This window comes from Lactuca sativa, chromosome 2, assembly GCF_002870075.4.
Source record: "Lactuca sativa cultivar Salinas chromosome 2, Lsat_Salinas_v11, whole genome shotgun sequence".
NCBI lineage: Eukaryota > Viridiplantae > Streptophyta > Magnoliopsida > Asterales > Asteraceae > Lactuca > Lactuca sativa.
The window spans coordinates 159,548,135-159,620,223 of NC_056624.2; the positions used below are offsets into that span (position 1 = coordinate 159,548,135).

The following is a 72,089-nucleotide window of genomic DNA, read 5'->3' on the forward strand; positions in this document are numbered from 1 at the left end:
CAACTACTGATCTATAATCCAAAATCTCTCGTCAAGTCCGCCGACTTATACTCTTGTGTCATTACCTGTAATGAAAAGAAAACTGAGTGGGTCAGGCTTGGGAGCCTGGTGAGCATATAGGGTTTTCAACCCACAATAATACATTTATTATATTCACTTATCAAACAATCAACCCAAATACCCATCCCCATTATCTTCTTAAGGTTTTACCCTAAGAATCCACTATCCTTCATTCATTCATTCCTAAGGATTTACCTAAGGAATTGGCACGAAGTCCATTGCTGCCAAAGTTTATAGATCAGGTACTAAATCCATAGTTATCAGACGCTAACTCCATAGTCGTCGGGGTTTACTCAAGCGACGCTAACTCCATAGTCACCAAGGTTCACTTAACAGGCACGAAGTCACATCGTCACCAAGGTTTACTCAATAGGTGCTAACTCCATAGTCACCAAGGTTCACTTAACAATAGGCGCTAACTCCATAGTCACCAAGGTTTACTCTACAATAGGCGCTAACTCCAAAGTCACCAAGGTTTATACAATAGGCGCTAACTCCATAGTCACCAAGGTTTATCTAACAGCAGGCGCTAACTCCATAGTCACCAAGGTTTATCTAACAGCAGGCGCTAACTCCATAGTCACCAACTATCCCATCTACCCATGTTCTACCCAACAATTTTTGTAGATATAAACAGTTACACAGTTTAAATCATTTAACACCTGTATAAAACTCCAAATTCCATGCCCATCTCAAATAGACAAATAACATATAAACACATAGCACGTATTTCATAGCAAATACTTCATATTTATGTGTTAGAAGAAAGTAACTACACACTCGCGCATATAAACAACAATATACTTAATACACTCAAACCATACTTGTATTATTATCGTGTTTATGAAAGGTAGTATACACTCACTTGATCAGAAGATGATCGGACAGCACTACGACTTGCAGAAGTAGAAATCCTCAGCAGATCTGGAAGATCTCTACAAAAATCGAACTTCTCACGGGCAGAGCTTCGACTCGGGAACCGCACTTCTCGGGATCTTCGGGATCTCGGGACTTGCCTCGGGGCTAGAGAATAATACCGGGGCTTCGGGGTATTTCTGGCACGTAAAACGATGCAAAACGGGAGAGAGAAGAGAGAAAATAGCAACCCTAAATGGTTGGCCCTTTAAATCTATTTATAGGGCAAATTTGGCCCTTGCCACGTCGTGGCAACCTTGTTCCACGTCGTGGGCTTGGTCGTCACTGCATGCGTCATCCCAAGTTGCATCTGGGGGCCTTCCGGAGGTGTCAGGACACTTGCCACGTCGTGGCAACCTTGTTCCACGTCGTGGGCTCTGACAGTTTTGGGGTTTCGCGCCCCGAACTTCAGAAATTCTTAACTTTCGCATACGAACTCCGTTTTTGACGTTCTTTATATCGCCGCGAAGGTGAGATTATGCTCTACAACTCTTGTTTAGACTCCATTGGCTAATTTTGAATTTATTTTTAATATATTATAAGTATATTACTTATATAGCATTTTTAGTAGGCCGGGACAGGAAAACTCCGTTATAAACTCATAACTCCTTCATCTGAACTCCGATTCCGTCCTTCTTTCCTTCGTTGCACTACTATCGATGAGATCTTCAGTTCTCATTTATATCACTAAGGATAGATATCTATCTACCTTAAATTCACTATCTGGGTCGCGCTGGGTCGTGCCGGTTCTGTCGTGAAACTTCGACAGGTCATAACTTCTTCGTTATAACTCGGATTTCGGCATTCCTTATATGCACGGAAACCTTGTGACATATACTACAACTTGGTTAAGATTAATCCTTCTAAATAATCTTCCATCAAAAAGTCATTTTTGATGCTTATCGTCTCTAAATTGACTAGCCCTGATCTACGGGTGTTACACACCTTGACACAAAAGGGTGTAACTTTTAATTAGGGAGAAAAGCAAGTTTATATCCTACAAAAATCCGACAAAGTCCTCTGTCCCTTAGGTATTGTTGGCTACTATCGCAGATTCACATACTGCAAATACTGGCCCACGCCCGCTACTTAGGGACTCACCCACTACCGCGGGCCTCGCCCGCTACAACGGCCCCGCCTGGCTTCGAGCCCCGCTCGGATACAAATCTGTTTCTATAAGGCCCCACTTGTCTCTGGGCCCCGCCCACTAACATATACTAACACATAAACATACCATAACACATAACTAAACATATACTACTGAATTCTATTCTAAGGCCCCGCCTATCTTGGGGCTCGCCCTTATCCTGCTACTGATGTGTGACATCCCCATTTTCTCGGCCAGAAAAGACCAATTTTATTTATGCTTTATAAAAATCAGAGTACTTCTTTTCATAAAAATGTTGTGGAATTTGTTCCCAAAAAAATACGAGAAATACGTTATCAAAACATTTTCGAAGAAACGTATTTTATTCATTTTAAAACGTTTAGGATGTCATCGTCAATACAAGAACAAAAGCATAAACAAAACTTACATTTATTTACACTAGTGATCTACATCTCTTTAATCTCTCAGTGTAATGTCATTTCATATCGACACCTGTGATATAAATAAACTGAGTGGGTCAGGTTGGGAAACTTGGTGAGTACATAGGGTTTTCAACCCACAATAATATAATTATTATGTTCAATCACCAAACAATTAACCCAATTACCCATCCCCATTATCTTCTTTATTCCTAGGTACCCTCCCTAAGGATTTATCCTAAGGGTCGTCTCCTACATCATATTTTACCTCTCATCTCCTTACATCGCATCTCCTTTTATGTTTGTTCCTAAGGACTTTCCCTAAGGATCATCGCCTAGGCAGTATTGATTCAGGGATTACTCCCTCAATACTTGCCCACCAAGGGTTAGGGTATCATCGCATGAATACGTAGTTACAACATCGCCTGAACTCGTAATTCATAGTAAGAGGGTTATAGTATCATCGCATGAATACGTAGTTACAACATCGCCTGAACTCGTAATTCATCACCTACAGGTTATTATCCTGTTGGTGTTTCCACGGGGTTGTCTATAATAGTCTATGGTCGCCATCTATACTCAGGTAGATGACTACATCTCCAAATTGTCGGACAAGGTTGTAGTATCCTACATCACCGATTCATCATTACCTATCTATCCTCACCTAATTATCATCACCTTCCTATCATCACCTATCTCTCATTATTTTATTTCATCACATACCAACTATTTCATCTACCCATGTTTTATCCCAACATATTTGTAGATATAAAATAAATATACAGTTTAAATCATTTAAAACATGTATAAAATCATTCATCCAGCATAGACAACAAGTATTCAGATAATATGCACACATAGCACGTAATTTATGTAAAATACTTCATATCTATGTGTAAGATGAAAGTAACTATGCACTCACTTGATAAGGTGGTGAGTCGGCACTCGGACAGCACTTCGTTAATATTAAAACAATTATCCCTTGACGAAACCTAGTATCATTACCACTAGAGTTTACTCTAACGCTTGACGAGACTAATTTAATAGTCTAGCTATTATTACTATTATATAAGCGTTAAACAATACTTATATAACCCATAATAATAGCTCAAATACTCCTTATAAGGTCCTAATCACAATACTATATTGAAACATAAGCTATACTAAAGATAGGATATGTACAACTCACTTACAGCGGGTTTGCAGCGTTCCCGAGCCGAAAGGCTCTTTTCATAGGACTCCGGGAGCCTCGGGGCTTCCTTCGGGTGCTAGGGGGTTTACCTAGACTTTAGGGGGCTTAAGGGGAGCTAGAGAGAGAGAGAGTTTAGAGAGAGAAAGTGGAAGAGGAAAGGTGTGAGAATGAATGGAACCCAACACATCTATTTATAGTGTGAAATCCTGATGGACTCGTTGAGTCGGTTCATGGACTCGCCGAGTCAGTGCCACATGTCGTCACCTAATGGCTTTTCTTGGGGAGAAAGCCTTGGCCCATATTCGGCCACGTCACCCCTTTTGCAGCAGCATCCTGCCGACTTCTAAACCCCATAACTTTCACATATGAGCTCCATTTTCGACGTTCTTTTTTTTCCACGCGTAGGTAAAATCAAGATCTACAACTTTCGTTTAGACTCCGTCGGCTAATTCTCGACCAATCTTAAATTTAACAGTAGGAGGCGTTTAGACTGTTACATGACTGCGAAGAATTCGTAACTCCTTGATACAGACTCCATTTTCGTCTATATTTTTACTATTGAGTTCCTATTAATGAGATCTTCAACTCTCATTTAGGTCGCGTAAGCCAAAAACCGCTCGAACTAAAATTCGAGTTTCTGGCCGTGCACTGCTAAGCCGAATCTTAGAAAAATCATAACTTCCTCATACAAAGTCAGATTTGGGAGTTCTTTTTTTTTTGTATGTTCTCAGTTTAACATATACTACAACTTTCGTTTAGATTTCTAAGGCTAAAAGTCGCTCCATCATAAATTTACTATTTATGCTTCCCGGTGTCGTGCCGATTTTGTCGTAAAACTTCGACGGGCCATAACTTCTTCGTTATAACTCGGATTTCGGCGTTCTTTATATGTACGGAAACCTTGGGGCATATTCTACAACTTGGTTAAGATTCTAAATAATCTTTTGTCGAAAGGTCGTTTTCGACCCTTATTGCCTCTAAATTGACTAGCCCGGATCTGCGGGCGTTACATGATGAGTCATGGACCCCGTTGTAACACCGTAAAAAATTTGAAACAATTTTTCACTTTTGAAAACCAAAAAACATCATTCTCATTCATTAAAACATTGTATCATCATTGTATCGGTACAAAACCCAAGATCAGATTATATATATAAACTCCCATGTGCGTGTGTGTACGAGTCATGTCGGCGCCTTCCCGCGCTCATCGCTAGTACCTGAAACACATAACACAACAACTGTAAGCATAAATGCTTAGTGAGTTCCCCAAAATACCACTTACACACATACACCTTTCCAGGCCATACTCCATACGACCTTCCGGTCCATGTGTCTCAGGGGACTTTCGTCCCAACTCGGTAAACCTTCCGGCCTTACCCGAGCCGAACTTCCGGTCCATAACTCCCTGACCTTCCGGTCCATATCATAATGCCTTCCGGCCCATATCATAATGCCTTCCGGACCATATCATACATAGCATACATATCGCATACATAACGCATACCGAACATGCAACGCATATCGTACAAAACATGCATCTCATAACATACAAGACCTTCCGGTCACACTTAGGTACCCTTCCAGGTACAGTATAGTGAGAAGACTCACCTCGTATGATGTCTAGAATCTCACGTGCTCGATATCTCTGAATCTCGAAACAACAACCTAGTCCCGCCTATTCACAGCAAATAATTATTCTAACTATTATCGGCTTCCAAGGCTATGCTACGTCCTTTTTCACTATCCCACAGAAGGGTAAAAGACCATTTCACCCCTCCCTGACTCGAAAGTCCACATGTTGACCAAAACCCTAAAAGTCAACAAAAGTCAACAGCAAGCAGTACGCGGGGCGTACTCTTGCTTTCCAGAAACGGGGGACGAGACCCAGTAAGCGGCGCGTACTGGGATTACGCCCAACGTACATCCCAGTTTCTTACTTTCTCATTCTAAGGTCTTAAACGGTTAAGACATAACCCCATATTCCAGATCTGGCTGTTTTAATACATCTTAACCCATAAAGTCGAAACCTTTAAGCCTTTGCAAGGCTATAAAGGTTCCCCACACCTTCTAACCCTTTCCTTTCTCCTCCAAAAGTCTAGATCTCATGCATGGCTCAACATTCACATCCAAGATTGCATTTTTATGAACATAAAACTCATATAGTTCTGGAATATGATAGATCTAGGCTAATGGATACTACTTGCTCATAAAGTCTCCATCTTGGGACCAAAAACCCTAGAAATTGGTCCAAGGAGTACATCATATAAACTACAAGGCAAGATCTGAACTTTTTACCTCAGGAAGAAGCTCCAACCTTTATAGTCCTCAGATCCACACTTTTCCACCAACTTCTAGCCTCCACAATGGTCTCCTCTTCTCTTTCACCACCTTGAAATGCCACTTTGGAGCTTAGAACACTCACACCCAAGCTAAAAACGAAGGAAATGCTCTCTTAGGGTTTCTTTCTGAAAGATGGTGGCTGAGGGACAAGACCATCTCATTCCTTTTATAGCCCTTAAGTTATATTAGGGTTTTGAATCTGGGTCGGTTACGCCCGACGTAACCTTAGGTACGCCCAGCGTACCCGGATGAAATCCGCGTACAAGATAAGCGCGCGAGTACGCACATCGTACTCCTTATACGCCCAGCGTACTCACCAACTTAACACTCAACACCAAGGACCCAATATGACAACTTGGAAAAGATGAAAGGTTAAATGGTAGAACATGAATTTCGGGCTGTTACAATTCTCCCCCACTAGAACCAGACTTTGTCCCCGAAGTCTTACTCCGAAAACAACTCCGGATGCTGCTCCCGCATCTCCGATTCAGACTCCCACGTTAGCTCGGACCCCTTCCGATGCTGCCACTAAACCTGCACCAATGGCACCTCCTTGTTCCTTAGAGCCTTGATCTTCCGATTTTGAATCGCGATTGGTTTTTCGGCATAATTCAGGCCCGTATCCACCTCAATATCTTCTAAAGGCACCACTACCGACTCGTCGGCTATGCACTTTCGCAACTGCGATACGTGAAAAGTGTCATGAATCTGACCCAGCTCTGCTGGCAACTCCAAACGATAGGCTACCCTGCCTACCCTCGTGATCACCCTGAAAGGTCCAATATATCGGGGCCCCAACTTGCCCCTCTTCCTGAATCGGATCACTCCCTTCCAAGGAGAGACCTTCAGGAGCACGAAGTCGCCGACCTGAAACTTGAGCTCGGACCAACGTCTATCCACATAACTCTTCTGACGACTCTGAGCGGTCAATAACATCTTCCTAACCTGTTGGATTTGCTTCGTCGTCTGAAGCACAATCTCGGTGCTGCCCATCACACGCTGCCCTACCTCTCCCTAGCAAATGGGGGATCGACACCTTCTCCCATACAACAGCTCAAAGGGCGGCATGCCAATGCTCGAATGATGGTTGTTGTTATAAGAAAACTCCGCCAAGGGAAAATACGTGTCCCAACTCCCTCCGAAATCCAATACACATGCCCGAAGCATATCCTCGAGCGTCTGAATCGTCCGCTCACTATGCCCGTTCGTCTGTGGGTGGTATGCGGTACTGAAATGCAGCCTCGTCCTCAACTCCTCGTGAAACTTCTTCCAAAATCTGGAAGTAAAGCGCACATCTCGATCTGAAACAATCGAGATCGGAACTCCATGGCGCGATACCACCTCCTTCACATATAACTCTGCCAGCCTCTCCGCGGAGGAGCTCTCACTGATGGCAAGGAAGTGAGCGCTCTTCGTCAACCTGTCCACAATCACCCAAATTGCATCGACACCCCTCGCGGTCCTTGGCAAATTGGTGATAAAATCCATGGTAATCTGTTCCAATTTCCACTCGGGAACCTCTAATGGCTGCAGCTTACCATGTGGACACTGGTGTTCGACCTTAACCCTGCGACAGGTCAAGCATCTCTCTACAAACCATGTGACATCCCTCTTCATACAGGGCCACCAATAATCCTTTTTCAGGTCCAAATACATCTTAGTGGCCTCGGGATGGATCGAGAATTGCGATCGATGAGCCTCTTCCATCAAGATGGTGCGCGTTCCGCCCACGGACGGTACCCATATCCGACCCTGAAAAGTCATAAGCCCCCGACTATCGGTAACGAATTTCGATACCAGCCCAACAACTCGCTCTCTCTTCTGACTTTCTAACCTCACAACTTCAGCCTGGGCCCCACGGATAGCATCCAACACCGGGTCATCACTGTCAATCTCAAACAAACATCCCGCAATGAGGCACCCTCCGCCCTTCGGCTCAGAGCATCGGCTACAACATTAGCCTTGCCCGGGTGGTACAGGATCTCACAATCATAATCCTTGACCACGTCCAACCACCTCCTCTGGCGCATATTCAAGTTCGGCTGATCCATCAAATACTTCAAGCTCTTGTGGTCCGTGTATATCGTACACCGAACCCCATACAAATAATGTCGCCACATCTTGAGGGCGAACACTACCTCTCCCAGTTCAAAATCATGAGTGGGATATCTCGACTCATGAGGCTTAAGCTGCCTCGATGCATACGCTATCACATGCCCCCTCTACATAAGCACCGCTCCCAATCCGGATATCGATGCATCACAATATACCACAAAATCCTCCATCCCTTCTGGAAGGGCTAAAACTGGGGCCTCGCATAGCTTCTGGCGAAGTGTCTCAAATGAGGTCTGCTGGTCCAGACCCCACGAAAATGCAACACCCTTCCGGGTCATCTTGGTGAGTGGCACAGCGATCTTGGAGAAATCCTTAATAAATCTCTGATAATAACCGGCCAGTCCCAGAAAGCTCCTAATCTCGATGGATGATCTCGGCACCTCCCACCTCATGACGGCCTCAATCTTGGCCGGATCGACCAATAGGCCATTCTGGTTGACGAGATGTCCCAAGAACTGAACCTCTCGTAACCAAAACTCACACTTGGAGAATTTGGCATACAGCCTCTCCGATCTCAGAACTCCAAGGATCTCCCTCAAATGCTCCTCATGTTGTTCTCTGGACCTCGAATATACCAAAATATCATCAATGAATACGATCAATGACCGATCCAACATCGGCCTGCACACCCTGTTCATGAGATCCATGAACGCAGCTGGTCCATTGGTGAGCCCAAAAGGCATCATCACAAACTCGTAATGCCCATAACGAGTTCTGAATGCTGTCTTCTGGATATCTTCATCCCGAACCCTCATCTGATGATAACCCGACCTCAAGTCTATCCTTGTAGCTGATCGAACAAATCATCGATCCTCGGCAACGGATACTGGTTCTTGACTGTCAACTTGTTCAACTCCCGGTAATCAATACACATCCGGTGTGAACCATCCTTCTTCTTGACAAAAAGGATTGGCGCTCCCTAAGGTGAGCTACTCGGTCGAATAAACCCCTTCCCCAACAGCTCCTGAACCTGCGAAGATAACTCCTACATCTCTGGTGGCGCGAGGCGATAAGGTGCCTTGGCGATAGGTGCTGCTCCCGGAACCAAATCGATACGGAACTCCACTTGCCTCTCCGGAGGCACGCCCGGTAGTTCCTCGGGAAAAACATACAGAAACTCGAACACTATCGGAACTTCCTCAATCGAACTTGGCCTTCCCGCGGCCACGCGTGTGTCTAGCACATAGGCTACAAACCCACTGCAGCCCTGCTGCAGACTCTGCCTCGCCCTGGCAGCCGAACAAAACGCTGACCCGCACCGGGTCCCCTCGCCATACACTGTAAGCACCCCCCCACTAGGGTCTCGGATCGTCACCAACTGATGCTCGCAATCTATAACAGCTCCAAATCGGCTCAACCAATCCATGCCCACTATCACACACACGTCCCCCATCGCAATCGGGACCGGATCTATCGGGAACTCCACCCTGAAGATCTCAAGGATACATCCTCGAATCACTTCCGTAGCATACACTGCTCGCTCATCACCTATGGAAACTCCCAGAGGTCGACTCAACGCCTCTCGACGGATACTAATGTGCTGACTAAATGCCAAGGAAACAAAGGACCGACTCGCACCCGAATCAAATAATACCAAAGCAGGTACAGAACTCACAAGAAAAGTACCTACACGTATCATCATATAAGCACAATATCATAAACAAAAGATCAAATACGAGATACATACCAGCCACAACATCGGGCGCCGTGCGGACCTCCTCCGCAGTCAACTGAAAAGCTCTCCCACGAGTCTTCAGAGCCTCGGCCTTCGCCGGTCGGACCTCAGTAACCCTAGCAGCCGACACAGATCCTTGCGTTGATCCCTGGTGTAGCTGAGGGCACTCGGCCTTCCGATGGCCGGTCTGGTTGCAATGGAAGCAAATCATAAATCCCTTGGGGAAATCCCTGGCGATATGCCCCTCCTTGCCACATTTGTAGCAAGCACCCGATCGACAGGCCCCCTCATGACCCTTGCCGCACTTCCCGCAAGTGCGGCCCGTCTGGCCTCCAGTCCTCGGATCAGCGGACTTGGTCCGCTTGGTTGTCGGCTGAGACTGAGCCGACCGCCGATCCATCCTCTGAGACTCGGCCTCCTCCCTGGCCTGAGTCTCCAACTCAATCTCCCTCTTCCTGGCATTTTCCTGAAGCTCAGAAAATGTATGGTATGTCGAGTTCAACACGAACTCCTGAATGTCCCTCCTTAGAATACCCAGATACCGGCTCATGCGAGCCTGCTCAGTAGACACCTGCTCAGGGCAGAACATCGCCCTCTCATGAAACTTCCGGGTGACTACAATAACCGAATCATTACGCTGCTTGAGGGTCAAGAACTCCTGAACCAGCCGTTCCCTCTCCACCGGGGGAACATACTCGTCTCTGAACATGGTGGTGAACCTCTCCCAGGTCACCGCTGAAATCTCTACAAGAGTGAAGTTCACTATCACGAACTTCCACCAATCCTTCGCTCCCAAGCGAAGCTGGTTCAAAGCGAACTGTACCCTCAGATGCTCCGGACATGAACACATAAAGAAGCATCCCTCAAAGTCAGCAATCCATCTCATCGCAGCGATCGGATCCTGCGTCCCATCAAACTCGGGTGGCTTCGTGTTGCTGAACTCCCGGAACAGCAACGAGTCACCTCCCTGAGGCCTAGTAGCAGCCACAGCTGCAGCAGCTACATCCTCAGTCACCGCGGCATACCGCTCATCAAAAGTCTCCAACAGCGTGGTCTTGATAGAACCAAACATCTCCGGAATCTCGGCCCTGATCGCCACAGCCACCTCATCGTGGATCATCTGACGAAGCTCCTCGTCACTCACACCGCCTGCCTCAGGCCTGTGGCGTGTCCCAACCATGATGCCTCTGAAATACAACAAAATTATCAGAGACTCGATCGAGCATACTCATACTCGATGACGCAACCTACTCGTCCTCCGTTGTCTAAAAGATTCTTACTTGGGGTCTCCACTGATCCGGTGTCTTCAGTAGTATGGGCCCAATACTATTGACCACACTGCATCAGCATTCACTCCAAGTCCTCCTCCTTGGATCCTGGATTACGAGTACTCTACTCTCATGAGCTCCTGAGTGCTATCTACTCACTTTCAAAGCATCTCAGCACCAGAAATCTCCTAGGCTAAGGCATCACAAATCAGGCCACTCTACTCCTAATACGTATACCTAGCTTACTCTAGCATGGATAATGTAACATAATACACCTCATAACATATAATGTAAGGGTACTTTTGGGGATTCACCGTTCGGGCGCTCGCTGATCATACACACGGCTCTGCTCTATTTGTCTCAAAACTCTTTTTTTTACTCTTTTCAAAAATTTTACTTCCTTATCAAAAATTTTCCTCAAATCCTCAGTTTGAGTTCAGATATGCCCGAAGACGCATCCGAATCCCTCAAACCAAGGCTCTGATACCAACTTGTAACACCGTAAAAAATTTGAAACAATTTTTCAGTTTTGAAAACCATAAAACATCATTCTCATTCATTAAAACATTGTATCATCATTGTATCGGTACAAAACCCAAGATCAGATTATATATATAAACTCCCATGTGCGTGTGTGTACGAGTCATGTCGGCGCCTTCCCGCGCTCATCGCTAGTACCTAAAACACATAACACAACAACTGTAAGCATAAATTCTTAGTGAGTTCCCCAAAATACCACTTACACACATACGCCTTTGCAAGCCATACTCCATACGACCTTCCGGTCCATGTTTCTCAGGGGACTTCCGTCCCAACTCGGTAAACCTTCCGGCCTTACCCGTGTCGACCTTCCGGTCCATAACTCCCTGACCTTCCGGTCCATATCATAATGCCTTCCGGCCCATATCATAATGCCTTCCGACCCATATCATACATAACATACATATCACATACATAACGCATACCGAACATGCAACACATATCGTACAAAACATGCATCTCATAACATACAAGACCTTCCGGTCACACTTAGGTACCCTTCCAGGTACAGTATAGTGAGAAGACTCACCTCGTATGATGTCTAGAATCTCACGTGCTCGATATCTCTGAATCTCGAAACAACGACCTAGTCCCGCCTATTCATAGCAAATAATTATTCTAATTATTATCGGCTTCCAAGGCTATGCTACGTCCTTTTTCACTATCTCACAGAAGGGTAAAAGACCATTTCACCCCTCCCTGACTCGAAAGTCCACATGTTGACCAAAACCCTAAAAGTCAACAAAAGTCAACAGCAAGCAGTACGCGGGGCGTACCAGCTCCTGTACGCGGGGCATACTCTTGCTTTCCAGAAACAGGGGACGCGACCCAGTACGCGGCGCGTACTGGGATTACGCCCAGCGTACATCGCCGTTTCTTACTTTCTCATTCTAAGGTCTTAAACGGTTAAGACATAACCCCATATTCCAGATCTGGCCATTTTAATACTTCTTAACCCATAAAGTCGAAACCTTTAAGCCTTTTCATGGCTATAAAGGTTCCCCACACCTTCTAACCCTTTCCTTTCTCCTCCAAAAGTCTAGATCTCATGCATGGCTCAACATTCACATCCAAGATTGCATTTTTATGAACATACAACTCATATAGTTCTGGAATATGATAGATCTAGGCTAATGGAGACTACTTGCTCATAAAGTCTCCATCTTGGGACCAAAAACCCTAGAAATTGATCCAAGGAGTACATCATATAAACTACAAGGCAAGATCTGAACTTTTTACCTCAGGAAGAAGCTCCAACCTTTGTAGTCCTCAGATTCACACTTGTCCACCAACTTCTAGCCTCCACAATGGTCTCCTCTTCTCTTTCACCACCTTGAAATGCCACTTTGGAGCTTAGAACACTCACACCCAAGCTAAAAACGAAGGAAATGCTCTCTTAGGGTTTCTTTCTGAAAGATGGTGGCTGAGGGACAAGACCATCTCATTCTTTTTTATAGCCCTCAAGTCATATTAGGTTTTTGAATCTGGGTCGGTTACGCCCGACGTAACCTTAGGTACGCCCAACGTACTCGGATGAAATCCGCGTACAAGATAAGCGCGCGAGTACGCGCAACGTACTCCTTGTACACCCAGCGTACTCACCAACTTAACACTCAACACCAAGGACCCAACATGACAACTTGGAAAAGATGAAGGGTTAAATGGTAGAACCTGAATTTCGAGCTATTACACCCGTCCACACTCCTCTTAATAGTGAGATACGACCCAACCCATACTCACTCCTTTCCTAACTTGGGCCTCACCCCTGCTCTGTTGCTAATGAGATATGGAACACCGTCTATACTCTGCTATTGGTGAGATACAGGACCTCGCCCACACTCACCTCCCTACCAGGCACATACATGTATCACACAGACAAGTATAAACTATCGTATAAACCATTCCTTGGGCACCCGCCCGCTAACATTGGACTTTGGTCCTGAATACTATACTAGCATATTGTGCCTAGGGCTAACCCTCGGGACTTCCTACTCATAACTACATGGGCCGGCATTATGGCCGTAGACCCATTCACACAAAGGGAAACTCACCTGCACTGTTGAACCTTGCTGATAACCCCCTGGCTGCTGCCGGCAATTCTCTGAACCGTTGCTCCAATATCTCCCCGAGCTACTAATATCAATATAACACTTAGTCCCAAACTGAACTTCTAGAAGTCGAACTAAGTCAACTCTAGTCAAAGTCGAAGTCCTGGTCAAAGTCAACTTCCAGTTGACTCTACTCGTCGAGTCAACCCGTAGACTCGCCGAGTTCTTGGACTCAGAAACTCTCATAATATGACTCAACTCGCCGAGTCGCCCTAAGACTCGCCAAGTCCAACGATCTCTGAGTCCCATCCTGCCCAGATCACTGAGTCACCACTCAACCCACTGATCTAAGTCTTAACCAGAAGAGGTTGGGGGTTCTACGACCTAACTCGTCAAGTCCAAGAACAGACTCGCAGAGTCCACGACAATCTTCAACAGACTCGCCGATTTGTTCTTCCAACTCATCGAGTTCCTACCCATCTTCTTACAACTCGCCGAGTCCACCCATGTGACTTGCCGAGTTGCTTCAGTTCTTAATCCTTACAGTGGCTTTTCGAGCCATGCAGGGGCTCCAAATTGTAGATCCACCCTTCTAAGGCACACCCTTCACGTAAAGTTGCAAACTTTACGTGAAACCAAGGAGCTATAGGCTTAAAACACTCTAGGGGTAGGGCTTAAGACAAACATGCTTCACCAACACACCAAGGACTGATACTTTATGGGTTTTTGGACCAAGAGAAGCCTAGATCTGAAGTAGCAACCTCAGATCTGGACTTCTAACTCGAAATGGCTCCTGAACATGCCAAAATGGCCCCAAAGCATCATCCAAGAAAAGATCTAGAAGCAACAAAGGCAAAGTGACAGATTGTTACCTTCAAACTGATGCTCACAACCAAAGAGTTGAATCCTCCAGCTCCTTAGTGGTAAAATCCTCCAAATCTTCCTCTTGCAAAAGTCCCAAGCTCACTTTCCTCCTCCTCTTACTCAAATTAGCGTTTGGAATCGCTTAAAGAAGCTTCTGGCCGACAAGGGGGGTTGAGGAGAGGACATAAGGTCCTTTAAATAGGGTGCAAACCCTAAGATTAGGGCTTTTCTCGTCCAGACCAGACTTGCCGAGTCCACTCGCTGACTCATCGAGTCGGTCACTTATTCTATAACCCGGTTCCCGCTCCAACTCGTCGAGTTCTTTCTTGGACTCGACGAGTTGACTCCTTGAATTAGAGTTTTTCCTTTCTTTTCTTGGTCTTTCTGATTCTGGGTGTTACAGATGGATTCTATTGTTTCATGAACCAGATTTGGACGCCAAAGTTCGGTGGTTACAGAGACATGGTTATGAATGAAGCACACAAAACCCGATACTCCATTCATCCGGGTTCAGACAAGATGTATCTGGACCTTAAGAAACTTTACTGGTGGCCTAACATGAAGGCCGAGATTGCTAGCTTTGTGGGCAAGCGCCTTACTTGTGCCAAAGTCAAGGTAGAATACCAAAAACCTTCAGGTTTATTGCAACAACCTGAAATCTATGAGTGGAAGTGGGAGCGGATTATGATGGATTTCATAACTAAGTTACCCAAGACAACGGGTGGTTATGATACTATTTGGGTAGTCGTCGATAGATTGACACAATCCGCACTCTTTTTGCCCATAAAAGAAACCGACAATATGGAGAAGCTAACACAAACTTACATCAGAGAAATAATTAGACTGCAAGGTGTGCCAATATCTATTATTTCTGACCGTGATAGCAGATTCACTTCTCGTTTCTGGCAATCTTTACAAAATTCTCTGGGAACTTGGTTGGACATAAGTACAACCTACCATCCACAAACGGACGGACAAAGTGAAAGGACGATTCAAACTCTAGAAGACATGTTGCGAGCTTGCGTGATAGACTTTGGGAAGGCATGGGATATTCATTTACCCCTTGTTGATTTCTCTTATAATAACAGCTATCACACTAGCATAAAGACTGCTCCATTTGAAGCACTCTATGGCCGCAAGTGCATATCACCTCTGTGTTGGGCTGAAGTGGGTGATACGTAGTTAGCTAGAGATCAAATTCTTGACAGTACTCTCACTGGTCTAGAAATCATTCGTGAAACTACGGAGAAAATCGTACAAATTCAGGAGAGACTTAAAGCTTCCAGAGATAGACAGAAAAGCTACGGTGACAAAAGAAGACCTTTGGAATTCCAAGTGGGTGACCGCGTCTTGTAAAGGTCTCACCCTGGAAGGGCATGATACGCTTTGGAAAGCGTGACAAACTGAATACAAGATACATAGGACTATTCGATATTCTTGCCAGAATCGGTCCTGTAGCTTACAAACTTCGACTACCCCAAGAACTAAGTAACATTCATCCTACCTTCCATGTTTCGAACTTGAAAAAGTGTCTATCTGACGAGACTCTTGTGATCCCATTCGAGGAAATCGAGTTAAACGAGAGCCTCAACTTTATGGAAGAACCCATAGAGATTCTAGACAGGGAAGTTAAGAAAACCAAACAAATCTGTAACTCGATCGTGAATTCACTTGGGAATGGGAGGACCAAATGCAATAGAAATATCTACATCTTTTTCCCTAGTCTTTCTGTAATGCTATAGTCCTAATTTCGGGACGAAATTCTCTCTAACGAGGGGATAATGTAACAAACCGTTATTTCAAATCTATGTAACAGTATAGATAAATTTATAGTTCTTTTTAAATTACTAAAGATAAATTTTTGTATACTATGTACATTTACATAATCGACCCTCAAAAATGAAGTATTAAATAATCTCGATTGGGATGAAACAAGTGGTAGATATTGTAACAAGGTTTCCAAAAATACTAAGAACACTAAAATCCAAGTTATAACGAAAAAGTTATGACCAATCAAAGATCCGCGACAAAACCGACAAAACACTGTTCAGTGTAAAAAGTGAGTTTTCAATAAAATGCGTTTTAGCCTTAACAATCTAAATGAAAGTTATAGAATAAGTTAAACCGAGAAATTTCATAAAAAGAACGTTAAAATATGACTTCGTATGAGGAAGTTATGATTTTTCTAAGATTCAATATAAAAGTATACAACTAAAAACTCGAAATAAAGATCGAGTGATTTTTAGCCGACACAACCTAAACGAGAATCTAAGGTCTCGTCAATAGTAGTACAATGGTAAAAAGACAGACAAAAACGGACGTCGGATGAAGAAGTTATGAATTTTTAACGGACGTTTCATGTCCCTACCTATTAAAAACATAACTTTAAAAATAAAGTCAAAAGTAGCCGATGGAGTCTAAACGAAAGTTGCAGAGCATAGTCTCACCTGCGCGGGGATATAATGAACGTAAAAAACGGAGCTCGTATGCAAACGTTATGAATTTTTGAAGTTGAATAAATGTGAGTACGCCAGCGTACAAGAGTACGCCCAGGTTACTCGGAAACAAGGTCATGGACCGGCCACGTCGACGCTCCGTTACCCTCTCATTGTATGCGAGCCATGCATGCATACTAGCTCCGACGCGTAACGAATAGGCTAGACACGTACGCTACGCCCAACGTACGACCCGCGTACGAGGAGGCTTCAGCCTCCTATAAATAGGAACCGAGACCTCCGGTTTTAAATGCTAATTTCCAACCTCTCTCCTATATCCACTCACTTTGAAGCCTCTCAAGACTACCCCGACGCCCCAGTGACATATCCAAGCTCTGACGAAAGTCCGAAGCCCTGAAATTCTCGAGAAGCTAACATCTTTCCAGTCGAAGTGCTGTCCGCGTAAAGCCCAATTTTTCATCAAATCGTCACTCTTACCAAGTGAGTTCATACCCCCGTATTTTCATAAGTTTTTATAGTTTTAAGAAGGGGGGGGGGGGGAATACAAGTTTAACACATGGTTTTTGTGTTACACACAAATAGTTTCAAAATGTGTTAAAATGACATCAAGTCATCAAAAATATTTGCAAATATTAAACTCTTAAAATGATTTTATAAACTAATGTTTTTCCACCAAAAATCATATATATATATATATATATATATATATATATATATATATATATATATATATATATATATATAAGATTTATAGTATCGGTTATTTGTCCGAATGTCATTTAAATTTTACTTATATATAAATATAAAAGTTATTTCATTCAGTTTAGTTACCCTTTGTAATATGTTGAGCAAGGGGTTAAATTCATAGATAGTTAGTACTAATTCAGAAAGTACATATAAATTAGAATAGGTATAATTTATGATACATAAAATATTAATTCACGATTCAAGTATACTAGAATACACCGTTTTACAAGAAATAAGGGTTTGATTCAAAACTAATCAAGGGTATACAACTTTCAAAAACATGTTAAGAATTAATACTAATTCAAGAATATACAATTAATCATTATTTCAGGATGATTGGGTTTTCATAACTATTATACATGTAATGTCTATATGCTTTTTATGAGTAATTGGGTTCTGATTGTTTAGTTCATTTAAACAACATAGTTAAAGTCTTGACATTATAACTAGAATCTCCAGTCGGGGATTGAAACAATGTGTGTATAAATCTATATTGGGATTGACAACCCCGCACTCAGACTGATAGCTACAGTCAGGAATACACGCCTATTAGTGTATAATTAACTAAACATGAGTACATTTTCAAAGTACTAGTTTACCAAAATACAGTTTACAGTATTACATCTCAGTATTCAATAACAGCTGGTGAAGCCAGGCACACTCACTTTTACAGTTTATACAAAAGGATACAAAAACAGAACACTGGTTTACAAATAGAACGATTTTATGTGATTAAAAATACTTTTCATATACAACATAAAATATAGGATTTTCTGGAACAATTTACTTATTCAAGAAACCGAAAACATACTTTAAACATATAAATTTATGTTCTCACTCAACATTATGTTGATACTCTCTTTTCAAATTACTTGTGTTCTTAGGGAAACAATAATCAGGTACTCCCCAAGCTTTTGAGAAGATGGAGCTATTTTGAGTCATATCTTCTATCTTTTGTTATAGCTATTTTGGTGTCAATATATAGTGATTGAACACACGTAATTATTTATATTATTTAAATACAATGGTGGTTTGTACTTTGATTACTTTAATGCATGTTTTGTGATACTACAAATGAAGTCCTCCACCCTCGGACGTTTCCGCCGTCTGGTTTGGGGGTTTGACAGATTGGTATCAGAGCATTGTTTATAGTGAACTCTGTATATTAATCCATAAAAGATATATAAACTATAAATACATTTGCGGCTAAGAGCTCCGACTACAAGTATACTTTTAAAATATAAGTATTTATTAAGAAGTATACTAACATTTATATATATAGGAACAATATCACAGTCATAACAACTCAAAAGTATTTGGATATTGGACACTGTAGTCAAACGTGGGCAGTTATGTAATCATATCTGGGATCAATATAGCCTGATCAACTATATTGGTTTATGATATGACCAACATGTGTTTGGGAGTGAAAGTAGTGTTACAACAAGTCTAAAATTTACCAACTACATATATACAGAAGAAACTCTAGAATAGAACATAAATTTAAAATACTATAGGAGTATTTTATGATACTATAGATACAATAGTTTAACATCAATGTTTAATATTATGTGCTCTAGTTTTTCATACACTTCTCATGTCCTTATTCTCGCACATACAGAATGGCTAGGTTTCATTTACCAGGGGACCCTTATTTTCCAAACCACGGTAAGAAAGGATGGATAGTAGATGATCCGGAAGAGGATCCAGAAAAAAGATCCAAAAGAAGAGGAAGAAGAAGATGAAAATGAAGATTTAGAGGGTACCGACATAAAACCCACGGTATACAATCCCCCACCAGCCATGCCACCTCCAACAGTCAAGCAAGGATTTCAAGGGCTAACGCCGATTTGGGGAGATCACATATACCACTGGAGCCGACAGTGGGGCCAACACCCACCCTATGGAATGTGCCGAGATTTCTACGACCTTAGTAACGGAGGATCAGCCGACATGGCTCTTCCTGTCATTGTTCATCGTATAGCTCGCCAAACCGATCAAGTGAGGGTTTCGATAAACCGGATCCTAGAAGTCAATGCAACGGCACAAATCAACGCTGCGAATATTCGTCGTCTGGACGAAATTCAAGATAAATCCTAAACCCACACCGAGGCACTGCAAAATAAAATGAATGTTGCCCTAACAGAAATAAAAGAATTAAGGGAACATCAAACTACCTTGGAAAGACAACTAATGTAAACCAAACACCAGGAAGCAGAGTCTAGTACTCGTCGCAGCACGCGATGCAAGTAGTGTTTATTCTACTTCCAATTTTGTTATAGATTAGGACTTCAACTCAATGTTTTATTTTTAGTAAATTGGTGTACTGTAGGCCTTTAGATAGGCCTAACTTTCGAAACAACATATTTTATTTCATAAGTTTTGGTTATAGTGTAAATCTATGAATATGTTCTAGTGTTATTTTTCATGTTTTTTAGTACGACCGCAAAAATTTCATTTTCGGTAGGTCGGTTTGATGTTGATGTTTCCCCCGTTTGGTTTTGGGGTGTGACATGAGACCTTTTCACCAGTTGCTAATATTAAGTCAATTAGGGTAATGCTTGCCATAACTGCTCATTATGCTTACGAAGTATGGAAAATAGATGTTATAACTGCTTTCCTTAATGGGAAACTAGTTGAGGATATATACACGGCTCAAGCAGAAGGTTTAAAAAGTTGTGCAAGATTGAGAAGTCCATCTATGGACTGAAACAAGCACCTCATAGATGGAATCTTTGCTTCCATGAAATGGTCAAAGAGTTTGGATTTTATAGAAGTGAAGATGAGTCTTGCATGCATGTTAAAGATAGTGCGAGTGTACTGACCTTCTTAGTCTTATATGTAGATGACATACTCCTAATAGGAAATGATGTTCCAACTTTGCAAGAAGTCAAGTCTTAGCTAGAGAAATATTTTGCTATGAAGGATCTGGGAGAGGCTATATATATATTCTTTAGAGAAACAAGTAGAGACATTTACTAAGAGTTAGCCAGAGTACATACTTGGATAAAATACTAAAGCGGATCAGAATGGAGAATTCCATGAAATGGGACTTACCCATCACTACTAGAAAACATACCTTTAATGACACGCTTTTTACGACACGCACTGATTAATGATACGCAAAAGGGCGTGCCCTAAAAATAATGTCAGATCTTTAGAAATTTAAAGAATTTTGGATGCGCATTCTTGCGTGCCCTAGAATTAGTTTCTCACAAAAAAAACACGGAGGGTACTTAATTTTAAAGGTGTGTCATCTAGAAATGTCGCTTTATAATTTTACAAACACGCTCTTCAGCAACTAGCAGTGGGAAAAAGGAAATAAAAAAAAAATTAGAAAACCCGCCTTCCTTTCTTGTTTCCCCTCTTTAGATCTGGGTGTGTTCTTTGACCACAAAAATCTTCTCCGGTCTTCCTCCGCCTCCCTACATCGAGTGTTGCTTGATTCTTTCCCTTGCACTCCGACCGCCGCCTCCGATTCTTCCTCGTTCGTTGACATCGATCAAGGCTCATTTACTTCTACCCACTGGAACCACCATATCTCCCACTCGATGTTGAAATTGTCAGAAAAAGCCCTAATTCAGTATTATACTCTCAAGTCTTAATATTAATGCAAATCTTGATTATCGTTTGTTTTTTATTCCCTACAGATAAATCGAAAAAGGGGAATTAGAATGACGAAGGTAGCGGGAGTTTTGGTCCGGTGGTCGTGGCTCATCTATCGAGTAAGGAAGATGGGAACGCAAGTAGCCATGGTGGCTCGATGATGACAATCAATCGAGAAAGGGGAAGCACCTCTGGTGCGGGACCGATTTGACGAAAGGAGAACGGAGAAGCGCGTCAATGAGTCCCAAAGCATAAAATCAAGACTAGGGCTTTTTTCAAAGATCTATCTCCATTTCTCTCTCTCTCTCTCTCTCTCTCTCTCAGGTTCCAGATAGTGGCTTTAGGGAAGGAAGAAGACAGTGAGGGTGGCTTAGAAGAAGGAAGACACCACGATGGTTATAGGTAAAACTAGGGCTTTTTTGATCGGAGACCTTACAACCCAGTTGCTTCACTCTCGATTGCAGCGTCGTTCGGCAACTAAGACTCCTCCATCGTACTGGTTCTGCGACTTCTCAGGCTATGACATCGGTTACTACACACCTGTCTATTAATCACTCTCATACTCATCACATAAGAATGAAAAGCTATCTATCACCATCGTTACATCAGTATCGACTCCTCAAGCTCACTGGTCCACCTCCCCTCCATCCTACTCCATCTACTAAGACTCCTCAGGTTTGCAAGCCCTAGGTCTAATTGCACTAAGGTATGAAAAAGGATGCTTCTACCTTGCCCTATTTCTTCATCCGTTCAACAAATAAGAGGAAACGTAATTTCTCATTCATCTATCGACTTCATCTTCTCAATCAAGCAAAACGGATTATGAGTTTTTCCTGCATCTACGATTTCACCTGGTATTTTCGATTTCTCCTTTATGCCTCCATTTTTTTCCTGCATCTATGTAACGTCCAAAATTTCAAAACAATTAAAACTTTTCAAAAACCACTCATTTTAATAACGTTGTTACAAAAGGTTTTCAATACATTATTTAACAGAGTATTTTTCCCAGGTTCATATCATAAAACATCAACGCGAGGAACGGTACGATCACGCCTTTGCCTTGCCACAGACTCCTGAGAACCTGAAACATAAAACCACAACTGTAAGCCCGAAAGCTTAGTGAGATACCCCCAAAATACCAACCACATATACGCCCTTCCAGGCCACGACCTTCCAGTCCATGTGTCTCAGGGGACTTCCGTCCCTGCTGGGTAAACCTTCCGGTCCTACCCACGCCGACCTTCCGGCCCACAACACAACATATTGCCTTCCGGCCCATAACATATTGCCTTCCAGCCCATAGCATAAAATGCATACATAACATAACAAATCATATCACATAATCATATAGCAGTTCACAGACAACAATCGATCAACAGATCACATATCATAGCATTACTCTAAACAAGATACCGGTCTAGCCGGTCACTAGCATAACATTACCCTACGAATCAGTCAACATACTAAATGCATACATACGCCTTTCCAGGCCATGACCTTCCGGTCCACATAGCAATGCCTTCCGGCCCATAACATGTAATGACAACTACCCGGATTTCCATCCGATAAAAGGGTCGGCCTTGGTGCCATAAACCCTAGCGATATAGTGAGGATAACTCACCTCGAAACTGCCGACTGAACAGGTAGCTCAAGCTGCTCCGATCACTGATACGATCTTTACCTCTGGACAGCCACCAATGCACTGAACTCAAACAATAAACAACAATTATCAAAATACCCCTGGAACCACTGGTCAATCCTTGGTCAAAGACAAGGTCAACGTCAACCCCTAACTGACCCTACTCGCCGAGTCAACCCTATGACTCGCCGAGTCCCCATACTCAGAACTTCACTCAATCTGCGATCTAACTCGCCGAGTCACCCCAAGACTCGTCGAGTTCAACAACCCTGAGTCCACTCGCCCTTGACTCACCGATTCTCTAAGATTCCCTTTCTACACGTCGAGTATCCCCCTTGACTCGACGAGTTCCTCCTGGACGAATCGCGGGGCCACCCCGACGCAACTCGCCGAGTCTGAAGAACAACTCCACGAGTCCCAGTTAATCTTCAAGCTACTCGCCGAGTCTGTTCATCGGACTCGGCGAGTCCATGCCATGCAACCGCTCAACTGCTTTCTAAGATCAAAACTGCTCCGACCATTCATAGGTTTGGCCTTCCTAGACTGATTCATCTCGTAAGATCCTCATTTCGGTGCTCATAATACACCCCATGACTCATAATTTACATTTTGACCTAAGACATAAGGATTCCAATTGTAACACCCAGGATTTTGAAAGCCAAGAAAGTAAAGGAAACCCTAAATTTAAGAGGGACTCGACGAGTCAAAGGAAGGACTCGGCGAGTCGGAGCGGGATCCGGGTCGATAAGAAAGTGACCAACTCGACGAGTCGGCCAAGTGGACTCGGCGAGTCTGGTCTGTGCGAGGAAAACCCTAAATCCGGGGCTTGGAGCCTATTTAAGCATCTTAATCTTCTTCCTAGGGCTCCTTTACAGCCTCTTGCACCCAGAACGCCGCACCTTAAGCCCCCATTGTGTTCATTCAAGCTTCTAGCCATTTTTGAGTGGGTTTAAGGAAGAAGAAGGAGTGGGAATCCTTGAAGCATCAGGGAGTGGCTTTGGATCTGAAGTTTGGGAAGCATTTCAGAGCATTGGAAGGTATCAATTCGTTTCTCTCCTCCATATTTTTCCTTGGTTATGAGTTTTGGGGCTTTTAAGCCATGTTTAAGACCAATCTTGAGCTTGAGGTCCAGATCTGAGGTTGCTACCTCAGATCCATGTTTATTTTGGTATGTAATCCCATAAAGTATCAGCCATTGGGTGGAAATTGGAGTCTCTTGGTCCTAAACCCTAGCTATGGGTGTATTTTGCCTAGATCTCACTCTCTACACGTAAAGGTTGCAACTTTACGTGGGAAATAGGCTTGGGGAGGGTAGATCTATAGTTTGGAGCTCATGCATGACTCGGAAGTCCTCTGCATGTAAGTGGATCTTAGTGGACTCGACGAGTCCTTCGAGTGGACTCGGCGAGTAGCTTGAAGATGAGGAGGAACTCGACGAGTGGGATGAACAGCTCGTCGAGTCGGATGAAGATGGGCATGAGCTCGGCGGGTTGGATGAACAACTCGTCGAGTTGGATGAAGTTTGTCGTGTGCTCGGCGAGTCTGTTCTTAGACTCGGCGAGTCAGGTCGAGTGGTCCCAAACCCTTCGAGTTAAGACTCGAGTCAGCGAGTCGAGCCGGGACTCAGTGAGTTGGACAGGACAGGAATCGAGAATCAATAAACTCGGCGAGTCAGGGGCTGACTCGGCGAGTAGAGCCGCGAGTGGAAGGACTCTGGATTTATGCACTCGGCGAGTCAGTAGGGTGACTCGGCGAGTAGGGTTGACCTGGAGGGTTGAATTTGACCAGGACATCGACTTTGACCAGAGTTGACTTGGTTAACCTTTGGAGGTCAGTTAGACTAAGTGTTGGGTTGTTATTGGTAGCTCGGGGAGCTAGCAGAGCAGCAGTTCAGAGTTAGCGGTCAGGTAGCGGTCAAAGGGGTTAGCAGCAGCAGTTCAGCAGTATCAGGTGAGTCTCCCTTTGTATGAATGGGTCTACGGCCACAATGCCGGCCCATGTAGTTATGAGTAGAAGACCCGGGGGTTAGCCCTAGGCACAGTACGCTAGTATGATATTTGGACGAGGTCCAATGACAGAGGGCGGGTGCCCAAGGAGCGGTTTATGTAATAGTTTATACTTGTTGTCTGTGTGACACTTGTATGTGCCTGGTAGGGAGGTGAGAGAGGGCGAGGTCCCGTATCTCACCAATAGCAGAGTGTGGATGGTGTTCCATATCTCAGTAGCAGCAGAGCAGGGGCGAGGCCCAAGTTAGGAAAGGAGTGAGGGTGGGTTGGGCTCGAACCTCACTATCAGCAGGAGTATGGACGAGGTTCCATGACTCATCAGTAGCAGAACTCGGGCGGGGCCCAGAGATAGGCGAGGCCTTAGAGCAAGGGTTGTTAGTATATGTTTAGCTTATGTAATGTTACGTGATACGTTTATGTGCTATTATATGTTAGTGGGCGAGGCCCTGTGACAGGCGAGGCCTAAGTGAAACAGATCTGTATCCGAGCGAGGCTCGAAGCCAGGCGGGGCCTGGAGCGGCGGGGCCGTTGTAGCGGGCGAGGCCCGAAGTAGGGGGCGAGGCCCCGGATAGCGGGCGTGGCCCAGTATGTGCAGTATGTGGTTATGCATGGTATGTGGTAAGGTGGGGAACTCACTAAGCTTCGTGCTTACGGTTTTCAGTTTTGTTTTCAGGTACTTCCGGTATCGGAGGGAGGAGCTCGGAGTGATCGCATGACACACACCATAGATTAGCCAGCCTGGGAATGTTTACTCTGATAATAAACAAGTGTTTTGAAAACTTATACTCAGATGATGTTTTGGAATGATGTCTTTGTTTAAAGTAATGTTTTATAAAAAAAAAATTTCTGGTCTTGAATTGTGGGATGTTACACCAATCCAAAACCTCCATTGACTCCCGAAATGCTCAGGCATGGGACATTCTGGACTTCCAAAGGTCCCAATACAGAGTTCCAACCGCTTGGGGGACTAAGGTAACACTCAATCTAGCCACAAAAGGGTTCAATAAACCCTAAATCCATAAACACATCAACATAGAAGGATGCAACTTGAAATATTACCTGAATAACGTGTTCTCTGTGTCCCCAATCCTCATAATGTGGCTTCTCTTGTTGTTCCCTTAACCAAGCCTCCTCTTCCTTGCAAAGCAACACTTCCAAAATCAACAATGGTCTTCTACCTTGCTCCAGATGCTCACAATCGAATTAGGGCTTCACTCACAGGACTAGGGTGAACAATGACGGCCATAAGGCCCCTTATATATGTCCCCAAACCTGGACGGTTAGGGTTTCGCTAACCAGCGTGGACTCGCCGAGTCCATATCCGGACTCGTCGAGTCCAGTCGCGAACCCGCGACCAGATCTGCGATCCTACTCGGCGAGTCTGAGCTCCAACTCGCCGAGTCCCCTCTTAAAACACCCAAAATCATAATTATAGCAATATCTGGAATTCCGGGCTGTTACAACTCTCCCCCACTAGGACTAGACTTCGCCCTCGAAGTCTCACTCTGAAAATAGCTCCGGATGCTGCTCCCACATCTCACGCTCCAGCCCACAGGTCATTTTCGATCCCCTCCGGTGCTGCCACTGAACTAACACCAGAGGTATCTCCTTATACCTCAGAACCTCGATCTTCCGATTTCTGATGACCACTGGTCTCTCGGCATAATTCAGGCTCGCATCCACCTGAATGTCTTCTAATGGGATCACTGCCGACTCATCGGCTATATACTTTCTCAATTGCGACACATGAAAAATGTCGTGGATTTGTCTCAAATCCGTGGGCAACTCCAAACGGTAGGCCACCTGGCCTACCCCCGCAATCACATGAAAAGGCCCAATATACCGGGGCCCCAACTTGCCCCTCTTCCTGAATCGAATCACTCCTTTCCAAGGAGAGACCTTCAGGAGTACGAAGTCGCCAACCTGAAACTCAAGCTCGGACCGGCGTCTGTCTGCATAACTTTCCTGTCGGCCCTGGGCGGTCAATAACCTCTGTCTAATCTGTTGAATCTGCTCTGTCGACTGAAGCACGATCTCTGTACTGCTCATCACTCTCTGGAACCGAGAATTACCCAAGATGCAACTCTGATCTAATTCTCAACGATCACTTGACCCCTAAGGGTTAGGAAACCATGAACCACTGGATCCCCGATCCAAAGCCCACTTTGTCCATTCCGGACCGACTGAGAGACCCATTCTTACTCTCAGAGCAACTCTCACGAGTTCTCCTCTTGCAATCACATACACATGCTGAACTAGCCCCAACACCCGCAGGTTGGAAGACCTGATACACTGATGATATCCTCGAACATCTCCCAGGATGAACCACTAATATCCACCCTATACCCTGATCAGAATCACACTGAGAATTCAAGATTCTCTCTCCCCCTGCATCCCTTCTGAGCCTCAACAGACATCCCAAACCGGATGGGTTCCTACTTCACTGCCGCGCACACGATGCCCAAAACCATACTCGAAATACTCTAACCATAACTCTGCTCTGCAGCTTTCACTTTCGTGAACTTGCACTCCCCTTCGGAGTTACACACCTTTCTCTTTTCCTTTTCCAAGGAACCCTCTTGGCCATAATGCCACTCCAACCAGTGCCACGGTGCTCGCCCCAAGCGACACCACCCTTTTCGCGTAACCGCTATTCACATACTCTGGTTCTCATTGCAGGGGCTCTCAAGCCCATGCACTCTCTCCATTCCACAAAATCACTACCTCAACTAAACAAAATCACTAACCCGGGGCCAGACCTTCCAATGTAATCACACTGCAACATACAAAATCCGAAATCTCAAACTGATCCAACAATACTATCAGAGTCCCCAGCATGACTGGACCGACTCTCATAACACACACCAGCCACTCGAGGCTATATCTCGGTGGGTCCGTACACGCAAACTCTGTGAACCCTCATGTTCTAACTCTGGGAACCTTCCGGTTCCAACCCTAGCAACATGCACCACATAAATCCCGTGGGATTAATGTAGTACAACCCATCACGTACATCAAGCATACAAATACTCTGATCACATAACCCGGTTACTTACTCAAACTTGATCCCGGCCTGCTCCCAGGCCTCCACAATCAATTGCCCTAGGTCTGTATCCCGCCCCGCATACCCGACACTCGCTCTTGTCAGCCCATACTCTGAGCTGACAGAACATTGCTGAATCCCAACAGCTAAGCACCCTCACATACTCATCGATCTCCCGGAGAATTCTCCAATTCTCCCCCACTTAAAGCACTGACTAACAGCCACCGATCGCCATTAACGACCTTCGAGAACAACCCCGCACAAAGAGAACACTTACACACTGACTGCTTCCCACAAGCATAAGCAACCCTCAGCAAAACACATCTCCTCCCTGATCAATCCGCTCAAAAGAATCCGGCCTTTCAATTATCCACTCCACGACTGTAGATGCTACCCGACATTCAACCCAGTGCCGCATCTCCGCTATCAACCCTCACGAATGATAACCAACGGAATTCCCAAACAATAACTCATAACCAAACCCACAACCTGCAAAAGGATGGATACCGCATCGAAAACCGCACAATAATATCAGCACCAAAACACCAGACTATAACCATACCAAACCATTAGGGAACAACGAATGCCACAGCGAAAACCTGAAACACCAATCCATAACCATGCCAAACCCGTGAAACAACGAATACCGCATCGAAATCCACCCAAGAGACCAGCACAAACAATACGCCACAATCAACGCAAGATAATCAAGACATCAAGAAAGCATCATACCCGCAGCTGCCTCCGGCACTGCTCCGTCTCCCTCTGTCGCAAGCCGATAAGCACGACCCTGAGCCCTTGGGGCTCCGCTCCATCCTGCCCTCCTCCTGAACTCCTCAAGGTGGCCGGTGCTAGAGCCTGCACCGGTCCTGCAGAAAGTTGTGGACAGTTGACCCCCAAATGTCCAACCTGCCGACAATGATAACAAATCCTCAAATCCCGAATCGGCACTGACTGCCGACAATCCCGCGCATAGTACCCCTCCTTTCCGCACTTGCGGCATGCACCACCGGACCAGCAAACTCCGGTGTAATCCCTCCCACACTTCCCACAAGTGTGGCCGCTTCGATCCCCCCATTCTAACATCAACGGTACTGGACCGTTTCGGCGCTAGCTGCGACTGCATCGGAGCCTGCCTCAGCTCACGCAACTGCAAATCAACCTCTAACTCACGCCGCATGGCGGCCTCCTGTAACACCAACAAGGTCTCGCACCTCTGCGCAGACACGAACAGTCTGATATCCCCCTTGAGCATACTCAGATATCGGGACATCTGAGCCTGCTCCGAAGCGAACTCAGGGCAAAACATCGCCCTCTCAATAAACATCCTGGTGCTCTCAGTCACCGACTCCGAATCCTGCTTCAGCTCAAGGAACTCCCGAGCCAATCTCTCCCTCTCATCTCGTGGAACATAGCGAGTACTGAACATCTCTCTCTGAACTAATCCCCTGAAACCGCAGCCCTCTGCGCGTCGGAATATGACCCCGTGGTCAATCTCCACCAATAGGTCCAGAGCACACCTCACCCTCTGATCAGCAGGGCATAAACTCGTGGAGAAACACCCCTCCACGTCCGATAACCATCTCATGGCAATAATCGAGTCCTGAACTCCATCGAATGTGGGAGGCTTCGTATAATAGAAGTCCCGATACTGAAAACTCCGACTAGCTCCTCCCCTTGCCGCTGTAGCCACCGCGGCAGCCGTCTCTGCGAGAGCCGCATATCGCTCATCAAAATACTCAATCATGGCGGTCTTGATCGACCCAAACAATTCCGGCAACTCAGCCCGGAACAATGCAGCAACCCCATCACGCAGGATCTCGTGAATCCTCGCATCCCGCTCACTCGTGCTCGTCTGATCGATAACCTCCGACAGCATCGATCCACCCGGAACTCGCTCTCCAGCTCCCGATCCTGATCCGGATCCACTATCATCATGCCTCGAAATCTCCATACCGAAGACACCATACCAATCTCAGACACTTCCCACAATTCTGGGATCCAACTCTCGCAGTCCTACCCTAGAGATCATGGTTTCCCTGATACGCGTATGGGTCCTGTGCTTTCAGTAGTACGAGCCCATACTACCTTCCACACCTACCCATATTTGTATGAAGTACTACCACAATACCCTAGAGAACATGCATAACAACTATCAACCCTCACCACTAGAGGAACACTGAGAATATCCCATAAGGGACCCTAGGCTACAGGCATCACAAATCAGGCAACATTATCATGAATTCCTGAAGATCCCTAGCCTAACTCTAGCATGCTGTTCTATCAAGCTCAATAAAACAAATATCATGTATGGTATCTTGGGGTTACTTACTGGCTCCGGCTGATCGTACCTCCGCGTCCTCCTTTTACTAAATTTGAAAACCATTTTAATTTCTCTTTTTAAAATCCTCCTCGATTTGAGACTGGAGTCACACGAATGTTTCCCCCAATTCACTCAAACCAAGGCTCTGATACCAACTTGTAACGTCCAAAATTTCAAAACAATTAAAACTTTTCAAAAACCACTCATTTTAATAACGTTGTTACAAAAGGTTTTCAATACATTATTTAACAGAGTATTTTTCCCAGGTTCATATCATAAAACATCAACGCGAGGAACGGTACGATCACGCCTTTGCCTTGCCACAGACTCCTGAGAACCTGAAACATAAAACCACAACTGTAAGCCCGAAAGCTTAGTGAGATACCCCCAAAATACCAACCACATATACGCCCTTCCAGGCCACGACCTTCCGGTCCATGTGTTTCAGGGGACTTCCGTCCCTGCTGGGTAAACCTTCCGGTCCTACCCACGCCGACCTTCCGGCCCACAACACAACATATTGCCTTCCGGCCCATAACATATTGCCTTCCGGCCCATAACATATTGCCTTCCGGCCCATAGCATAAAATGCATACATAACATAACAAATCATATCACATAATCATATAGCAGTTCACAGACAACAATCGATCAACAGATCACATATCATAGCATTACTCTAAACAAGATACCGGTCTAGCCGGTCACTAGCATAACATTACCCTACGAATCAGTCAACATACTAAATGCATACATACGCCTTTCCAGGCCATGACCTTCCGGTCCACATAGCAATGCCTTCCGGCCCATAACATGTAATGACAACTACCCGGATTTCCATCCGATAAAAGGGTCGGCCTTGGTGCCATAAACCCTAGCGATATAGTGAGGATAACTCACCTCGAAACTGCCGACTGAACAGGTAGCTCAAGCTGCTCCGATCACTGATACGATCTTTACCTCTGGACAGCCACCAATGCACTGAACTCAAACAATAAACAACAATTATCAAAATACCCCTGGAACCACTGGTCAATCCTTGGTCAAAGACAAGGTCAACGTCAACCCCTAACTGACCCTACTCGCCGAGTCAACCCTATGACTCGCCGAGTCCCCATACTCAGAACTTCACTCAATCCGCGATCTAACTCGCCGAGTTCAACAACCCTGAGTCCACTCGCCCTTGACTCACCGATTCTCTAAGATTCCCTTTCTACACGTCGAGAATCCCCCTTGACTCGACGAGTTCCTCCTGGACGAATCGCGGGGCCACCCCGACTCAACTCGCCGAGTCTCAGTTAATCTTCAAGCTACTCGCCGAGTCTGTTCATCGGACTCGGCGAGTCCATGCCATGCAACCGCTCAACTGCTTTCTAAGATCAGAACTGCTCCGACCTTTCATAGGTTTGGCCTTCCTAGACTGATTCATCTCGTAAGATCCTCATTTCGGTGCTCATAATACACCCCATGACTCATAATTTACATTTTGACCTAAGGCATAAGGATTCCAATCCAAAACCTCCATTGACTCCCGAAATGCTCAGGCATGGGACATTCTGGACTTCCAAAGGTCCCAATACAGAGTTCCAACCGCTTGGGGGACTAAGGTAACACTCAATCTAGCCACAAAAGGGTTCAATAAACCCTAAATCCATAAACACATCAACATAGAAGGATGCAACTTGAAATATTACCTGAATAACGTGCTCTCTGTGTCCCCAATCCTCATAATGTAGCTTCTCTTGTTGTTCCCTTAACCAAGCCTCCTCTTCCTTGCAAAGCAACACTTCCAAAATCAACAATGGTCTTCTACCTTGCTCCAGATGCTCACAATCGAATTAGGGCTTCACTCACAGGACTAGGGTGAACAATGACGGCCATAAGGCCCCTTATATATGTCCCCAAACCTGGACGGTTAGGGTTTTGCTAACCAGCGTGGACTCGCCGAGTCCATATCCGGACTCGTCGAGTCCAGTCGCGAACCCGCGACCAGATCTGCGATCCTACTCGGCGAGTCTGAGCTCCAACTCGCCGAGTCCCCTCTTAAAACACCCAAAATCATAATTATAGCAATATCTGGAATTTCGGGCTGTTACAATCTACTTCTCATCTCTGAAAAAACTTGATTTCACCATTTCAGCTTACAACTATTGGTTTAGAACTTTAGATCCTTCAAGGAACTTGGGAAAAGAAATGTCATACCTATGGGCACATCTTCTTAAGTTAAATGAGCACATTTTTTTCACATAAACAAGTTTCATATTTCCTTTTTTTTGTTTTTGTCAAAATTTTAAATTATGAGTTTTTTCTTGGCAGGTTATATGGAAGTAACGTATGTGGTGAAGGGGGAGCTGAATTTCTTGCAAGTCCTTTTAACTTCTCATCTATACAAGAAAGTGTAAACATAATGTACCTCACTGATAGAGACAAGGGAAGTGGTTGGTTCATGGATAGAATATGATAACATTGTCTCTCTGTTACCGTTGCTTTTAGTTTCATTCTCTGAACAAGTTGTTGTTGTTTGGGAAGCTACCTGTCAAGTGCAGGCAACAGGTATCCAATTATTAGTATACAACTAGGCTACAAGAATAACTTCTTATAATCAAGAACCAACTAGTCAAACTAATGTTATATTCTCTAATATGTGATGTATTTAAGTATAACTAGTTTTTTTCTAATATTTTTTTATGATTTAATGGAGTGATGGTCATCTTTTTTTTATTGTTTTTCTTGTTCCTAGGTTTTTTTTAGGACCTGGTAGACAAGGAAATGAGTTATATACTCTCTTATATGCCATGTTTTCTTGAAATTGTAGTGATTATTATAACTTCTTTTCATGATACAGTAGGAGGTAGTCAAAAACAAAATGAAGGTCTGCAATACGAAAGTGGAAGGTGAATCGCTTAAGTTTTAGTGAGAAGCATATCATAACCTTTTCTCCTTTAACATGACTGAACTTCAACTCAAACAAGTAAAAAGTTAATGAATTTTATTTGGTCAATTTCTTGCAGATAAATTTTATAAGTTTTAAATATTTCTCATGTGATCTCAAGGTAAATCTCCCTTTTTCATTGTGCTTTTTTCATGTTTAATAACAGTAAGTTTGATTTCATGTGTAGGATGGAGAAGCTAATGCTTACCTGCTAAATGTTCTTGCACCAAAACATTGCAGCCCAACCACATTGAATATCAAGGGTCTGGTATCCTCTTTATTTGAGTTGTTCATCATGGAAGTAGGTGGATGTTGTTGAGTTGCAATATTTGGATTAAAAATATCTGGAATAGCTACTGAGTCATACCCCCACCCCCACTCCCCACTTAACTTCCAGAAGCATTTCCTACACAGAAATTATGAGCATGCATCTGTTGCAGGTAAAATTGTTGTTAAGCTAAAATGCTACTCATAGCAGCATAACTTACAGGTTGAGATCCAAATGTTGTAGGATTAAACATAAATCTTGAAGAGTGTATTCTTTAACAGGTATATATTTATTTTTTGTAGAGTGTATTCTTTTGTGATTTGAATATAAAATATGATTCTGGGCCTTTGGGCTTTTTTTATTTTTTTATAAAATGCAGTCTACTTTTGAGATGTGAGTGTTGTTCGTTTAGCAATGGTGAGTATGTGAAAGCGGGATTGGCTGAACTAGACCACTGGTGTTTTAACGCAACTTATAAGGTAACTCTGGAGTGATATTTTCTTTCATTGGAATGGAATTAACGATTCCATTCCTTCCTCAATTCTTTCATGCCAAACACTATTTTCTATTCTTATTTGCTAAACAAAAGGACTGCAGTATTCAGGTTCTACTTGGGATGAAATGAAGCATATACGGCAGGCTATAGCATTTCTGGTAAAGTTTCTTTTATTATATAAAAATTTATTTTTTCTGGTTTTAAAGATTTAATTTTAATCAGTTTTAATCCCATTCAGGTTATACATCAAAAGCCAAAGAAAACACTGGACGAAATAAGTCATGACCTCTGCCTAGTGATGACAAGTATGGGACACAAAGCGTCTCCCCAGATGTAAGTTTCATAATAAGATCAGGTGCTTTTCCAACAAGTAAAAATCTACCTTTTAGTGAGAATTCCACTTTTAGTTTAGATTTAATGAACTTTTTTCTGATTATTGAAAGGCTACTACTAGAAAAAAATTGTTATCTGTTATTGAAATTCATCAAATGTCCCACCACACCTAAAAATGATAAAATTGTATATGCAGGTATTCTGAATTATTGACCTGCTTTCTTATGTAGGCTGTGATCCTCATAATTTTTGTGGTGAATCCTATTTTATATGAACGGACTGGTTCAGCTCTACTGGAAAAGCCATGTTTTAGGGTAGTTATCTTTATCTTGAACATCAGCTATGTCATGAATACATTCAAAACCCTCTAATATGATAAAATGCTGATGTATTTTCATTGTTGGTGAGGCTAATTTCCGTGACATAAATCTGACAACTCAGATACAATTCGCCTCCTGGCTGATAAAGTCAATCTGACTAGTCAAGTACTATTGTAATGTTCAGTCAACATAATGGCAGTTCAAATGAAACAAATAAAACCTGATAAATCTAGTGCATCATCTGTCCCCATAAATAAATAAGTTCTTATGTCTTCTTAGCTTTCCTCCTTCTCCTTTCCATTGTAGCCTTTGTTCCTAGCTTTAGAAATTGTGCATAATCATTTATTTTTGTGACACTCCATGTTTATTTCAGGCCCTTAAGCCCATGAACAGAAACTTAATAAATGGATAAATCACATTTTTCATCCCTATATTTGTTGATTTTTGTGGTTATGCTCCAGTAGTTTTACTTTTAACTTTTTTTCCTTAAAAAGTATTATTGTCACACTTTCAGTCCCTAATGGACCATGTTTATTTTAACCTGTTAAGCCCATGTAAATGACTATTTTACCCTTTCCTTTATATATATTATTATTATCATAGTTGTGATTATTATTGGTTTTTATTATGATTAACATATGGAACTTAATAAACAAGTAAATACATTCCCCCCCAAGGTTTATCGATTTTTACTGATATTGTAGGACAATGGTGACACAAATCTAGAAACAGTTTTAAAGGAAGCTTCCATGGAAAACAAAACGGTTATTCTAACAACTCTAAATAAAGCATGGGCAGATCCAGAAAACTCAATTTTGGATCTATTTTTGGAAAGTTTTAGAATTTGTTACAAAACCAGTAAACTTTTAAATCATTTGGTGATTATTGCCCTTGATCAGAAAGCATTTATGAGATGTAAACATGTACACTCTCATTGCTTTGCACTTGTTACTGAAGGATATGATCTCTCACAGGAAGCCTATATTATGACCCTTGATTATTTGAAGATGATGTGGCTTAGGATTGACTTTCTTCGTTCTGTTCTTGAGTTGGGATACAACTTTCTCTTCACGGTACTCTCTCTCTCTCTCACTCACTCTCTCTCTCTCTCTCTCACACACACACACACACTCTCTCTCTCTACATAGGAAAAAATGGATTTTTGTGTTGTTATGTACTTAAGTCTAGGTTTAGAAGTTAGAAGTTTGAACAACTCAAAACGACTTAGTTTTAAGTTAAAAACAGAACCCCTTGTGAACGGTGTTCTTATTTCTTAATTCTATTTTTTTTCTTTTTAGTTATATAATAATGATATTGCTGACTCTGCCTTTGGTTATTTTGACCAGGTTGTCCTCATGCTTGAAGGGATGGGTTCATCAGCACAAATCTTGAAACATTACTTATCATTCACAACTATAAAATTTGTCCCTGATTTTTCAGTGCATGCATCTTTGCAGGTTTATTCTTGTTTCTTGTCATTTGTATTGCATTTAATGATAAGGATCAGGAGGGATTTATGTCTTTTTTTTTTATCCTTCAAAGTTTTGGAGCAGGGAGCTGATTCAGCAAGCAAGAGTATGATATTATTCTCATTTTTTATAAAAAAAAGATTATGTCTTAATAAGTAAAATCTTGGAAAGATTGAAAAGAAAGTCAAAGTATGTTAATATGTCCAAGTAGTGATATCGTATGATGTTGGTGCAGGAACTTGATCATATTGTGGAAGAACTTGAAAATATTGCTAAAGTGAATCTCCTTTAACACATATCCATTATTTCAATAATTGAATAGGTTTATTTATTATTACATCATAGAAAATTTGTTATCCTGGAGTTCCATAGATAGCACATTTGACCAGTGTCAAATTGTTCTTGCATATGCTAAACTTAAATGCGATCTTACTTAATTTACCAATGTTTTTAATTAACTTACCAATGTTTTTATATTTATGATAGATTGGTCCTTTAAAATGTTGGCGAGGTGGGTTATGCCTTTCAAGATCTATTGGAGATAGAGATGTTGGGGTGTTCATTATTCCAGTTCCTCATGTCAAACAAGTGAAGGTTAGTTTAGTAATTAACCTCAATTTATTCCTCTTTTTATTAACAACTTTTATTTATTCATGAGCTTCATCTATCTTCTGCTGGTGGGCAGCTTGTAATTTCAAGTGATGGAGTCGCGGATTGGCTCCGAAATCAGCAGCAACACAAATTGTCAAAGTACGGAAACAAAAAAATGTCAAATTTGTAATAAAATATTATGCAATGGATTCTATTTTTTGTATATGATATTTTGTATGACATTAAATTTTATTTTCTATTATGAGACATTAAATGCAAATTTAATTTGAAGATTAGTAAATCTATAAAAAAAATTATTTTTTTAAACATTTAAAATTATGATACGCAAAAATGTGAGTCATCCTCATTTATGTCATGGCCTTTCTTGACAGGGGATTTCTTGATACGCACTGCGTGTCATTAACACGCGCGTCGTAAGGTTACGACACGCGAATGTGTGTCGTCTTCCTTTATGACAGGGTCTTCCTTGATACGCATTGCGTGTCGTAAACGCGCATCGTAACTGCGCGTCGTAAATGAGCGTCGTAAATGCGCGTCGTCTCTCTTTATGACAGAGACTTCCTTGACGCGCATTTGCGCGTCGTTTGAGCCTTTTACGACGCACAATGAGCGTCGTAAAAGGTTGTTTTTCTAGTAGTGCATGCATCATATTGTTAACTTGAGCAAGGCTCAATGTCCCAATAGTGATAAAGAAATAGATGTGATGAGTCGAATCCCATATGCTTCTGTTATAAGATTGATCATGTATGTTATGACATGTACTCGACATGTTCTGTTATAGGATCGATCATGTATGTTATGACATGTACTCGACATGATGTGGCTTATGCTTTGATCATGGTTAGTGTAACATCTTGTTTCAGATCGTTCTATGATTTAAAGCTCGTGGGCCATAATTCAGGTATGAGAAGGTTTTGAGGCTTTAAAAAAAGAAAGGTTTAGACCCTTTTAGATGTGGGTAAGGTAGGTTGTGTGATAAAAGAGTTCGATTTGGGCTTTAGATCCTAAGGGTATCGGTAAAGGCGTTGGTTCAGGATTTTCATGAATTTTGGATCTGAGTTCGAGTGGGTTTTAGGAAAAATAAAGTTGATAAAAGTGTAGGGCTTCTCATTACCTTTCCATGGATATAAAGAACGTCAAAAACGGAGTTATAACGAAGAAGTTATGACCATTTTAAGTTATGAGGTTTTGGGCCGAACAAGGTATACAGGGCATACCAGATGGGAACACATGGCGTTCAAGGGAAAAGTGATGCGGGCCAAGATGGGAACGTTAGGCATTTCCCAAGGGAATGTTGGGCATTCGCTGAGCTGTTTCAAAGACTTGTTTTTAGGGTTTGACCCTTTTATAAGCATCATTATGGACCCAAACCTCTTCCATTCTCCAGCCTCCGTCCTCTCTAACCCTAAGAATGAAACCGTAGCCTCCATTTGAGTGATTCTTGAGCTTTTTGGTGATTTAGTGAGTTTTTGGTGCTTATTGTGGAAGAAGGGTTTCTTGAGGAAGCATTGCTTGGATAATGTAATATAATATAATTAAAGATATGATCAAGGTGACAAGCTAGGATAAATGAACTTGCCTACAAAGTTTGTAACTGGTGGGCATCACATCCAAAAAAAGCCTTCCAGTACTTGAATTGTTTGTATCCGTTTTCAACATCTTCCTTATATCTCTCTAACTTCCTGAAATCATTCAACAAACATTCAATTTGTAATAAGAAAAAAAACTCCCACTATAATGTAAACCTGACATGAACCAATTAAATACTCCATAAGAAAGAAACAAAGATAAAACTACGGAAGTCCATAAATCTCCTGCTTCTTTTAGAGTCAAACATCTATCATAGAAAAATATAAATTTCAATAATTAGTCATCACCATGTAGAAGTATCAACACATAGTACCCCAAATAATTATAAAATAAATCCCCAAAATTCCCCAGAAATTTAGATTTAAACTCACTGGTGATAATGTAAAACAACGATAGCTTGAACGAAGGTCGTGATTATAGAACTAAATGTTTCACCAATGACATCATGATTTCAAGGATTAGGTTTTCCATTTCCCTAATTGGACTGAGAGTTTTGTAGATTAACTTTTCTCCTGAAATCACATCAAATTGTAAAAGTAATCAACGATGTTGGGGGTGGTGGCGGTGGAAATCAGGGACGTTGGACTAGGGGTGGCCAGAATCAACAATGTTGGGGGTAGGGGTGGCGGGTTGGATTTAGGGTAAGAGAATGACAGACTGAAATTAGGGTAAGGGAGGCATCGAGGCGAACAAAAATATTGAGAGGAAAATCAAAATCAAGAAAAATATGGGAGCAAACTGGAAATTAACGACGCGTCTAGCAATATTTACCAAGTTGTATTTTGGGTTAACGAAGGCTCACAATTTTCGTCGTTGACCCTTAGGAAATTTGTGATTGATTCGCTATAGATATTTTCTGTCGTTGATATCTCATTTTCTAGTAGTGATAATGATCATACGTAAACACTTCCACTAAATTTGTTGTCTACATGTATACAAAAAATACTCAGATGTGAATGAAACGAAATGATAATTACCCTAACTAGTCAACTTCCCTTCATGCAATGTTGCTATATGATTTTTAATGTTGCTATTGTCTTTTTCATTTTTACGGTTGTTAGCCAACCAACGGATTTTATGAAACCATTGTTAGAGAATATGCTAAAAACCGTTTCTAGAGAACCATTTTACATCTTTATTTTTGGTTAAAATAATAAGAAAACAAAGTATTTACCATATTTTAGTTTGTAACTTTTATTCATTTTATAGATTTATTTCACTTACATGTTACTGACTTTTTGGTCTTTGTGATAAATTTTTTTTGGTTAAACATGGACTTTCCCAATGATTGGTCCCAGTGTAATAAGATGGAAAACGGAGGTATTCTTTTATTTAAATGTATATTACTTCGGTTCCTCAAATTCATTTTCTATCTAAATACATTTCTTTGGTTGAAGCTCTTACAGAAAATGAGCGTATTTTCTATGTATTTTGTGCTAAAATGATCAAATCCTTGAGGAATGGAAGAAACATTTAGATAGTGTTTGTTTTTTGTCTGCAGATCTGTGTGGTCTCTTCTGTCTGTGCCGCACAGACCACGCGCAAACATTAGCCTCCACAGACTGTTTGTTTTTTTGAAAACTGTAGACCTAAAAATGTCTGTGCACCCTCTTCTTGGCGCAGATGTAGACCAGAGTCTTCTAACATCTTCAGACATTTTCTAGTCTAAAAAAACATATATATATATATATATATATATATATATATATATATATATATATATATATATATATATATATATATATATATATCTTTATTGTTTTTAAGTTTTTTTTTAATTTATATTTTTTCCAAATTTATTAATGATAAACAATTTGAAAAAAAATTACAAAACTTAAAAAAAAAACCGTTCGACGATACAAACATTAGATTTTTGACAAATTTATAAATAAAGATTTATTAAAATAATAGTCGTTGAAGTTGTTTATATAAATATGAAAAAAAAATCATAATATATTCTTATATTTTTTTTGCCAAATTTTGTAAAATATTATTTAATACAGTATCGTCAATTTCTCGAGAAAATATTTATGGTACGTTTTTAATGGATTTAATTGAAAAAATCGAAGTTTATTTTCATCCATTTATGTATCAATTTTTTTGATCATTAATTATAATGTTTAGTTATAACTTTGCAACTAAAGTTTTGGTTTTTATCAAATATATACGTTAATTCATACCATTTTTATTTTTACTTTTTTATACAATAATACATAAAAGTTGATCTAGATTCGTTAATTATTTAAAACAAAGTCATAAAAATATTAAAAAATCACTTTGAAGTTTAAAAAAATCAGTTTATTTAGATTTTAGTTTATTTTAGTAGCCCGCAGATGTTAAAAAAACAAACAGTTTTCTTTTTTCAGACTGCAGACATTTGGTCCACCTCTTCTACTGCAGAGGTCTACAGATGCGGTCCGCAAACTGCAGACATTTTGCCTCAGAAAAAACAAACAGCACCTTAATGTATTTTCATCTTTACAGTTACGTCACTGTACTTTGAAAACTCTTCTTATTTGGACTGTTGTTTCAAAGTATATTGTCTTAGCTTGGTAACAAAGTGACTCTAAACATCCTCTCTAATAAATGAAGGTTTTTTTTATCACTTGTGATACTCTCATTCAATTTGACAAATCTCATTTTATAGTTATTTAGAAATTTTTTTCCACATGTCATTTTATGAGTTTTTTCTATTTTATTAAAATCCACATAATATTTTAATGTAATAATTCCAATAAATGTAGTAATAAATGGATATCAATTTCATTAATGAATTTACCTTTTAATTTCGAAATTCCTAAAATTAATGCTCATTGGTTTCTTTCTTTATTTAATTTTTTTTTTTTAAATTTAAAAGAAAAAAAACATTTTCATTATAATAATTCATTATTTTTTCTTATAAATTCAAAGTTTCTAAATATTTTAACATTTATATTTAATTTTTTTTTAAATTAACGTATGTAATACATGAGCCTCACAACTAGTAAGTTATATGGAAAGCTAATCGTTAGGGAGGATATAGAAGTGTTTGTTGTGGTATAGAAATGTGGTGAAAGAAACTATGCAAACATCCAGAAAATATATTTTATGAGTGATCAAAATTGCTTCGGGTATGTCTTTGGTTTATGTTCTTTTAACTTAAAAAGAATCATAGTCTTATCCATGTAAAAAATACTAATGTACTTTTATTTATTGGATATTTTAGGATTCCATATTATAAAAATATATCACAAATTAGAGGAGCTTTCACTTCAAAGGAAAATATTATTTCAAAAGAAGTATTGCTGAAACTCCTGCCAACGTGCGGCTTAAAACTCTCATATGCAACCTAAAAGGCTTAAAAATGGCATAGTTAACAATGATTATGTGAAGTTAGTTAAAGTCAAGGATATTTCTGTCTTTTCTTATTGTGGTAGTTAGATTAGCTGGCATAGTTTGGTAGAAGATCTTATGTATTCTATCTGTATATTTATATGTTTTGTATTTGGTTCAGTGATGTATTCAGACAACCAATACAATGAGTTCATTCATTTCTTCTCTTTCGAACTTAAACATTAACAGATTATCCCCATACCATTCATGATAGAAGATCCTGTAACATAATCATGATAACAACATATTAGCAAGAAATTCTAGAGACGAATTTTTCACTTCAATCCACCATTGAAGCGTACTTTTGTAGTAGTATGTTCTGTCTCTTCATTATTCTTTATTTCGAAGTGGAAAAATACAGACACAATTGGAGCAATGTATACATTCACAATATAAAAATAGATACATCATACATGTAAATTGGAACCATAATTACTTTAACATAAAATATATATTGCAAATATCGTGCCCCTCCATACAAAATTATTTGAATAATACAATATAGGCATTCAATCAAAATAACAATATTGAAGGCAAAATAATGGAAAGAATGCTAGAGTTTATGTATAATCAAATGCGCACCATACTGGGGTTGAAGGGTGAGAAGCTTATGAGGAGCATGGATATATGATGGTGAAAGTTCGAAAGAGAACTTCTGTAAGATCATGGCGAGGGCAATTTTAGCTTCAATCAAAGCAAAGTTTTGTCCAACACATATTCGAGGTCCCCAACCAAAGGGAAAGTAAATGACTTGGTTTTTTGTTGCCTTTGATATTCCTTCAGAAAATCTATCGGGATTAAATTTCTTGGCATCAGTACCCCACATTTTCTCATCGTAGTGAATATTCATGATGGGTAATTCAATATGTGTTCCAGATGGTAGTGAAAATCCTCCTAGTGTGATGTCTTTGTCAACTCTACGAAATAGCCCAACGATTGGTGGATATAGCCTCAATACTTCATAGAAAATCATACTTATCTATATAGAAAGAAAAAAAACTGATCATTTAAGAACATAAGATTACATAATTATGAGAATTAATTACATGCTCAACAAAATCGACCCAACCTGGATCCAATGGACAAGTTGAGATTTTCAATAAATGGGTCAACTTATCAACTTTAATTAAACTGGTTAGACCAGGTTGAAAATTTTGACCTCATACTAAAACCGTTTACTTTTTATATTATATTTAACCTTATACAAATTTAGAATGTTATTAAAGTAATTAAGTTGTACTTGTACTTGTGCTTCTTTTTAACTTGGAACAATGAATTGGGTTTGTAACTTATTCAACTATGTTTAAACATTCAATACAATGTAAATTTTAAAATAAAACGTGTCAACCTTTGTCCAACCCGTTTATTAATTTAAGATGTTAGGAAAAACAAATGGGACAACCCAAGGACAACCCGGTTTTTAATAGATCAAAATTGGTTTGAAAGTTTTACCTTTGTTTTTTAAATAAGTTGAGTTGGATTCAAAATCTAAACCCATTTAACTTAACTCTTGCTAGATCTAGAATTAACAAAGTGATATAAGAACTTACAACTTTTAGGTGATTTAGCCGTTCTAAATCCACATTTTTGTCCCCAAGAACATTCAGAACCTCTTCCCTAGCACGCGACTGCCATTCTTGATGCTTACTTAATAAAATCATCGTCCATACAAGCAAGCCCGATGTTGTCTCTTGTCCAGCAAAGTAAAAAAGCTTACACTCTTCAATAACTTCATCAATAGTCATTCCATGATTCTTGTTTTGGTGTTCATTAACCTCTCTGATATTAGATTCAAGCATTATTCCTAACAAATCACTATTGTTACCTTCTCCAGCCTCCATTGCCTTGAGCTTGTTGTTTATGATACCTCTTATAGAATGTTTTACTTTTCTGTCTATAGAATTCATCCTTCTGTTCCTCTTTGTTGGTAAAAACCTACATAGAAATCATAGAGAGAAACATTTAGCTTTGCATGGATTTATTTATTTGGGTCAATAAAAAAATGGCGAAAACTAATTTGGGATTTTTATCGAAAATGTTCCAATGTGAATATACCAACAACATTTTTTTTGCGAAATGAAATCATGATTTAGTAAAACAATGATGTCATTTCTAAAAAAATGATTGTGCTCCCTAAAAAAATGAATTTGGCAAACCATTTTGTCAAGCATTTGATTATTTTAGGATATTTGTTCAAACTATATATGGTCATTTTGGTCAATGCAAAATCTTTTTGTTTCTTATTGATAAAGCATATCCTTTTTTTGGAAATGTAACTTACCTAGATCCAGGAATGTAAACTGACATCACTGCCTCCTGTACAAGTACACTTTGTTCTCTTATGAGTTCAAATATCTGAAGACCTTCTTCATAATTACTTCCAAATGCGGTTCTTGATATCACATCACTTGTTAAAGCTTGAAGGTCAGGCCAAATATCGAGCTCACATGACCCCTTTGATGAAATCAACTTCTCCCACTTCCCAATCATTTCGCTGCTACTTAACTGGAAAGCTGGTACCATATTCTGGTTACAAAACATTTGTATCATTAGATTTTTTATTAAACAGGAAACCAGATATTAATAAAAACATCAAGAAGTTAGCAAATAAGATAAACAATTTACATTAGTGACAAAGCCAAATAAGAGGTAATAATTTAATAAGACAATTTAGAAAATAAATTGTAGTTATCAAAGTACCTTTAGCTTCTCCATATGGAAGGCTGGGTTGATTAATTTCCTATGTTTAGTCCATTGGTCCCCTTCGTATGTTACTAATCCTGTTGCTATAAACTTTGTCATTGGAGAAGGTTCCAGCTTATGAAAGTCATTTAACTTTACAAATACTTCTTTGATGAGATCAGGGTCCATAATAGTCACTCTTGGTTTCCATCCTGTCCATGTGATGAAATTTTTACCTACAAAAAAAAGACAATTTCGATTATACACTTATATGTAAATTTAAAGATCGATTTATTATTATATTTATTATAATTATTACATTTAAATATCATGTATAATTTAATATAATGAAAAAAAACCCATAAAATGACATATGAAAAAAAAATTAATTTAAAATAAAATGAATGAAACATTTGAAAAAAATGATTTTTTTCTACTATATGGTAGATTATGATTTATTGAGAAAAGATCGGCAGGAAATTATTCCAATTACACTTATACACCTTTCTCATAGAAGAAATTTGTTTTGCATAGAGAGCTCAATTATCGACCATTCATGGCAAGAATATCATTTTTAATTAATCTTTTTTACATAAATATACCCTAAGTTATTACATCGTTGCCCAACCAAAAAGAGGACCACACCCCCTTTTGGCTTTTCTAATAACAGGGATTTTTTTTAAAACCCTAAATTACGCATGTGATCCTATATTGTCATGAAGATCCACATTTTGATATTTATTGGTGAAATTAAATCCCAGAACCTTTAACAAATAATTACAAAACCAATGCCAATTGATGTGAAAGTGTCACAAAAAATAAGCTAAATTGCCTTTAAATTTAACCTTGACTTAGGAAAACCACTTAAAATGAACTGCTAAATCGATGTCAAAAGCCAATAAATTCGGGATTGTTACATCGATCTTTAAACCACTGTCACTTTCCCTCTATGAATATAAATCCAAATGTCACCGATAACATGAACAGATTGAAAAAGTTTGACCATTGTACGGGGTTAATTTCTTGGTCTTTCTAAAGAATTATGTAAGAAGACGACATAAAGAAAAGACGAAACTAACCATGTTTTTGCAAAGAATGATGGGTGAATGCCACAACGCGTTTTAGAACTCCATCATCGTCATCCAGACTTAAAGGCTTAGATTTGGATTCTTTGACCATCAAAGAAAACTCTTTCATGTCCCCATACAAAAATCTGTATTTGTTTCCATTGAAACCTTGATTCCGCAGGTGCTTTTCGAGCTTTTTTGGTCTCACCCACAAAATGTTTACCAAATGCCATGCGCATAGTATAACTGCTATAGCACATGAGATTGCCACTGTGTTTGTCACTGCATCCATTATGTTTATTCACTTCCAATTAGTTCCCAGAATATGATCAATGAAGACTCTTTATAATTTTATATTGAAATCAAACATGTTTGCCTTGCATTTATCGGTGGACAAGTTGAAAGGGAAATTGACTCAAGATCCGTACACAAACATTGACCACTTCTATGACTTTGTATCCTGCCCAAGAACGTAACTTTTAATATCTGGATGGAGTGACATACGCAATGACATAATATAATAGATAATATAGAGGACATGATCGTTTTCCTCTTTTCTTGTTGAATCTTCCATGTTGACTTCCTTTTTTTGTCCATTACACTCTTTTTTTTATCCATTACACTCTGTTATTTACACGTGTCATTTAATATTTACATATACAAAAATAAACTACAATCATTAAAAAATAAAAAATAAAAAACAAAAGAAAAAAGAGAGATAGAGAAAATTGAATAAATAGATTTTCGAGATTTATGTGTGTATGACTTGATACATAGATTGTTCGTTGATTTTGAAGGTCGTATTCAAAAATTAAAAACAACCAATAAAATTTCGGATTAACAACAAGTATGACATTAGCAATGGATAGTGAGAAAAATAGTGATGGCTTAGAGTTTAGACGGAGAAACAACATATTAGTGATGAATTAAGGACAGCATAGTGACCGAACAACGACATATTAAAATTTGGGCCACCTGACAACATGGGCCCTACGCGGTCACACTCCTTGCATGTGCTCGGGCCCTGTCTTGATTTATGGTAGATACATAAACAATAGAGTAAATTACTGAAATCGTCTGTAACAGCCCGGAATTTCAAGTATTGTAATAATTATGTTTTTGGGGTGTTTTAAGAGGGGACTCGGCGAGTTGGAGCCTAGACTCGCCGAGTAGAATCGCAGACCTGGTCGCGGGTTCGCGACTGGACTCGACGAGTCCATATATGGACTCGGCGAGTCTGCGCTGTTTAGCGAAAACCCTAACCGTTCAGGTTTGGGACGTATAAGAGGCACTTATTGGCCGTCATTGTTCATTTTAGCCTTCTGAGAAGAACCCTAAATCGATTGTGTGCATCTGGAGCAAGGATTATAGACCATTGTTGGTTATAGAAGAGTGGTTGTGCAAGGAAGAGAAGGGATTGGCTAAAGGAGCAGCAAGGGAGTCACCTTCTGAGGATTGGGGACACAGAGAATACATCATCCAGGTAAGAATTCGAGTATACTCTGTTATGTTGATGTGTTTATGGAATTAGGGTTTGTGGAACCCTTTTGTGATTAGATTGAATGCTACCCTAGTCCCCCAAACGATTGTGACTCTGTATTAGGACCTTTGGAGGTCCAGAATGTCCCATGCCTGTGCATTTCGGGAATTGATGAAGGCTTGGGATTGGAATCCTTATGCCTTAGGTCAAAATGTGAATTATGAATCATGGGGTGTATCGTGAGCACTGAAATGAGGACCTTACGTGATGGATCAGTCTAGGAAGGCCAGACCAATGAATGGTCGGAGCAGTTCTGACCTTAGGAAGCAGTTTGAGCGGTTGCATGGCATGGACTCGCCGAGTCCGATGAACAGACTCGGCGAGTAGCTTGAAGATTTACTGGGACTCGTCGAGTTGTTCTTCAGACTCGGCGAGTTGAGTCGGGGTGGCCCCGCGATTCTTCCAGGAGGAACTCGTCGAGTAAAAAGGGGATACTCGACGTGTAGAAAGGGTGTCTTAAGGAATCGGTGAGTTAAGGGCGAGTGGACTCAGAGTCGTTGAACTCGGCGAGTCTTGGGGTGACTCGGCGAGTTAGATCGCGGGTTGAGTGAAGTTCTGAGTATGGGGACTCGGCGAGTCATAGGGTTGACTCGGCGAGTAGGGTCAGTCAGGGGTTGACTTTGACCTTGTCTTTGACCAAGGATTTGCCAGTGGTTCCAGGGGTATTTTGGTAATTGTTGTTATTGTTTGAGTTCAGTGCATTGGTGACTGTCCAGAGGTGGAGATCGTATCAGTGATCGGAGCAGCTTGAGCTATCTGTTCAGTCGGCAGTTTCGAGGTGAGTTATCCTCACTATATCGCTAGGGTTTATGGCACCAATGCCAACCCTTTTATCGGATGGAAATCCGGGTAGTTGTCAGTTGTGTTATATGTTATCGGCCGGAAGGCAATACATGTTATGGGCCGGAAGGCATTACTATGTGGACCGGAAGGTCATGGCTTGGAAAGGCGTATGTATGCATTTAGTATGTTGACTGATTCATAGGGTAATGTTATGCTAGTGACCGGCCAGACAGGTATCTTGTTAGAGTAATGCTATGATATGTGATCTATTGATCGATTGTTGTCTATGAACTGCTATATGATTGTTGTTATTTTATATATGCATTTTATGCTTATGGGCCGGAAGGCAATATGTTATGGGCCAGAAGGCGATATGTTATGGGCCGGAAGGCAATATGTTATGGGCCGGAAGGCGATTATGTTGTGTGATGGACCGGAAGGTCGGCGTGGGTAGGACCGGAAGGTTTACCCAGCAGGGACGGAAGTCCCCTGAGACACATGGACCGGAAGGTCAGGGCCTGGAAAGGCGTATATGTGGTTGGTATTCTGGGGGTATCTCACTAAGCTTTCGGGCTTACAGTTGTGGTTTTATGTTTCAGGTTCTCAAGAGTCTGTGGCAAGGCAAAGGCGTGATCGTACCGTTCCTCGCGTTGGTGTTTTATGATATGAACCTGGGGAAAATACTCTGTTAAATAATGTATTGAAAACCTTTTTGCAACAACGTTATTAAAATGAGTGGTTTTGAAAAGTTTTAATTGTTTTGAAATTTTGGATGTTACAAGTTGGTATCAGAGCCTTGGTTTGAGTGAATTGGGGAAACATTCGTGTGACTCCATTCTCAAATCGAGGAGGATTTTAAAAAGAGAAATTAAAATGGTTTTCAAATTTGGTAAAAGGAGGACGCGGAGGTACGATCAGCCGGAGCCAGTAAGTAACCCCAAGATACCATACATGATATTTGTTTATTTGAGCTTGATAGAACAGCATGCTAGAGTTAGGCTAGGGATCTTCAGGAATTCATGATAATGTTGCCTGATATGTGATGCCTGTAGCCTAGGGTCCCTTATGGGATGTTCTCAGTGTTCCTCTAGTGGTATGCATGTTCCCTAGGGTATTGTGGTAGTACTTCATACAAATATGGGTAGGTGTGGAAGGTAGTATGGGCCCATACTACTGAAAGCACAGGACCCATACACGTATCAGGGAAACCATGGTCTCTAGGGTAGGGTTGCGAGAGTTGGATCCCAGGATTTTGGGAAGTGTCTGAGATTGGTAGGGTGTCTTCATTATGGAGATTTCGAGGCATGATGATAGTGGATCCGGATCAGGATCGGGAGCGGGAGAGCGAGTTTCGGGTGAACCGGTGCCGTCGGAGGTTATCGATCGGACGAGCACGAGCGAGCGGGATGCGAGGATTCGCGAGATCCTACGTGATGAGGTTGCGGCATTGTTACGGGCTAAGTTGCCAGAATGGTTGGGTCGATCAGGACCGCCATGGTTGAGTAGTTTGATGAGCGATATGCGGCTCTCGCAGAGACGGCTGCCGCGGCGGTTACAGCGGCTGTAGCAGCGGCAAAGGGAAGACCTAGTCGGGGTTTCAGTATCGGAACTTCTATTATACGAAGCCTCCCACATTCGATGGAGTTCAGGACCCGATTGTTGCTATGAGATGGTTATCAGACATGGAGGGGTGTTTCTCCACGAGTTTATGCCCTGCTGATCAGAGGGTGAGGTGTGCTCTGAACCTGTTGAGGCTAGGAGCGAAGGATTGATGGAGATTGACTACGAGGTCATTTTTCGACGCGCAGAGGGCTGCGGTTTTAGGGGATCAGTTCAGAGAGATGTTCAGTACTCGCTATGTTCCGCGAGATGAGAGGGAGAGATTGGCTCGGGAGTTCCTTGAGCTGAAGCAGGATTTGGAGTCGGTGACTGAGAGCACCGGGATGTTTATTGAGAGGGCGATGTTTTGCCCTGAGTTCGCTTCGGAGCAGGCTCAGATGTCCCGATATCTGAGTATGCTCAAGGGGGATATCAGACAGTTCGTGTCTGCGCAGAGGTGCGAGACCTTGTTGGTGTTGCAGGAGGCCGCCATGCGGCGTGAGTTAGAGGTTGAGTTACAGTTGCGTGAGCTGAGGCAGGCTCCGATGCAGTCGCAGCCAACGCCGAAACGGTCCAGTACCGTTGATGTTAGAGTGGGGGATCGGAGCCGCCACACTTGTGGGAAGTGTGGGAGGGGTCACACCAGAGTTGCCGGTCCGGTGGTGCATGCCGCAAGTGCGGAAAAGAGGGGCACTATGCGCGGGACTGTCGGCAGTCAGTGCAGATTCGGAATTCGAGGATTTGCTATCATTGACAGCAGGTTGGACATTTGAGGGTCAACTGTCCACAGCTTCCTGCAGGACCGGTGCAGGCTCTAGCACCGGCCACCTTGAGGAGTTCAGGAGGAGGACAGGATGGAGCGGAGCCGCAAGGGCTCAGGGTCATGCTTATCGGCTTGCGGCAGAGGGAGACGGAGCAGTGCCGGAGGCAGCTGTGGGTATGATGCTTTCTTGATGTCTTGATTGCCTTGCGTTGATTGTGGCGTATTGTTTGTGCTGGTATCTTGTGTGGATTTCGATGCGGTATTCGTTGTTTCGCGGGTTTGGCATGGTTATGGATTGGTGCTTCAGGTTTTCGCTTTGGCATTCGTTGTTCCCTGATGGTTTGGTATGGTTATAGTTTGGTGTTTTGGTGCCGGTAGCCTTGTGCGGTTTTCGATGCGGTATTCATCCTTTGGCAGGTTGTGGGTTTGGTTACGGGTTATTGTTGGGAATTCCGTTGCTTATCGTTCGTGAGGGTTGTTAGTGGAGATGCGGCACTGGGTTGAATGTCGGGTAGCATCTGCAGTCGTAGAGTGGATAATTGAAAGACCAGATTCTTTTGAGCGGATTGATCAGGGAGGAGATGTACTTGGCTGAGGGTTGCTTATGCTTGTGGGAAGCAGTCAGTGTGTAAATGTTCTCTTTGTGCAGGATTGTTCTGAAAGGTCGTTAATGACGATCGGTGGCAGTTAGTCAGTGCTTTAGTGGGGGAGAATTGGAGAATTCTCCGGGAGATCGATGAGTATGTGAGGGTGCTTAGCTGTTGGGATTCAGCAGTGTTTGTCAGCTCAGAGTATAGGCCGACGAGAGCGAGTGTCGGGTATGCGGGGCGGGATACAGACCTAGGGCATTTGATTGTGGAGTCCTGAGAGAAGGCCGGGATCAAGCTTGAGTAAGTAACCGGGGTTATGCGATCAGAGTATTTGTATGTTTGAGGTACGTGATGGGTTGTACTGCATTAATCCCACGGGATTATGTTGTTCATGTTTCTAGAGCTGGAACCGGAAGGTTCCCAGAGTTAGAACCTGAGGGTTCGCAGAGTTTGGGTGTACGGACCCACAGAGACATAGCCTCGAGTGGCTAGTATGTGTTATGAGAGTCGGTCCAGTCATGCTGGAGACTCTGTTGGTATTGCTGGATCAGTTTGAGATTGCGGATCGTGTATGTTGCAGTGTGATTGCATTGGAAGGTCTGGCCCCGGGTAGTGATCTTGTTTAGCTGAGGCAGTGATTTTGATGAGTGGAGAGAGTGCATGGGATTGAGAGCCCCTGCAATGAGAACCAGAGTATGTGAATAGCAGTTACGCAAAAAGGGTGGTGTCGATTGGGGCAAGCACCGTAGCACCGGTTGGAGTGGCATTATGGCCAAGAGGGTCCCTTGGAAGGAAAAGAGAAAGGTGTGTAACTCCGAAAGGGAGTGCAAGTTCACGAGAACGAAAGCTGCAGAGCAGAGTTATGGTTAGAGTATTTCGAGTATGCCTTCGAGCATCGTGTTCGCAGCAGCGAAGTAGGAACCCATCCGGTTTGGGGATGTCTGTTGAGGCTCAGAAGGGATGCAGGGGGAGAGAGAATCTTAAATTCTCAGTGTGATTCTGATCAGAGTGTAAGGTGGATGTAGTGGTTCATCTTGGGAGATGTTCGAGGATATCATCAGTGTATCGGGTTTTCCAACCTGCGGGTGTTGGGACTAGTTCAGTATGTGTATGTGATTGCAAGAGGAGAACTTGTGAGAGTTGCTCTGAGAGTGAGAATGGATCTCTCAGTCGGTCCGGAATGGACAAAGTGGGCTTTGGATCGGGGATCCGGTGGTTCATGGTTTCCTAACCCTTATGGGTCGAGTGATCGTTGAGATTTAGAGCAGAGTTGCATCTTGGGTAATTTTCGGTTACAGAGAGCGATGGACAGTACAGAGATCGGGCTTCAGTCGACAGAGCAGATTCAGCAGATGAGACAGAGGTTATTGACCGCCCAGAGCCGACAGGAAAAGTTATGTAGACAGCCACCGATCCGAGCTTGAGTTTCAGGTCGGCGACTTCGTACTCCTGAAGGCCTCTCTTTGGAGAGGAGTGATTCGATTCAAGAAGAGGGGCAAGTTGGGTCCCCGGTACATTGGGCCATTTCGGGTGATTGCAAGGATAGGCCGGGTAGCCTATCGATTGGAGTTGCCAGCGGAGTGGGGACAGATCCACGACACCTTTCATGTGTCGCAATTGAGGAAGTGCTTAGCCGATGAGTCGGCAGTGGTCCCATTAGAAGACATTCAGGTGGATGCGGGCCTGAATTATGCTGAGAGACCCGTGGTCATCAGAAATCGGAAGATCGAGGCTATGAGGTATAAGGAGATACCTCTAGTGTTAGTTCGGTGGCAGCACCGGAGGGGATCGGAAATGACCTGTGAGCTGGAACGTGAGATGCGGGAGCAGCATCCGGAGCTATTTTCAGAGTGAGACTTCGAGGGCGAAGTCTAGTTCTAGTGGGGGAGAGTTGTAACAGCCCGGAATTTCAAGTATTGTAATAATTATGTTTTTGGGGTGTTTTAAGAGGGGACTCGGCGAGTTGGAGCCTAGACTCGCCGAGTAGAATCGCAGACCTGGTCACGGGTTTGCGACTGGACTCGACGAGTCCAGATATGGACTCCGCGAGTCTGCGCTGTTTAGCGAAAACCCTAACCGTTCAGGTTTGGGACGTATAAGAGGCACTTATTGGCCGTCATTGTTCATTTTAGCCTTCTGAGAAGAACCCTAAATCGATTGTGTGCATCTGGAGCAAGGATTATAGACCATTGTTGGTGATAGAAGAGTGGTTGTGCAAGGAAGATAAGGGATTGGCTAAAGGAGCAGCAAGGGAGTCACCTTCTGAGGATTGGGGACACAGAGAATACATCATCCAGGTAAGAATTCGAGTATACTCTGTTATGTTGATGTGTTTATGGAATTAGGGTTTGTGGAACCCTTTTGTGATTAGATTGAATGCTACCCTAGTCCCCCAAACGATTGTGACTCTGTATTAGGACCTTTGGAGGTCCAGAATGTCCCATGCCTGTGCATTTCGGGAATTGATGAAGGCTTGGGATTGGAATCCTTATGCCTTAGGTCAAAATGTGAATTATGAATCATGGGGTGTATCGTGAGCACTGAAATGAGGACCCTACGTGATGGATCAGTCTAGGAAGGCCAGACCTATGAATGGTCAGAGCAGTTCTAACCTTAGGAAGCAGTTTGAGCGGTTGCATGGCATGGACTCGCCGAGTCCGATGAACAGACTCGGCGAGTAGCTTGAAGATTTACTGGGACTCATCGAGTTGTTCTTCAGACTCGGCGAGTTGAGTCGGGGTGGCCCCGCGATTCTTCCAGGAGGAACTCGTCGAGTAAAAAGGGGATACTCGACGTGTAGAAAGGGTGTCTTAAGGAATCGGTGAGTTAAGGGCGAGTGGACTCAGAGTCGTTGAACTCGGCGAGTCTTGGGGTGACTCGGCGAGTTAGATCGCGGGTTGAGTGAAGTTCTGAGTATGGGGACTCGGCGAGTCATAGGGTTGACTCGGCGAGTAGGGTCAGTCAGGGGTTGACTTTGACCTTGTCTTTGACCAAGGATTTACCAGTGGTTCCAGGGGTATTTTGGTAATTGTTGTTATTGTTTGAGTTTAGTGCATTGGTGACTGTCCAGAGGTGGAGATCGTATCAGTGATCGGAGCAGCTTGAGCTATCTGTTCAGTCGGCAGTTTCGAGGTGAGTTATCCTCACTATATCGCTAGGGTTTATGGCACCAATGCCAACCCTTTTATCGGATGGAAATCCGGGTAGTTGTCAGTTGTTATATGTTATGGGCCGGAAGGCAATACATGTTATGGGCCGGAAGGCATTACTATGTGGACCGGAAGGTCATGTCCTGGAAAGGCGTATGTATGCATTTAGTATGTTGACTGATTCATAGGGTAATGTTATGCTAGTGATCAGCCAGACCGGTATCTTGTTAGAGTAATGCTATGATATGTGATCTGTTGATCGATTGTTGTCTATGAACTGCTATATGATTGTTGTTATTTTATATATGCATTTTATGCTTATGGGCCGGAAGGCAATATGTTATGGGCCGGAAGGCGATATGTTATGGGCCGGAAGACAGTATGTTATGGGCCGGAAGGCGATTATGTTGTGTGATGGACCGGAAGGTCGGCGTGGGTAGGACCGGAAGGTTTACCCAGCAAGGACGGAAGTCCCCTGAGACACATGGACCGGAAGGTCAGGGCCTGGAAAGGCGTATATGTGGTTGGTATTCTGGGGGTATCTCACTAAGCTTTCGGGCTTACAGTTGTGGTTTTATGTTTCAGGTTCTCAAGAGTCTGTGACAAGGCAAAGGCGTGATCATACCGTTCCTCGCGTTGGTGTTTTATGATATGAACCTGGGGAAAATACTCTGTTAAATAATGTATTGAAAACCTTTTTGTAACAACGTTATTAAAATGAGTGGTTTTGAAAAGTTTTAATTGTTTTGAAATTTTGGATGTTACAAGTTGGTATCAGAGCCTTGGTTTGAGTGAATTGGGGAAACATTCGTGTGACTCCAGTCTCAAATCGAGGAGGATTTTAAAAAGAGAAATTAAAATGAGAAATTAAAATGGTTTTCAAATTTGGTAAAAGGAGGACGCGGAGGTACGATCAGCCGGAGCCAGTAAGTAACCCCAAGATACCATACATGATATTTGTTTATTTGAGCTTGATAGAACTGCATGCTAGAGTTAGGCTAGGGATCTTCAGGAATTCATGATAATGTTGCCTGATATGTGATGCCTGTAGCCTAGGGTCCCTTATGGGATGTTCTCAGTGTTCCTCTAGTGGTACGCATGTTCCCTAGGGTATTGTGGTAGTACTTCATACAAATATGGGTAGGTGTGGAAGGTAGTATGGGCCCGTACTACTGAAAGCACAGGACCCATACACGTATCAGGGAAACCATGGTCTCTAGGGTAGGGTTGCGAGAGTTGGATCCCAGGATTTTGGGAAGTGTCTGAGATTGGTAGGGTGTCTTCATTATGGAGATTTTGAGGCATGATGATAGTGGATCCGGATCAGGATCGGGAGCGGGAGAGCGAGTTTCGGGTGAACCGGTGCCGTCGGAGGTTATCGATCGGACGAGCACGAGCGAGCGGGATGCGAGGATTCGCGAGATCCTACGTGATGAGGTTGCGGCATTGTTACGGGCTGAGTTGCCAGAATGGTTGGGTCGATCAGGACCGCCATGGTTGAGTAGTTTGATGAGCGATATGCGGCTCTCGCAGAGACGGCTGCCGCGGCGGTTACAGCGGCTGTAGCAGCGGCAAAGGGAAGACCTAGTCGGGGTTTCAGTATCGGAACTTCTATTATACGAAGCCTCCCACATTCGATGGAGTTCAGGACCCGATTGTTGCTATGAGATGGTTATCAGACATGGAGGGGTGTTTCTCCACGAGTTTATGCCCTTCTGATCAGAGGGTGAGGTGTGCTCTGAACCTGTTGAGGCTAGGAGCGAAGGATTGATGGAGATTGACTACGAGGTCATTTTTCGACGCGCAGAGGGCTGCGCTTTCAGGGGATCAGTTCAGAGAGATGTTCAGTACTCGCTATGTTCCGCGAGATGAGAGGGAGAGATTGGCTCGGGAGTTCCTTGAGCTGAAGCAGGATTTGGAGTCGGTGACTGAGAGCACCGGGATGTTTATTGAGAGGGCGATGTTTTGCCCTGAGTTCGCTTCGGAGCAGGCTCAGATGTCCCGATATCTGAGTATGCTCAAGGGGGATATCAGACAGTTCGTGTCTGCGCAGAGGTGCGAGACCTTGTTGGTGTTGCAGGAGGCCGCCATGCGGCGTGAGTTAGAGGTTGTGTTACAGTTGCGTGAGCTGAGGCAGGCTCCGATGCAGTCGCAGCCAACGCCGAAACGGTCCAGTACCGTTGATGTTAGAGTGGGGGATCGGAGCCGCCACACTTGTGGGAAGTGTGGGAGGGGTCACACCAGAGTTGCCGGTCCGGTGGTGCATGCCGCAAGTGCGGAAAAGAGGGGCACTATGCGCGGGACTGTCGGCAGTCAGTGCAGATTCGGAATTCGAGGATTTGCTATCATTGACAGCAGGTTGGACATTTGAGGGTCAACTGTCCACAGCTTCCTGCAGGACCGGTGCAGGCTCTAGCACCGGCCACCTTGAGGAGTTCAGGAGGAGGGCAGGATGGAGCGGAGCCCCAAGGGCTCAGGGTCATGCTTATCGGCTTGCGGCAGAGGGAGACGGAGCAGTGCCGGAGGCAGCTGCGGGTATGATGCTTTCTTGATGTCTTGATTGCCTTGCGTTGATTGTGGCGTATTGTTTGTGCTGGTATCTTGTGTGGATTTCGATGCGGTATTCGTTGTTTCGCGGGTTTGGCATGGTTATGGATTGGTGCTTCAGGTTTTCGCTTTGGCATTCGTTGTTCCCTGATGGTTTGGTATGGTTATAGTTTGGTGTTTTGGTGCCGGTAGCCTTGTGCGGTTTTCGATGCGGTATTCATCCTTTGGCAGGTTGTGGGTTTGGTTACGGGTTATTGTTGGGAATTCCGTTGCTTATCGTTCGTGAGGGTTGTTAGTGGAGATGCGGCACTGGGTTGAATGTCGGGTAGCATCTGCAGTCGTAGAGTGGATAATTGAAAGACCAGATTCTTTTGAGCGGATTGATCAGGGAGGAGATGTACTTGGCTGAGGGTTGCTTATGCTTGTGGGAAGCAGTCAGTATGTAAATGTTCTCTTTGTGCAGGATTGTTCTGAAAGGTCGTTAATGACGATCGGTGGCAGTTAGTCAGTGCTTTAGTGGGGGAGAATTGGAGAATTCTCCGGGAGATCGATGAGTATGTGAGGGTGCTTAGCTGTTGGGATTCAGCAGTGTTTGTCAGCTCAGAGTATAGGCCGACGAGAGTGAGTGTCGGGTATGCGGGGCGGGATACAGACCTAGGGCATTTGATTGTGGAGGCCTGAGAGAAGGCCGGGATCAAGCTTGAGTAAGTAACCGGGGTTATTCGATCAGAGTATTTGTATGTTTGAGGTACGTGATGGGTTGTACTGCATTAATCCCACGGGATTATGTTGTGCATGTTTCTAGAGCTGGAACCGGAAGGTTCCCAGAGTTAGAACCTGAGGGTTCGCAGAGTTTGGGTGTATGGACCCACAGAGACATAGCCTCGAGTGGCTAGTATGTGTTATGAGAGTCGGTCCAGTCATGCTGGAGACTCTGTTGGTATTGCTGGATCAGTTTGAGATTGCGGATCGTGTATGTTGCAGTGTGATTGCATTGGAAGGTCTGGCCCCGGGTAGTGATCTTGTTTAGCTGAGGCAGTGATTTTGATGAGTGGAGAGAGTGCATGGGATTGAGAGCCCCTGCAATGAGAACCAGAGTATGTGAATAGCAGTTACGCAAAAAGGGTGGTGTCGATTGGGGCAAGCACCGTAGCACCGGTTGGAGTGGCATTATGGCCAAGAGGGTCCCTTGGAAGGAAAAGAGAAAGGTGTGTAACTCCGAAAGGGAGTGCAAGTTCACGAGAATGAAAGCTGCAGAGCAGAGTTATGGTTAGAGTATTTCGAGTATGCCTTCGAGCATCGTGTTCGCAGCAGCGAAGTAGGAACCCATCCGGTTTGGGGATGTCTGTTGAGGCTCAGAAGGGATGCAGGGGGAGAGAGAATCTTAAATTCTCAGTGTGATTCTGATCAGAGTGTAAGGTGGATGTAGTGGTTCATCTTGGGAGATGTTCGAGGATATCATCAGTGTATCGGGTTTTCCAACCTGCGGGTGTTGGGACTAGTTCAGTATGTGTATGTGATGGCAAGAGGAGAACTTGTGAGAGTTGCTCTGAGAGTGAGAATGGATCTCTCAGTCGGTCCGGAATGGACAAAGTGGGCTTTGGATCGGGGATCCGGTGGCTCATGGTTTCCTAACCCTTATGGGTCGAGTGATCATTGAGATTTAGAGCAGAGTTGCATCTTGGGTAATTTTCGGTTACAGAGAGCGATGGACAGTACAGAGATCGGGCTTCAGTCGACAGAGCAGATTCAGCAGATGAGACAGAGGTTATTGACCGCCCAGAGCCGACAGGAAAAGTTATGTAGACAGCCACCGATCCGAGCTTGAGTTTCAGGTCGGCGACTTCGTACTCCTGAAGGCCTCTCTTTGGAGAGGAGTGATTCGATTCAAGAAGAGGGGCAAGTTGGGTCCCCGGTACATTGGGCCATTTCGGGTGATTGCAAGGATAGGCCGGGTAGCCTATCGATTGGAGTTGCCAGCGGAGTGGGGACAGATCCACGACACCTTTCATGTGTCGCAATTGAGGAAGTGCTTAGCCGATGAGTCGGCAGTGGTCCCATTAGAAGACATTCAGGTGGATGCGGGCCTGAATTATGCTGAGAGACCCGTGGTCATCAGAAATCGGAAGATCGAGGCTATGAGGTATAAGGAGATACCTCTAGTGTTAGTTCGGTGGCAGCACCGGAGGGGATCGGAAATGACCTGTGAACTGGAACGTGAGATGCGGGAGCAGCATCCGGAGCTATTTTCAGAGTGAGACTTCGAGGGCGAAGTCTAGTTCTAGTGGGGGAGAGTTGTAACAGCCCGGAATTTCAAGTATTGTAATAATTATGTTTTTGGGGTGTTTTAAGAGGGGACTCGGCGAGTTGGAGCCTAGACTCGCCGAGTAGAATCGCAGACCTGGTCGCGGGTTCGCGACTGGACTCGACGAGTCCAGATATGGACTCCGCGAGTCTGCGCTGTTTAGCGAAAACCCTAACCGTTCAGGTTTGGGACGTATAAGAGGCACTTATTGGCCGTCATTGTTCATTTTAGCCTTCTGAGAAGAACCCTAAATCGATTGTGTGCATCTGGAGCAAGGATTATAGACCATTGTTGGTTATAGAAGAGTGGTTGTGCAAGGAAGAGAAGGGATTGGCTAAAGGAGCAGCAAGGGAGTCACCTTCTGAGGATTGGGGACACAGAGAATACATCATCCAGGTAAGAATTCGAGTATACTCTGTTATGTTGATGTGTTTATGGAATTAGGGTTTGTGGAACCCTTTTGTGATTAGATTGAATGCTACCCTAGTCCCCCAAACGATTGTGACTCTGTATTAGGACCTTTGGAGGTCCAGAATGTCCCATGCCTGTGCATTTCGGGAATTGATGAAGGCTTGGGATTGGAATCCTTATGCCTTAGGTCAAAATGTGAATTATGAATCATGGGGTGTATCGTGAGCACTGAAATGAGGACCTTACGTGATGGATCAGTCTAGGAAGGCCAGACCAATGAATGGTCGGAGCAGTTCTGACCTTAGGAAGCAGTTTGAGCGGTTGCATGGCATGGACTCGCCGAGTCCGATGAACAGACTCGGCGAGTAGCTTGAAGATTTACTGGGACTCGTCGAGTTGTTCTTCAGACTCGGCGAGTTGAGTCGGGGTGGCCCCGCGATTCTTCCAGGAGGAACTCGTCGAGTAAAAAGGGGATACTCGACGTGTAGAAAGGGTGTCTTAAGGAATCGGTGAGTTAAGGGCGAGTGGACTCAGAGTCGTTGAACTCGGCGAGTCTTGGGGTGACTCGGCGAGTTAGATCGCGGGTTGAGTGAAGTTCTGAGTATGGGGACTCGGCGAGTCATAGGGTTGACTCGGCGAGTAGGGTCAGTCAGGGGTTGACTTTGACCTTGTCTTTGACCAAGGATTTGCCAGTGGTTCCAGGGGTATTTTGGTAATTGTTGTTATTGTTTGAGTTCAGTGCATTGGTGACTGTCCAGAGGTGGAGATCGTATCAGTGATCGGAGCAGCTTGAGCTATCTGTTCAGTCGGCAGTTTCGAGGTGAGTTATCCTCACTATATCGCTAGGGTTTATGGCACCAATGCCAACCCTTTTATCGGATGGAAATCCGGGTAGTTGTCAGTTGTTATATGTTATGGGCCGGAAGGCAATACATGTTATGGGCCGGAAGGCATTACTATGTGGACCGGAAGGTCATGGCCTGGAAAGGCGTATGTATGCATTTAGTATGTTGACTAATTCATAGGGTAATGTTATGCTAGTGACCGGCCAGACCAGTATCTTGTTAGAGTAATGCTATGATATGTGATCTGTTGATCGATTGTTGTCTATGAACTGCTATATGATTGTTGTTATTTTATATATGCATTTTATGCTTATGGGCCGGAAGGCAATATGTTATGGGCCGGAAGGCGATATGTTATGGGCCGGAAGACAGTATGTTATGGGCCGGAAGGCGATTATGTTGTGTGATGGACCGGAAGGTCGGCGTGGGTAGGACCGGAAGGTTTACTCAGCAAGGACGGAAGTCCCCTGAGACAGATGGACCGGAAGGTCAGGGCCTGGAAAGGCGTATATGTGGTTGGTATTCTGGGGGTATCTCACTAAGCTTTCGGGCTTACAGTTGTGGTTTTATGTTTCAGGTTCTCAAGAGTCTGTGGCAAGGCAAAGGCGTGATCGTACCGTTCCTCGCGTTGGTGTTTTATGATATGAACCTGGGGAAAATACTCTGTTAAATAATGTATTGAAAACCTTTTTGTAACAACGTTATTAAAATGAGTGGTTTTGAAAAGTTTTAATTGTTTTGAAATTTTGGATGTTACATCGTCCCTATGGTTTGGTCAAAATTACACGTTTGGTCCCTAACTTTTCTTTTGCACTCGGATCGTCCCTATTGTTTGATTTTGTTGCGTTTTTCGTCCCTTTTATACATAAAATTAGGGACCAAAAGTGCAATTTTGACCAAACCATAGGGACGAAAAACGTAACAAAATCAAACCATAGGGACGATCCGAATGCAAAATAAAAGTTAATAACCAAACGTGCAATTTTAATCAAACAATAGGGACGATTTCAGTAATTTACTCTAAACAATATTATCAAGGTCTCATACAAATGAGGCAAAAGAAATGTAAGATGGTGAGCATTCCCAATATTAGGTTGAGAGACTCTGTAGGATATTCTTGCATTATAGAAAACTAATTGGAAATATTTTTTAATTTTAGAATTAAAAAGAAAAGTTAAACTAGCAAAGGGATTATAGAGTGGAGTCATTTATAAACTCAAATCCGTCTTTACTAAATGCTCTAAATACTCTTCTCGCTAAACTATCCTTTTCTATTCTATTGCAAAAGTTGTGCACTAAATATCAGTCGCCAATCTGTTACAATCCACCCCTCTTTGGTTGTTTAAATTTTTATTTCAAAAGTTGATGGAGAGAAAAATGTATTAGACGGATATTTCCATTGTTTCTAATTGCTAAAATTTGGCAGGTGCGTATTAGCCCAATGTCGTTACACTGTTTCAGCAGCAGATCAGTCCACTGGTATGATCGTTTCTGAAAACCTCGGTTATTTTTATACTGATTATTGCTTATTGAAAAAGATACATGCGATTGGATTAATGCATACTTCCGCCGTATATATAACAATACATAGATGTACTTTGCGACTATATATAATAGTTTTTTAATATACAATATGTTGCACATATATCTCTTTCATACAATATTATACGGTGTAATAATACATAGGCGAACAGTTTTGAACTCAAAATCACAATCTTCTATTGTTAAAGTTTATGCAGAATCAAATGAGCGCCATGTTGGGGTTGAAGGGTGAGAACAGTATGAGGAGCATGGACATAGGATGGTGAAAGTTCGAAAGAGAACTTTTGTAAGATCATTGCGAGGGCAATTTTAGCTTCCAACAATGCAAAGTTTTGTCCAACACAAATTCTAGGTCCCCAACCAAAGGGAAGGAAAATGACTTGATTTTTTGTTGCCTTTGAGATTCCTTCAGAAAACCTATCTGGATTAAATTTCTTGGCATCACTACCCCAACATTCCTCATCATAGTGAATAAGCATGATGGGTAATCCGATTAGAATCCCAGATGGTAGCGAAAATTCTCCCAATGTGATCTCTTTGTCAACTCTACGGGCTAGTCCAACAACAGGAGGGTATAGCCTCAGTACTTCATGGAAAATCATATTTACCTACGTGGAAAAAAAACATGATACTTTAGAGACACAAAACTACCATATACAATTATGAGAAACAACTATAGTTGTTAGCGGATTGGATTTAAATTTTCAATCATTTTAACTAAACATGTTCATCTTTAATAAATTAGGTTGTTGAGTAAGGGCCAAAACTTTTTATATATACCAAGTCATCAAATTGTTTGGTTATATATTATTTTAATTTTATATTATGCTAATCTTATAAACAAAAACACTATAAAAACAAGCTAAAAAAATAAAATGAGGCTGCTTAAAAGTTGCAAATTTAGAAGGGCTTTTGACAGAAAAAAAGTCCTTAAGTTTATCAGATTTTATTGATTTTGTCCCTATTATGATTTTTTGTTTGTTAATATCCAATATTTGCCATGTTTTTATTAATTTTGTCCTTTCTACAAATCTTTTATGTTTTCATCCTAAGTATGTTTTTCAAATTTACAAAAAAACCCTATAAATTTACAAATCTTATATGTTTTTATCCTAACTATATTTTCCAAATTTGACATGAAAGACCATAATTTTGTTAAATTTTGTCGGTTTTGTCCCTGGACATCTCCTATTATAGGTAGCAAGGGCAAAAATGAAAAAAACTTGGCAAATTTTGGACATTAACAAACAAAAAATCGTCACAGGGACAAAACCAAAAAAACCTGACAAACGTAAGGACTTTTATGTCAAAAGTTCAATTTAGAATGTTATCTAAAATATTAAGTTGTAATTTTCGTTGGAACACTTATTTGAGCTTGTAATTTATTCAGTTATTTTTAAACTATATTTATTTTATGGAATAAACTATATTTATTTTATGGAATCTTTGAAATTCAAATAAGTCAACCTATATTTAACAATTTTAATTAAATAGATTGGGTTATGTTGGAAATATTAACAAGTTTAAAATAAACATGTCAAGCAAACCATCGAAAATTTTAGAAGTAACCAAGGGATAAAAGTACTTACAACTTTGAGGTGATTTAGCCCATCTAAATCCATATTTTTGTCCCCGAAGACATTTAAAACCTCTTCTCTAGCACGCGACTGCCATTCTTGATGCTTACTTAATAAGATCATCGTCCATACAAGCAAGCTTGATGTTGTCTCTTGTCCAGCAAAGTAAAAAAGCTTACACTCTTCAATAACTTCATCAATAGTCATTCCATGATTCTTGTTTTGGTGTTGCTCAACCTCTTTAATATTAGATTCAAGCATAATTCCTAACAAATCACCATTGTTACCTTCTCCAGCCTTCATCGCCTTGAGCTTGTTGTTAATGATACCTCTTATAGAATGCTTTACTTTTATATCAATAACATTCATCTGTATGTTCCTCTTTGTTGGAAAAAACCTATGCATAAATCGTAGTATAAACAATTAAGTTTACTTATATTTACTTTTCTATTTTGGGTAATCTCAAAAATAACCAGAATAGGAGGTATATAATAAAAAATTGTCCACATTTTCAACATATAACACAAAATACCCTCTCATTTCTCACTATGGAATTTGCATATTGCCAAATTCTTTCATTATTAAATATCCCAATCACAAAAAGCCTTAAAGGAATTTGCATTTTTTTTTTTTTTTTGTAAAAAGACTTCATCATTTCACAAAGCATGTCATTTTGCAAATATGATAGTAATTTCCCAAAACACACACACACCAATTTTTTAGGTATTTTATCGTGGTCGCCACTCATAAAAGCATAATTTATAAACAGCTAGCTTTACCTAGATCCGGGGATGTAAAGTGATTGTAGTGCCTCCATTGTAAGTACACCTTGTTCTTTTATGAGCTCAAATATCTTAATTCCTTCTTCATAATTACTCCCAAATGCGGTTCTTGATATAACGTCACTTGTTAAAGCTTGAAGATCAGGCCAAATATCAATCTCACATGATCCCTTTGATGAAACCAACTTCTCCCATTTTCCAAGCATTTCACCACCACTTAACTGGAAAGCTGGTACCATATTCTGGATACATAATATAGGTAACATTGATAAGGCGTATAAATTTAATAACACAACTTAAAAAAGGGTTTATCACTAAATTGAAATGACCAAAATGGATTAAGCATAATGTCTTTTTTTCCAAACGTCTTTATGAATGGTCCCTACTAGAAAAACTAATAAAGATTGTGATTATTTTTCAGAATGAGATCATCATTTGGCAAAAAAATGAGTTTGATCCATTTTGAGAAATGACTAATCGTATTGTGATATTTGCTAAAAAAGTGATCATTGTAAGATCGGGTCTCACCCAATTTGGTCATCTTAGTAATTATCCATTAGAAAAATAAACTGTAGTTACCAAAGTACCTTTAGCTTCTCCATATGAAAAGCGGGATTGATTAGTTTCCTATGTTTAGTCCACTGATCGCCTTCGTATGTCACTAATCCGGTTGCTATTAACCTAGCCATTGGATTAGATCTCGGCTTTTTAAAGTCATTTAATTTTACAAATACATCTTTAATGAGCTCAGGGTCCATAATAGTCACTCTTGGTTTCCATCCCATCCATGTGATGTAATTTTTACCTGCACAAGGAATAATTCCAATTATAACTTATATACAAACTAATATATCTTATTACTGCAACTGCTAAAAAGAAGCTAAATTTATGCCCAAAATTAATTACCAATTCCGTTTTTATATTAAATGTTTTAATGTTTGATTGGAATGACAACCTTAAAGTCAAGGGGTGTCCAGAGTAAAATTTTAATATTTTTATACCATTTAATTTATATACAAGATTTAGATTGGATATTCATGCCAAGTGTGCTCCATGCACCCCTCTTGGAGCCATGTAAATCTGCCATTGTTCATCCCTCATAAAATCCGACGCCACACGATTGTTTATTTTGTTAGGCCAATTAGAGCATCCACAATTGACTATGATTTGATACAAATTAGGTGGTAGGGATTGTGCACTTATATTAGGGAAGGTGGATCCTCTACACGATGAATGACATGTTACAATCATGAGACCACACCTCCTTGTGGGGTCAAGGGGTAGATAACATTTCGATCAAGTTGAAAGGAAGACCATGAACCAAAATGCAGTGTAGAAAAGCAAAAAATCTTTCCTACTTCATAGCTATTTAGAGCTAACAGGATAGAATAGTATAATGGGATGAATTCGAATGTCTTGAAGATCCTTATGATTTTTTTCACTAAGTCTAAGATTACAAAGACTAGATGTAAAGAATAGATGTAAGACCCATATTTTATATGGGTTAATTAAAAATAATTTAATATGAAAAGAAAAAAAACTGTATTTATTGCAATTTATGTTCACATTCATTACACTTAATACACTATATGTATAGATAGAAAAAGTATGTGGCTTTTTAGTTTTAAAATTTGAAAAAAAAAAAAAAAAAAAAAAAAAAAAAAAAAAAAAAACAAAAAACATTCATATGTGGATATTATTTATTTGAAAAATACTACCAAAAAAATAATCATAAGAAAGAAAAAAGAAAAAAATGTGGCTTTTTGGTTGGTTGTTAACAAAAATAAATAAATAAATAAAAGAAATAAAACTTGCTTATTTATTTACCTATTTTATACAACATTTGTCAATATTTTACAATTATCTAACCAATTAAAAAGAAAAAACAAAATTAAGTTACCAAAAAAAAATTACGGTTTGCACATAACTTTTTCTTTAAGGGATTAAAAAAGTGCATGGTCTTCATCATGTTGTTCGACTTACAACTTACAAGTTATGAACTGTAAAGGGCTCACATTCATAAGTGTGAGAAATTTAAAAGTCATAAAAGTATTCACGCTTGTAGCTATTAAAAGAGAACTGTTCACGCTCAGGGCCGGTCCTGACGGTGGGCAACCCGGGCGACCGCCCAGGGCCCACGACTCTAAGGGGCCCAAAATTTCTCAAATATATAATATTTATACATACATAAAAAATAAATTTTGTGTATATGTCTTCTAAAGGCCCAATTACAAAATTAACATAACTTTAGCCCAATGAAATAACCTCTTTTTGTCTAGACTTTGGAACTCTTTTTGAAGTAACGTTAAGCAAACACTACCGTTTAGGGCGTCTTACAAGAATCTTTATCAAGCGGGAACCAATTAATCTAATTGACACCTCGTGAATCCTAATTATTGCCTCGTGAATCAACATCAGAATAATGATTCATAATCAGTTATGTCGTGTGACTTCTTCCCTTCTCGTAGTCTCTTACCAGCCTTCAGATTATAATCACTTATGTCGATTGAATGCAAAATTGCAAAGCACCCGACGAATGAGATAAAAACCATAAGGTTAGCTATAGATTTTTTTGTTTGTTTTTTTTCCTCTGATTCTTTTGTTTCTCATTCTGATTTGATTTCTTATTCATGCTCCTTATAGTTTTTATTTTTTTATTTTTTTATTTTTTTTGTGTATCTGTGTCTCAGATTGCTAGATTGCTGGAGACTAGACTATCAATTCTTTATAGATTCTACCTACTTTTCATATTTTTTTTACTTAACAAGATAATTTCTTTGTAGATATCTGATTCAGAACTCAAAATTTTAATCCCAATCCTAATTAATCTGATTTTTAGTGTTGTTTCTAATTTTATTTTGTATTCATATTCCCGATTCCTGGTCCTGGTATCTAATCAAATATTAAAAGCTTATACTTTTTTTTTCTCAGATTTCTTGAGACTTAACTTTATATCTTCTATCTACTTTTTAGATTTTTTTACTTAAGAAGGTAATATATTTATTGATATATGATTCAGAATTCAAAACTTTAAATCCAGTTTTAAATTCAGATGTTTGATTGTTTGTATTTGATTTTATTTTGCAGTTGCACCTTGATTTAAATTAAATATGATATTAGGCTTCTACAACTTTAAGACAGAAATCATATATCAAAAATCAGATGTAATCTTTTCCCATAAGTAGATAGTGTTTACCTATTGACAATCTACAATGTTTTCTAAAAAACAATTATTTAGAAGCCAAAAAAGGAAGAAACGAAATATTTATGATGCCTTCAATCAAACTTATAAAGGATCTATACATAATTTTTTTAAACCATCGAGTTCATCTAGTTTGAATGAAAATGATACTAGTTTGAATGAAAATGATACTAGTTTGAATGCAGAAAAACTAATTTGAATTAAAATGATAGTAATTTCTCTTTTAGGTAATGTTGTGGTTATACTTATGTTTCTAATATTAATAGTGATTTTGTGGACTTTGTAACGACATGTTTATTTTTAAATTAAATTAAATTTTATTTATTATTCTGAGGGTCCATTTTTTCTTTTTGTCCTGAGCCCACAATACATTTGGACCGGCCCTGTTCACGCTTAATTATGCATGCAAAAATACAAAATTTTATCTAAACTAATTGATGGTCTATGTAAATTGTGAAGCCAGCTAGTTTAATTCGAGGTTTAAATTTTAATATTATCATGATTTTTAAATCTATAAGTTCCAAAATTAGTGAAGAAATGGTGATGTGGACTCTTTATTTGTAACATTATTAATTTGGGCGGTGTAACATCCGTCATCACTCATCAACATATAATCGTGCCACTTGTTATCCTTATTGACTTATTGTGTTAGATATATAGACCATACATAGTTCTGTAGTATAAAGAATTGATAACGACCCATAACAAGAACTAGAGATATATTTCACGAAAAAAAAAATATGGTCTTAATTAAAAATAAAACACTTTAATTATCTATCAAATCTTAATATTATGTTTAATTATCAGCCCCATATACGTAGGATAACCAAAACAAAATAAAATATCTTACACATTAATTCCCCTAAAGCTTCAAAGTACCAACCTATGAACAGACAAAGAAAACCCATGACTATCACTAGTTTGGTTTATATAAGATAATTGACACTCCCACTATACTCAAAAGATCATGAACATCAATCCAATTTTCATTTATAACATGAACAAATTGCAAAAGTTTCATCTTTTTGTTTCATACTCTATTTAATGAATTGAAGAAACTAACCATGTTTTTGCAGAGAATGAAGGGAGAAAGCCGTAACACGTGCGAGAACACCATCATCGTCATCCAAACTTATAGGCTTAGATCTTGATTCTTGGAACATCATAGAAAGCTCTTTCATGTCCCCATACAAAAATCTGTATTTGTTTCCATTGAAACCTTGATTCCGCAGGTGCTTTTCAAGCTTTTTTGGTCTCAACCACAAAATATTTACCAACTTCCATGCGCATAGTACAACTGCTATAACACATGAGATTGCCACTGTGTTTGTTACTGCGTCCATATTGTTTCTTCACTTTCCAAAAGTATGATAGAGGAAGGAAGCCTCTAGCTATTACAGGGGTGTGGGGGTATATATATATATATATATATATATATATATATATATATATATATATATATATATATATATATATATATATATATATATATATATATATATATATTTTGATGAACAACAAATGTATCAATAAATAAATAAAAAATAATATGATTCAGAAAGCAATTTCCTAAAAAACATCTAGATGATTCATTTTTACGATAAAGTTGTTGATATTTAAAATTGTCTTTTATGAGCATTTTTAATTTGTTTAAAAATAAATCATAAAAATGTTCTTTTGAGAAAATTTTTATTGTGAATTATTATTTATTTTGTTTTTTTACTAAAAAAATATGTATTTAAATACCTTTATATTTTTCTATCAAAATTTATATTTTTTGTTTGAATAATTTTTCGAAATCTACAAAAAGAATCTATATATTTTGGTTTTATTAAAAAAAAAGTATTGATTGATTATTTTTCCTATTAAACCATTGAAATTGGTAAATTTTGTAAAAGAACCATTGAAACCAGTTAGTGCCTATTTAAGGATAAAATTGTAAATTAAAAAAAAATCATATTTTAATTTTTTATTAATAAGATTAAAATTTAAAAATTTCTAGAAATTTTATTTTATACATATACGAAATTTATTCAAAAGAAAACTTATATTTATTCATTAAAAAACATAAAATAAAATAGAGTTCCCACAAAAATTAAGAGAGATGATTTGTACACAACAATTTTTCTTTATACACAACAATTGATGCTTTAAATTGTTGTACTGTGCAACTCTATAATGCATAAATTGTTATGTATGATAAGAAATTATTGTGTACGAATCACTTCCTAAAAATTAAACCGTCCCACAAAAATTTGTTTAATTGCGAAAAGATTATTGATCAAATACTCATGCACGTACATGACTTGCCAAAAACACATTTCGAAGGAGTGACGTAAGCAGTGACATAATATAAAGGATTTTATTTATTTCTTCTTGGTAACCCCTCCCTTGTCCTGCTGTTTTTGTCGACAAATCTTTGTTGATTACACGTGTCATCTAACTCGTAAATATATCAAAAACATAGTATAATCAAGTCAAAGTAAACATTGATATTTTCAGTTGATAATAATAGATTAGAAAATAATCATTTTTTTTTTTGTGAAAACCGGCAAAAGGTATTTATTTTCAAAAATTGTTTTATACCTTTATCGTAAAATGGTGTAAGTTTTTTCACTGTAAACATCAAATTATAATATTGTCATATTTCTTTTTTTCATTTATTTTTCAGCTTTAATATTGAGTTTTATTTAATTTTTATTCTTCTATTTAAATGAATATGATATATTATTACTTTAACAATAATTTATCTTCTCTATTTCTTTTTCAATAACATCCCAACGACTATGGACATCTCACCACCACTGCCAACGGAAACAACTGTTTATTGCCACCGAAAACTAGGAATGAGCAGTTTATATCAAATCTCGACCCGCACCGGATACTCCGTACTCCAAAATCATGAAATTCGGAATTCGGTATCGTCGGTATTGGTACGTACTATTATTGAAAATCGATATCATTCTCGGTACAAGTAACGGTAACATTAATTTGGTATGGTACTCGGGATTGACTTCCAATCAAATTTGATATTTGGGAAATCGGGAATGGTACCGGTCGGTACCAATTCTATTCTACGCTCATCCCTACCGAAGACAACTGTCTTTTATATGACAACTGTCTTTTATATCAGAAACAACCGACACTGCTTCTCTCCTTCTCTCTCTCCCTCCTACATACGATCAATACCATCACCAAATCTATTGAAACACCCAGCTCCACCACCGACATCTCACCAGGTCCGTCGACCATTTTGGATGTTGGGTTGTACACCGACAAAGACGGGTTCAGATGAAGAAGATGAAGCAATCCCCCTTGTCCTCTTTCTCAGCTCCAATAAGCACCTGCTTCACATCCGGCATCCCCTTTCACCTTCAACAACCACCACTAAGAGTGTAGATCTACGAACGGTTGATGATGACGTCGTACAGGTGGCGATGGCAACTCCATCTCCGGCAACCCACACAACATCAAAACCCTATCCTACAAGTAGATCTCAAAACCCTAACGTATAGGTGGCGATGACGCATCACATTTTCCCTCTCTTTGTATCATGTCAACACACAAACACAAAAAGTGTGTGTATTTTGTATTTATCTTATTTGATTGGTGTTTGTACAAGAGGGTGGCGATGGTGAAGGACGTGGTGGTTTATGGCTTGATGACTGCTAAGAACAAGAACGGGTGATGAAAGGGTCATTGATGGTGTTTCTGATAGAAAAATAGGTGGTGGTCAATGGTGGTGGATGGGTGGTCCGGTTGTGGTGATGGTCTAGTTATGTTGATGTTTTTGTTTGTCAAAGAATTTATGGGAAATGGGGTTTAGAAGCGAAAGGGTTAGTATAAGATGGACATGTGGTTTTTTTGTATACTATAGATTATTGTAAGAAAAATAAAATAAATCAAAAAAGAATAAAAATCATACAATAATCATTTCACGTCTCGCAAGGGATGAAAAATGCAAATTTAAACTAACGAGAGATGATACTTACAACTTTTAATCAAAAAATGGACGACCCGAATTAACTCTTAAAAATAAAGACTAAACATGGCTTTTAACGCCTACACGAAACACGAGTAATGTAATTTACTCTTTTTGTTGTTTTTATTATTTGTGATCACTCATTAATTATTTCTTTTCCACTAGTATAAATTTGGTGAATATATCGAACAATCGAGTACAATAATCCCAATTATTAATTTTGGTTTACATGAACAAGTTAAGTCATCCTTGATGTTATCTTTTTATAGGAAAAAGAAAAGATTAGAATATTTAAGGAAGGAAGAATTGAGGATTTATCATAACTTGCAACCACAATATCATCGTAGATAAGGTCGGCTCGTGTACCGCAAGAAAGGTAGGTGGTGGGCTCGTGTACCGCAAGAAAGGTCGGTGGTGATCGGAACTGCACCTAGGAACATCACCATTTGGATGTGGTTTAAGGTGCACGGTAGGGAAGTGTGGTGATCCATTGTCACCATCTCTCTCTGTTGTGATTGGCTCGCAACGATTTATTGTATTTTTCTTTAATTGAATCCAACAATATAATATATGGTGTTTTAATTAATTATTGTGTGGACGTAGAAATAATTGTGAGTCAGTCATTTTAGTCATTTCAGAAAAGTAATTAATAAACATTATTGAATTGAAAATAATTGAAAAATATCATCTAATTTAATTTTAAGGATATTTTAGTCAATTAACATAAATTTAAAAAAAGGAAAATTGCAAATTTTAAGAAATAATTAATTCTCTTAACTTTAAAAATCTGACTTTTTATAATAACTATATTAATTTCGAACATTCTAAAAGAATGTGATCATGATTATCTTGAAAAAAACATTATATCATGACAGAATACTTGTAACATCCCAAAATTCAAGACCAAAATTTTCATTTTTAAATAAGTTAATATAAAACAATAGTATAAGAAAACATTCGTAATAAC

The 72,089-nt window shown here is 40.9% G+C and overlaps 2 protein-coding genes and 2 long non-coding RNA genes across 4 annotated transcripts; 2 read left to right on the forward strand and 2 right to left on the reverse strand.

The window, feature by feature from the left end:
* Positions 1 to 21,080: 21,080 nt before the first annotated feature.
* On the forward strand, positions 21,081 to 33,673 carry LOC122196753 (uncharacterized). Its single transcript, XR_006188798.2, has 3 exons — positions 21,081 to 22,207; positions 32,505 to 32,917; positions 33,376 to 33,673. It is a non-coding gene; the product is annotated as an uncharacterized LOC122196753 (long non-coding RNA).
* Positions 33,674 to 34,399: 726 nt separating this feature from the next.
* LOC111916051 (uncharacterized) lies at positions 34,400 to 36,123 on the forward strand. The gene is made up of 3 exons (XR_006188236.2): positions 34,400 to 34,707; positions 35,418 to 35,786; positions 36,060 to 36,123. It is a non-coding gene; the product is annotated as an uncharacterized LOC111916051 (long non-coding RNA).
* A 6,065-nt stretch (positions 36,124 to 42,188) lies between these two features.
* On the reverse strand, positions 42,189 to 45,951 carry LOC111916050 (cytochrome P450 CYP72A219). The gene is made up of 5 exons (XM_023911700.3): positions 45,518 to 45,951; positions 44,457 to 44,674; positions 44,038 to 44,282; positions 43,307 to 43,691; positions 42,189 to 42,735 (listed from the first exon to the last, which is right to left on the reverse strand). Exons 1-5 carry the CDS (start codon positions 45,795 to 45,797, stop codon positions 42,310 to 42,312), a joined length of 1,554 nt encoding a protein of 517 aa, XP_023767468.1. The 5' UTR covers positions 45,798 to 45,951; the 3' UTR covers positions 42,189 to 42,309.
* A 15,660-nt stretch (positions 45,952 to 61,611) lies between these two features.
* On the reverse strand, positions 61,612 to 68,545 carry LOC111916049 (cytochrome P450 CYP72A219). The gene is made up of 5 exons (XM_023911699.3): positions 68,204 to 68,545; positions 64,526 to 64,743; positions 63,936 to 64,180; positions 63,169 to 63,553; positions 61,612 to 62,187 (listed from the first exon to the last, which is right to left on the reverse strand). Exons 1-5 carry the CDS (start codon positions 68,481 to 68,483, stop codon positions 61,762 to 61,764), a joined length of 1,554 nt encoding a protein of 517 aa, XP_023767467.1. The 5' UTR covers positions 68,484 to 68,545; the 3' UTR covers positions 61,612 to 61,761.
* Positions 68,546 to 72,089: the final 3,544 nt, after the last annotated feature.

What these genes read in the sequence shown, in the direction of transcription:
- LOC111916050 (XM_023911700.3), bottom strand. Translation starts at nt 45,797, where the DNA reads ATGGATGCAGTGACAAACACAGTGGCAATCTCATGTGCTATAGCAGTT. An exon ending in TCATTCTTTGCAAAAACATG is followed by an intron (nt 44,675 to 45,517) that starts GTTAGTTTCGTC and finishes TTTTTTTTGTAG; the next exon opens with GTAAAAATTTCATCACATGG. An exon ending in GGCTAAATCACCTAAAAGTT is followed by an intron (nt 42,736 to 43,306) that starts GTAAGTTCTTAT and finishes CTTTCTATATAG; the next exon opens with ATAAGTATGATTTTCTATGA.
- LOC111916049 (XM_023911699.3), bottom strand. Translation starts at nt 68,483, where the DNA reads ATGGACGCAGTAACAAACACAGTGGCAATCTCATGTGTTATAGCAGTT. An exon ending in TCATTCTCTGCAAAAACATG is followed by an intron (nt 64,744 to 68,203) that starts GTTAGTTTCTTC and finishes TTCCTTGTGCAG; the next exon opens with GTAAAAATTACATCACATGG. An exon ending in CTTTACATCCCCGGATCTAG is followed by an intron (nt 63,554 to 63,935) that starts GTAAAGCTAGCT and finishes ATTTATGCATAG; the next exon opens with GTTTTTTCCAACAAAGAGGA.